Genomic DNA, 57,583 nt, shown 5'->3' on the forward strand with positions numbered 1-57,583 from the left:
CCCTTCTATATCAGTACCCCTCCCTAACCCTTCTATATCAGTACCCCTCCCTAACCCTTCTATATCAGTACCCCTCCCTAACCCTTCTGGGTCAGTACCCCTCCCTAACCCTTCTATATCAGTACCCCTCCCTAACCCTTCTGGGTCAGTACCCCTCCCTAACCCTTCTATATCAGTACCCCTCCCCAACCCTTCTATATCAGTACCCCTCCCTAACCCTTCTATATCAGTACCTCCCTAACCCTAACCCTTCTGTACCCCTCCCAACCCTTCTGGGTCAGTACCCCTCCCTAACCCTTCTGGGTCAGTACCCCTCCCCAACCCTTCTATATCAGTACCCTCCCTAACCCTTCTGGGTCAGTACCCCTCCCTAACCCTTCTATATCAGTACCCTCCCTAACCCTTCTGGGTCAGTACTCCTCCCTAACCCCCTTCTGGGTCAGTACTCCTCCCCCTTCTGGGTCAGTACCCTCCCCGCCCTCCAAGGTCAGTACCCCTCCCTAACCCCCTAGGTCAGTACCCCTCCCTAACCCTTCTAGGTCAGTACTCCTCCCTAACCCTTCTGGGTCAGTACTCCTCCCTAACCCTTCTATATCAGTACTCCGCCTAATTCATTCAAGGGTTTTTCTTTATTTTTGCTATTTTCTACATTATATAATAATAGTGAAGACATCAAAACTATGAAATAACACATATGGAATCATGTAGTAACCAAAATAGTGTTAAACAAAACATTAGTTTCTTCCACGTAGCCACCCTTTTCTTTGATGACAGCTTTGCACACTCTTGGCATTCTCTCAACCAACTTCACCTGGAATGCTTTTCCAACAGTCTTGAAGGAGTCCCCACATATGCTGAGCACTTGTTCGCTGCTTTTATTTCACTCTGAGGTCCAACTCATCCCAAACCATCTCACTTGGGTTGAGGCCGGGGGATTGTGGAGGCCAGGTCATCTGATGCAGCACTCCATCACTCTCCTTCTTGGTCAAATAGCCCTTACACAGCCTGGAGGTGTGTTGGGTCATTGTCCTGTTGAAAAACAAATGATAGTCCCACTAAGCCCAAACCAGATGGGATGGTGTATTGTTGCAGAATGCTGTAGTAGCCATGCTGGTTAAATATGCCTTGAATTCTAAATAAACCACTGACATTGTCACCAGCAAAGCACCATAACACCTCCTCCTCCATGCTTCACGGTGGGAACCACACATGCAGAGATCATTTGTTCAACTACTCTGCATCTCACGAAGACACGGCGGTTGGAACCAAAATCTCATATTTGGACTCTCAGACCGAAGGACATGTTTCCTCCGGTCTAATGTCCATTGCTCGTGTTTCTTGGTCCAAGCAAGTCTCTTCTTCTTATCGGTGTCTTTTAGTAGTGGCTTATTTGCAGCAATTCGACCATGAAGGTCTGATTCACGCAGTCTCCTCTGAACAGTGAAGCATTTATTTGGGCTGCCATTTCTGAGGCTGGTAACTCTAATTAACTTATCCTCTGCCGCAGAGGGAACTCTAATGAACTTATCCTCAGCAGCAGAGGGAACTCTGGGTCTTCCATTGCTGCGGTGGTCCTCATGAGAGCCAGTTTCATCACAGGGCTTGGTTTTTGCGGCTGCACTTGAAGAAACTGTCAAAGTTCTTGAAATGTTCCATATTGATTGACCTTCATGTCTTAAAGTAATGATGGACTGTCGTTTCTCTCTGCTTATTTGAGCTGTTCTTGCCATAATATGGACTTGGTCTTTTACCAAATAGGGCTATCTTCTGTATACCACCCCTATCTTGTCACAACACAACTGATTGGCTCAAAAGCATGAAGAAGGAAAGAAATTATATAAATTCCACAATTTAACAAAGCACACCTGTTAATTGAAATGCATTCCAGGTGATTACCTCATTAAGCTGGTTGAGAGAATGCCAAGAGTGTGCAAAGCTGTCATCAAGGCAAAGGATGGCTACAATCAGGTATAATATAATGTTTTTTCCACAGAGACCACTACAAGACAGAGTACGAGAATAAACTTGCTGAGGAACTGGAGAACATTCTGCCTGAAGACCAGCCAGGAGATCGATAGCCTGCAGAGGACCTCAAAGGAGATGTACGAGAGAGAGAACAGGTGAGATTATAGAGATGTACCAGAGAGAGAGAGAGAGAGAGAGAGAACAGGTGAGATTATAGAGATGTACCAGAGAGAGAGAGAGAACGGGTGAGATTATAGAGATGTACCAGAGAGAGAGAGAACAGGTGAGATTATAGAGATGTACCAGAGAGAGAGAGAGAGAGAGAGAGAACAGGTGAGATTATAGAGATGAACCAGAGAGAGAGAGAACAGGTGAGATTATAGAGATGTACCAGAGAGAGAACAGGTGAGATTATAGAGATGTACCAGAGAGAGAGAGAGAACAGGTGAGATTATAGAGATGTACCAGAGAGAGAACAGGTGAGATTATAGAGATGTACCAGAGAGAGAGAGAGAGAACAGGTGAGATTATAGAGATGTACCAGAGAGAGAGAGAGAGAACAGGTGAGATTATAGAGATGTACCAGAGAGAGAGACACAGGTGAGATTATAGAGATGTACCAGAGAGAGAGAGAACAGGTGAGATTATAGAGATGAACCAGAGAGAGAGAGAGAGAGAGAACAGGTGAGATTATAGATTATAGAGATGTACCAGAGAGAGAGAGAGAACAGGTGAGATTATAGAGATGAACCAGAGAGAGAGAGAACAGGTGAGATTATAGAGATATACCAGAGAGAGAGAGAGAGAGAGAACAGGTGAGATGATAGAGATGTACCAGAGAGAGAGAGAACAGGTGAGATTATAGAGATGTACCAGAGAGAGAGAGAACAGGTGAGATTATAGAGATGTGCCAGAGAGAGAGAGAACAGGTGAGATTATAGAGATGTACCAGAGAGAGAGAGAACAGGTGAGATTATAGAGATTAACCAGAGAGAGAGAGAACAGGTGAGATTATAGAGATGTGCCAGAGAGAGAGAGAACAGGTGAGATTATAGAGATGAACCAGAGAGAGAGAGAGAGAGAGAACAGGTGAGATTATAGAGATGAACCAGAGAGAGAGAGAGAGAGAGAGAGAGAGAACAGGTGAGATTATAGAGATGTACCAGAGAGAGAGAGAACAGGTGAGATGATAGAGATGTACCAGAGAGAGAACAGGTGAGATGATAGAGATGTACCAGAGAGAGAACAGGTGAGATGATAGAGATGTACCAGAGAGAGAACAGGTGAGATGATAGAGATGTACCAGAGAGAGAACAGGTGAGATGATAGAGATGTACCAGAGAGAGAACAGGTGAGATGATAGAGATGTACCAGAGAGAGAACAGGTGAGATGATAGAGATGTACCAGAGAGAGAACAGGTGAGATGATAGAGATGCCGCCCGTGTCCACTAGAGGAACTCTTTCACTGTGTTCTGAATACAGTACTGTACTTTACTCAGACCATGTAGAGAGAGAACAGGTGAGATGATAGAGATGTACCAGAGAGAGAACAGGTGAGATGATAGAGATGTACCAGAGAGAGAGAGAGAGAGAGAGAGAGAGAGAGAGAGAACAGGTGAGATTATAGAGATGAAGCAGAGAGAGAACAGGTGAGATTATAGAGATGAACTCTTTCACTGTGTTCTGAATACAGTACTGTACATTACTCAGACCATGTAGAGAGAGAACAGGTGAGATGATAGAGATGTACCAGAGAGAGAACAGGTGAGATGATAGAGATGTACCAGAGAGAGAACAGGTGAGATGATAGAGATGCCGCCCGTGTCCACTAGAGGGAACTCTTTCACTGTGTTCTGAATACAGTACTGTACTTTACTCAGACCATGTAGAGAGAGAACAGGTGAGATGATAGAGATGCCGCCCGTGTCCACTAGAGGGAACTCTTTCACTGTGTTCTGAATACAGTACTGTACTTTACTCAGACCATGTATTCAGAAATTCAACAAATTGTGTGAATCGGTGCCCTTAAAAATGCACCTTATTCCCTATTTAGTGCCCTTGTTGAAAGTAGCGCGCTATGCACCCTATTCGATAGTGCACTACTTTTGACTAGGACCCATAGGTGTCATTTGAGCCAGTTTGATTGGGAGACTTTAAAATTATATATTTTTTTACATAAAGTTGATTGTTTATTAATTCTGTTTTAATTCTTACTGCTTCTGTCTGTCCTCTAGGAACCTCCGTGAGACGCGGACAACGCAGTGCTGGAGAAGGACAGAGCGACGACGGCAGAGAGAGAGACACAGGCCAGATATGACCAGCTACTAGAACAGTAAGAGACACAGGCCAGATACTACCAGCTACTAGAACAGTAAGAGACACAGGCCAGATACTACCAGCTACTAGAACAGTAAGAGACACAGGCCAGATACTACCAGCTACTAGAACAGTAAGAGACACAGGCCAGATACTACCAGCTACTAGAACAGTAAGAGAGAGAGACCAGATACTACCAGCTACTAGAACAGTAAGAGACACAGGCCAGATACTACCAGCTAATAGAACAGTAAGAGAGAGAGAGAGACCAGATACTACCAGCTAATAGAACAGTAAGAGAGAGAGAGACCAGATACTACCAGCTACTAGAACAGTAAGAGACACAGGCCAGATACTACCAGCTACTAGAACAGTAAGAGACACAGGCCAGATACTACCAGCTACTAGAACAGTAAGAGAGAGAGACCAGATACTACCAGCTACTAGAACAGTAAGAGAGAGAGGCCAGATACTACCAGCTACTAGAACAGTAAGAGAGAGACCAGATACTACCAGCTACTAGAACAGTAAGAGAGAGACCAGATACTACCAGCTACTAGAACAGTAAGAGAGAGAGAGCCAGATACTACCAGCTACTAGAACAGTAAGAGAGAGAGAGACCAGATACTACCAGCTACTAGAACAGTAAGAGAGAGAGACCAGATACTACCAGCTACTAGAACAGTAAGAGAGAGAGAGACCAGATACTACCAGCTACTAGAACAGTAAGAAAGAGGCCAGATACTACCAGCTACTAGAACAGTAAGAGAGAGAGAGACCAGATACTACCAGCTACTAGAACAGTAAGAGAGAGAGAGACCAGATACTACCAGCTACTAGAACAGTAAGAGAGAGAGAGGCCAGATACTACCAGCTACTAGAACAGTAAGAGAGAGAGAGACCAGATACTACCAGCTACTAGAACAGTAAGAGAGAGAGAGACCAGATACTACCAGCTACTAGAACAGTAAGAGAGAGAGGCCAGATACTACCAGCTACTAGAACAGTAAGAGAGAGAGAGACCAGATACTACCACCTACTAGAACAGTAAGAGAGAGAGACCAGATACTACCAGCTACTAGAACAGTAAGAGAGAGACCAGATACTACCAGCTACTAGAACAGTAAGAGAGAGAGAGACCAGATACTACCAGCTACTAGAACAGTAAGAGAGAGAGACCAGATACTACCAGCTACTAGAACAGTAAGAGAGAGAGAGCCCAGATACTACCAGCTACTAGAACAGTAAGAGAGAGAGACCAGATACTACCAGCTACTAGAACAGTAAGAGAGAGAGAGAGACCAGATACTACCAGCTACTAGAACAGTAAGAGAGAGAGAGACCAGATACTACCAGCTACTAGAACAGTAAGAGACACAGGCCAGATACTACCAGCTACTAGAACAGTAAGAGAGAGAGAGAGGCCAGATACTACCAGCTACTAGAACAGTAAGAGAGAGAGAGAGACCAGATACTACCAGCTACTAGAACAGTAAGAAAGAGGCCAGATACTACCAGCTACTAGAACAGTAAGAGAGAGACCAGATACTACCAGCTACTAGAACAGTAAGAAAGAGGCCAGATACTACCAGCTACTAGAACAGTAAGAGAGAGACCAGATACTACCAGCTACTAGAACAGTAAGAGAGAGAGAGGCCAGATACTACCAGCTACTAGAACAGTAAGAGAGAGAGAGACCAGATACTACCAGCTACTAGAACAGTAAGAGAGAGAGAACAGGTGTACGTAGATACTACCAGCTACTAGAACAGTAAGAGAGAGAGGCCAGATACTACCAGCTACTAGAACAGTAAGAGAGAGAGAGGCCAGATACTACCAGCTACTAGAACAGTAAGAGAGAGAGAGAGACCAGATACTACCAGCTACTAGAACAGTAAGAGAGAGAGACCAGATACTACCAGCTACTAGAACAGTAAGAGAGAGAGAGAGAGACCAGATACTACCAGCTACTAGAACAGTAAGAGAGAGAGAGAGAGACCAGATACTACCAGCTACTAGAACAGTAAGAGAGAGAGCCAGATACTACCAGCTACTAGAACAGTAAGAGAGAGAGGCCAGATACTACCAGCTACTAGAACAGTAAGAGAGAGAGAGAGACCAGATACTACCAGCTACTAGAACAGTAAGAGAGAGAGAGACCAGATACTACCAGCTACTAGAACAGTAAGAGAGAGAGAGACCAGATACTACCAGCTACTAGAACAGTAAGAGAGAGAGAGACCAGATACTACCAGCTACTAGAACAGTAAGAGAGAGAGAGAGACCAGATACTACCAGCTACTAGAACAGTAAGAGAGAGACCAGATACTACCAGCTACTAGAACAGTAAGAGAGAGAGAGAGACCAGATACTACCAGCTACTAGAACAGTAAGAGAGAGAGAGAGACCAGATACTACCAGCTACTAGAACAGTAAGAGAGAGACCAGATACTACCAGCTACTAGAACAGTAAGAGAGAGACCAGATACTACCAGCTACTAGAACAGTAAGAGAGAGAGAGACCAGATACTACCAGCTACTAGAACAGTAAGAGAGACCAGATACTACCAGCTACTAGAACAGTAAGAGAGAGAGACCAGATACTACCAGCTACTAGAACAGTAAGAGAGAGAGAGACCAGATACTACCAGCTACTAGAACAGTAAGAAAGAGGCCAGATACTACCAGCTACTAGAACAGTAAGAGAGAGAGAGACCAGATACTACCAGCTACTAGAACAGTAAGAGAGAGAGAGACCAGATACTACCAGCTACTAGAACAGTAAGAGAGAGAGAGGCCAGATACTACCAGCTACTAGAACAGTAAGAGAGAGAGAGACCAGATACTACCAGCTACTAGAACAGTAAGAGAGAGAGAGACCAGATACTACCAGCTACTAGAACAGTAAGAGAGAGAGGCCAGATACTACCAGCTACTAGAACAGTAAGAGAGAGAGAGACCAGATACTACCAGCTACTAGAACAGTAAGAGAGAGACCAGATACTACCAGCTACTAGAACAGTAAGAGAGAGACCAGATACTACCAGCTACTAGAACAGTAAGAGAGAGAGACCAGATACTACCAGCTACTAGAACAGTAAGAGAGAGAGACCAGATACTACCAGCTACTAGAACAGTAAGAGAGAGAGACCAGATACTACCAGCTACTAGAACAGTAAGAGAGAGACCAGATACTACCAGCTACTAGAACAGTAAGAGAGAGAGAGACCAGATACTACCAGCTACTAGAACAGTAAGAGAGAGAGAGACCAGATACTACCAGCTACTAGAACAGTAAGAGAGAGAGAGCCAGATACTACCAGCTACTAGAACAGTAAGAGAGAGACCAAATACTACCAGCTACTAGAACAGTAAGAGAGAGAGAGACCAGATACTACCAGCTACTAGAACAGTAAGAAAGAGGCCAGATACTACCAGCTACTAGAACAGTAAGAGAGAGAGAGACCAGATACTACCAGCTACTAGAACAGTAAGAGAGAGACCAGGTGTAGGTAGATACTACAGCTACTAGAACAGTAAGAGAGAGAGACCAGATACTACCAGCTACTAGAACAGTAAGAGAGAGAGAGACCAGATACTACCAGCTACTAGAACAGTAAGAGAGAGAGAGAGACCAGATACTACCAGCTACTAGAACAGTAAGAGAGAGAGAGAGACCAGATACTACCAGCTACCAGAACAGTAAGAGAGAGAGAGACCAGATACTACCAGCTACTAGAACAGTAAGAGAGAGAGAGAGAGACCAGATACTACCAGCTACTAGAACAGTAAGAGAGAGACCAGATACTACCAGCTACTAGAACAGTAAGAGAGAGAGAGGCCAGATACTACCAGCTACTAGAACAGTAAGAGAGAGAGAGACCAGATACTACCAGCTACTAGAACAGTAAGAGAGAGAGAGACCAGATACTACCAGCTACTAGAACAGTAAGAGAGAGACCAGATACTACCAGCTACTAGAACAGTAAGAGAGAGAGACCAGATACTACCAGCTACTAGAACAGTAAGAGACACAGGCCAGATACTACCAGCTACTAGAACAGTAAGAGAGAGAGACCAGATACTACCAGCTACTAGAACAGTAAGAGAGAGAGAGGCCAGATACTACCAGCTACTAGAACAGTAAGAGAGAGAGACCAGATACTACCAGCTACTAGAACAGTAAGAGAGAGAGAGACCAGATACTACCAGCTACTAGAACAGTAAGAGAGAGAGAGGCCAGATACTACCAGCTACTAGAACAGTAAGAGAGAGAACAGGTGTAGGTAGATACTACCAGCTACTAGAACAGTAAGAGAGAGAGGCCAGATACTACCAGCTACTAGAACAGTAAGAGAGAGAGACCAGATACTACCAGCTACTAGAACAGTAAGAGAGAGAGAGAGACCAGATACTACCAGCTACTAGAACAGTAAGAGAGAGAGACCAGATACTACCAGCTACTAGAACAGTAAGAAAGAGGCCAGATACTACCAGCTACTAGAACAGTAAGAGAGAGAGAGACCAGATACTACCAGCTACTAGAACAGTAAGAAAGAGGCCAGATACTACCAGCTACTAGAACAGTAAGAGACACAGGCCAGATACTACCAGCTACTAGAACAGTAAGAGACACAGGCCAGATACTACCAGCTACTAGAACAGTAAGAGAGAGAGAGAGACCAGATACTACCAGCTACTAGAACAGTAAGAGAGAGAGACCAGATACTACCAGCTACTAGAACAGTAAGAGAGAGACCAGATACTACCAGCTACTAGAACAGTAAGAGAGAGACCAGATACTACCAGCTACTAGAACAGTAAGAGAGAGAGAGAGACCAGATACTACCAGCTACTAGAACAGTAAGAGAGAGAGAGCCCAGATACTACCAGCTACTAGAACAGTAAGAGAGAGAGACCAGATACTACCAGCTACTAGAACAGTAAGAGAGAGAGAGACCAGATACTACCAGCTACTAGAACAGTAAGAGAGAGACCAGATACTACCAGCTACTAGAACAGTAAGAGAGAGAGGAGGGCCAGATACTACCAGCTACTAGAACAGTAAGAGAGAGAGAGACCAGATACTACCAGCTACTAGAACAGTAAGAGAGAGAGGCCAGATACTACCAGCTACTAGAACAGTAAGAGAGAGACCAAATACTACCAGCTACTAGAACAGTAAGAGAGAGAGAGAGACCAGATACTACCAGCTACTAGAACAGTAAGAGAGAGAGAGACCAGATACTACCAGCTACTAGAACAGTAAGAGAGAGACCAGATACTACCAGCTACTAGAACAGTAAGAGAGAGAGAGACCAGATACTACCAGCTACTAGAACAGTAAGAGAGAGAGAACAGATACTACCAGCTACTAGAACAGTAAGAGAGAGAGGCCAGATACTACCAGCTACTAGAACAGTAAGAGAGAGACCAGATACTACCAGCTACTAGAACAGTAAGAGAGAGAGAGACCAGATACTACCAGCTACTAGAACAGTAAGAGAGAGAGAGAGACCAGATACTACCAGCTACTAGAACAGTAAGAGAGAGAGAGAGACCAGATACTACCAGCTACTAGAACAGTAAGAGAGAGAGAGAGAGACCAGATACTACCAGCTACTAGAACAGTAAGAGAGAGAGGCCAGATACTACCAGCTACTAGAACAGTAAGAGAGAGAGAGGCCAGATACTACCAGCTACTAGAACAGTAAGAGAGAGAGAGAGACCAGATACTACCAGCTACTAGAACAGTAAGAGAGAGAGAGACCAGATACTACCAGCTACTAGAACAGTAAGAGAGAGACCAGATACTACCAGCTACTAGAACAGTAAGAGAGAGAGAGACCAGATACTACCAGCTACTAGAACAGTAAGAGACACAGGCCAGATACTACCAGCTACTAGAACAGTAAGAGAGAGAGAGACCAGATACTACCAGCTACTAGAACAGTAAGAGAGAGAGAGGCCAGATACTACCAGCTACTAGAACAGTAAGAGAGAGAGACCAGATACTACCAGCTACTAGAACAGTAAGAGAGACACAGGCCAGATACTACCAGCTACTAGAACAGTAAGAGAGAGAGGACCAGATACTACCAGCTACTAGAACAGTAAGAGAGAGACCAGATACTACCAGCTACTAGAACAGTAAGAGAGAGAGAGACCAGATACTACCAGCTACTAGAACAGTAAGAGAGAGAGAGACCAGATACTACCAGCTACTAGAACAGTAAGAGAGAGAGAGACCAGATACTACCAGCTACTAGAACAGTAAGAGAGAGAGAGACCAGATACTACCAGCTACTAGAACAGTAAGAGAGAGAGAGGCCAGATACTACCAGCTACTAGAACAGTAAGAGAGAGAGACCAGATACTACCAGCTACTAGAACAGTAAGAGAGAGAGAACAGGTGTAGGTAGATACTACCAGCTACTAGAACAGTAAGAGAGAGAGGCCAGATACTACCAGCTACTAGAACAGTAAGAGAGAGAGAGAGACCAGATACTACCAGCTACTAGAACAGTAAGAGAGAGAGAGAGACCAGATACTACCAGCTACTAGAACAGTAAGAGAGAGAGAGACCAGATACTACCAGCTACTAGAACAGTAAGAGAGAGAGAGACCAGATACTACCAGCTACTAGAACAGTAAGAGAGAGAGACCAGATACTACCAGCTACTAGAACAGTAAGAGAGAGACCAGATACTACCAGCTACTAGGACAGTAAGAGAGAGAGAGAGACCAGATACTACCAGCTACTAGAACAGTAAGAAAGAGGCCAGATACTACCAGCTACTAGAACAGTAAGAGAGAGAGAGAGACCAGATACTACCAGCTACTAGAACAGTAAGAAAGAGGCCAGATACTACCAGCTACTAGAACAGTAAGAGACACAGGCCAGATACTACCAGCTACTAGAACAGTAAGAGACACAGGCCAGATACTACCAGCTACTAGAACAGTAAGAGAGAGAGAGAGACCAGATACTACCAGCTACTAGAACAGTAAGAGAGAGAGAGACCAGATACTACCAGCTACTAGAACAGTAAGAGAGAGACCAGATACTACCAGCTACTAGAACAGTAAGAGAGAGACCAGATACTACCAGCTACTAGAACAGTAAGAGAGAGAGACCAGATACTACCAGCTACTAGAACAGTAAGAGAGAGACCAGATACTACCAGCTACTAGAACAGTAAGAGAGAGAGAGAGACCAGATACTACCAGCTACTAGAACAGTAAGAGAGAGAGAGACCAGATACTACCAGCTACTAGAACAGTAAGAGAGAGAGAGACCAGATACTACCAGCTACTAGAACAGTAAGAGAGAGACCAGATACTACCAGCTACTAGGACAGTAAGAGAGAGAGAGAGACCAGATACTACCAGCTACTAGAACAGTAAGAAAGAGGCCAGATACTACCAGCTACTAGAACAGTAAGAGAGAGAGAGACCAGATACTACCAGCTACTAGAACAGTAAGAAAGAGGCCAGATACTACCAGCTACTAGAACAGTAAGAGACACAGGCCAGATACTACCAGCTACTAGAACAGTAAGAGACACAGGCCAGATACTACCAGCTACTAGAACAGTAAGAGAGAGAGAGAGACCAGATACTACCAGCTACTAGAACAGTAAGAGAGAGAGAGACCAGATACTACCAGCTACTAGAACAGTAAGAGAGAGACCAGATACTACCAGCTACTAGAACAGTAAGAGAGAGACCAGATACTACCAGCTACTAGAACAGTAAGAGAGAGAGACCAGATACTACCAGCTACTAGAACAGTAAGAGAGAGACCAGATACTACCAGCTACTAGAACAGTAAGAGAGAGAGAGACCAGATACTACCAGCTACTAGAACAGTAAGAGAGAGAGAGACCAGATACTACCAGCTACTAGAACAGTAAGAGAGAGAGAGACCAGATACTACCAGCTACTAGAACAGTAAGAGAGAGAGAGACCAGATACTACCAGCTACTAGAACAGTAAGAGAGAGAGAGACCAGACACTACCAGCTACTAGAACAGTAAGAGAGAGACCAGATACTACCAGCTACTAGAACAGTAAGAGAGAGAGAGACCAGATACTACCAGCTACTAGAACAGTAAGAGAGAGACCAGATACTACCAGCTACTAGAACAGTAAGAGAGAGACCAGATACTACCAGCTACTAGGACAGTAAGAGAGAGAGAGAGACCAGATACTACCAGCTACTAGAACAGTAAGAGAGAGAGAGAGACCAGATACTACCAGCTACTAGAACAGTAAGAGACACAGGCCAGATACTACCAGCTACTAGAACAGTAAGAGAGAGACCAGATACTACCAGCTACTAGAACAGTAAGAGAGAGACCAGATACTACCAGCTACTAGAACAGTAAGAGAGAGAGAGAGACCAGATACTACCAGCTACTAGAACAGTAAGAGAGAGAGAGACCAGATACTACCAGCTACTAGAACAGTAAGAGAGAGAGAGACCAGATACTACCAGCTACTAGAACAGTAAGAGAGAGAGACCAGATACTACCAGCTACTAGAACAGTAAGAGACACAGGCCAGATACTACCAGCTACTAGAACAGTAAGAGAGAGACCAGATACTACCAGCTACTAGAACAGTAAGAGAGAGACCAGATACTACCAGCTACTAGAACAGTAAGAGAGAGACCAGATACTACCAGCTACTAGAACAGTAAGAGAGAGAGAGACCAGATACTACCAGCTACTAGAACAGTAAGAGAGAGAGGCCAGATACTACCAGCTACTAGAACAGTAAGAGAGAGAGACCAGATACTACCAGCTACTAGAACAGTAAGAGAGAGAGAGACCAGATACTACCAGCTACTAGAACAGTAAGAGAGAGAGAGACCAGATACTACCAGCTACTAGAACAGTAAGAGAGAGACCAGATACTACCAGCTACTAGAACAGTAAGAGAGAGACCAGATACTACCAGCTACTAGAACAGTAAGAGAGAGAGACCAGATACTACCAGCTACTAGAACAGTAAGAGACACAGGCCAGATACTACCAGCTACTAGAACAGTAAAAGAGAGATACTACCAGAGAAGACCAGATACTACCAGCTACTAGAACAGTAAAAGAGAGACCAGATACTACCAGCTACTAGAACAGTAAGAGAGAGAGAGGCCAGATACTACCAGCTACTAGAACAGTAAGAGAGAGACCAGATACTACCAGCTACTAGAACAGTAAGAGAGAGAGAGACCAGATACTACCAGCTACTAGAACAGTAAGAGAGAGACCAGATACTACCAGCTACTAGAACAGTAAGAGAGAGACCAGATACTACCAGCTACTAGAACAGTAAGACAGAGACACAGGCCAGATACTACCAGCTACTAGAACAGTAAGAGACAACGTTGTCCGTAGCTCATGCCTGCCCGTCACCATAACCCCACCGCCACCACGGGGCGCTCTGTTTCACAACGTTGTCCGTAGCTCATGCCTGCCCGTCACCATAACCCCACCGCCACCACGGGCGCTCTGTTTCACAACGTTGTCGTCAGCAAACTGCTCGCCCACACCAAGCCGTTCACGTGGTCTGCAGTTGTGAGGCCGGTTTGACGTTACTTCCAAATTCCTCTAAAATTACGTTGGCGGCAGCTTGTGGTAAAGAAATTAACACGAAATCCTCTGGCAACAGCTCTGGTGAACATTCCTGCCTTCAGCATGCTCAGTGCACCTCAAAACCACTGTCATCTGTGGGCGTTGTGTTGTGTGACGACAACTGCACATTTTAAAGCGGCCTTTTTACTGTCCCCCAGCACAAGGCGCACCTGTGTAACGATCATGCTGTTTTAATCAGCGTCTTGACATGCTACACCTGTCAGGTGGATGGATTATCTTGGCAAAAAGAGAAATGCTCACTGACAGGGATGTAAACAAATTTGTGCGAAACATTTTGAGAGAATTAAGCTTTTTGTGCGTATGGTACATTTCTGTGATCTTTTATTTCAGATCATGAAACATGAGACCAACACTTTTTAACGTTGCTTTTAAATCAAAATCAAAATGTATTTGTCAAATGCTCCCGAATACAACAGGTGTAGGTAGACCTTACAGTGAAATGCTGAATACAACAGGTGTAGTAGACCTCACAGTGAAATGCTGAATACAACAGGTGTAGGTAGACCTTACAGTGAAATGCTGAATACAACAGGTGTAGTAGACCTTACAGTGAAATGCTGAATACAACAGGTGTAGTAGACCTCACAGTGAAATGCTGAATACAACAGGTGTAGGTAGACCTTACAGTGAAATGCTGAATACAACAGGTGTAGTAGACCTTACAGTGAAATGCTGAATACAACAGGTGTAGGTAGACCTCACAGTGAAATGCTGAATACAACAGGTGTAGTAGACCTTACAGTGAAATGCTGAATACAACAGGTGTAGTAGACCTCACAGTGAAATGCTGAATACAACAGGTGTAGGTAGACCTTACAGTGAAATGCTGAATACAACAGGTGTAGTAGACCTTACAGTGAAATGCTGAATACAACAGGTGTAGGTAGACCTCACAGTGAAATGCTGAATACAACAGGTGTAGTAGACCTCACAGTGAAATGCTGAATACAACAGGTGTAGGTAGACCTTACAGTGAAATGCTGAATACAACAGGTGTAGGTAGACCTTACAGTGAAATGCTGAATACAACAGGTGTAGTAGACCTTACAGTGAAATGCTGAATACAACAGGTGTAGGTAGACCTCACAGTGAAATGCTGAATACAACAGGTGTAGTAGACCTCACAGTGAAATGCTGAATACAACAGGTGTAGGTAGACCTTACAGTGAAATGCTGAATACAACAGGTGTAGGTTGACCTTACAGTGAAATGCTGAATACAATAGGTGTAGTAGACCTTACAGTGAAATGCTGAATACAACAGGTGTAGTAGACCTTACAGTGAAATGCTGAATACAACAGGTGTAGGTAGACCTTACAGTGAAATGCTGAATACAACAGGTGTAGGTAGACCTTACAGTGAAATGCTGAATACAACAGGTGTAGGTAGACCTTACAGTGAAATGCTGAATACAACAGGTGTAGGTAGACCTTACAGTGAAATGTTGAATACAACAGGTGTAGTAGACCTCACAGTGAAATGTTGAATACAACAGGTGTAGTAGACCTCACAGTGAAATGCTGAATACAACAGGTGTAGTAGACCTCACAGTGAAATGTTGAATACAACAGGTGTAGGTAGACCTTACAGTGAAATGCTGAATACAACAGGTAGTAGACCTCACAGTGAAATGCTGAATACAACAGGTGTAGGTAGACCTTACAGTGAAATGCTGAATACAACAGGTGTAGGTAGACCTTACAGTGAAATGCTAACTTACAAGTCCTTAACCAACAAATGCTGTTTCAAAAATATGAATACGAGTAAGAAATCCAAGTAACAAATAATTATGGCAGCAGGAAAATAACAATAGCCAGACTATATACAGGCAGTACCGGTACAGAGTTTATATTTATATTAGGTTATATTGTAGTTCAGGTTAGTATACGTTACTAAAGCTACTTTGATGATACCCTGTTAACATGTTTGTTCCTTCCTAGAGGACATAATTTGGTAGCACTTCAAAGGTGTATCATTATGTACGTAATAACTCGTCTAACTGGATTCCACTGAGATGTCTGTCTCATGGTTATCAGCTTGACCTTTACATGTTGGGGAGAACACCTGGTTGTGTTGTGCTTTCTCTGACTGGCTGGCTGACTGACTGGCTGACTGACTGGTTGACTGACTGACTAGACATCATGATTATCAGCTTGACCTTTACATGTTGGGGAGAACACCTGGTTGTGTTGTGCTTTCTCTGACTGGCTGACTGACTGACTGGCTGACTGACTGGTTGACTGACTGACTAGACATCATGATTATCAGCTTGACCTTTACATGTTGGGGAGAACACCTGGTTGTGTTGTGCTTTCTCTCACTGGCTGACTGACTGACTGGCTGACTGACTGGCTGGTTGACTGACTGGCTGACTGACTGACTGGCTGGTTGACTGACTGACTGACTGACTGGTTGACTGACTGACTGACTGGCTGGTTGACTGACTGACTGGGTGACTGACTGACTGGCTGGTTGACTGACTGACTGACTGGTTGACTGACAGACTGACTGACTGGCTGGTTGACTGACTAAGTGACTGACTGGTTGACTGGCTGGCTGGCTGACTGACTGACTGACTGAGTGGTTAATGATGTTTAATTAAAGGGTGTTCATATGGAAGTACAGTCAGTCAGGCGTCAACTGGCGTCACAGCTTCGCTATGAACAAACGTTTAGCTACAGCTTGAAGGTGAATAACATTTATGATTTACGAGGAAGTTAGTTTCACAATGTTCGGTAACATCTTTGGGTTTTGGCACAGTTTGTTTTAAGATGTTTTTAACCCTAAGCTGTCAGTGTGTCTTTGACAGGGTCAGGCCTGCAATATATAGATGTTGTTTGAAGGTTTCTCCAGTACTTTAGAGGTCTCTACAATATATAGATGTTGTTTGAAGGTTTCTCCAGTACTTTAGAGGTCTCTACAATATATAGATGTTGTTTGAAGGTTTATCCAGTACTTTAGAGGTCTCTACAATATATAGATGTTGTTTGATGGTTTCTCCAGTGCTTTAGAGGTCTCTGCAATATATAGATGTTGTTTGAAGGTTTCTCCAGTGTAATATCCCAGTACTTTAGAGGTCTCTACAATATATAGATGTTGTTTGATGGTTTCTCCAGTGCTTTAGAGGTCTCTACAATATATAGATGTTGTTTGATGGTTTCTCCAGTACTTTAGAGGTCTCTGCAATATATAGATGTTGTTTGATGGTTTCTCCAGTACTTTAGAGGTCTCTACAATATATAGATGCTGTTTGATGGTTTCTCCAGTGTAATATCCCAGTACTTTAGAGGTCTCTACAATATATAGATGCTGTTTGATGGTTTCTCCAGTGTAATATCCCAGTACTTTAGAGGTCTCTGCAATATATAGATGTTGTTTGATGGTTTCTCCAGTACTTTAGAGGTCTCTGCAATATATAGATGTTGTTTGATGGTTTCTCCAGTGTAATATCCCAGTACTTTAGAGGTCTCTACAATATATAGATGTTGTTTGATGGTTTCTCCAGTACTTTAGAGGTCTCTACAATATATAGATGTTGTTTGATGGTTTCTCCAGTGTAATATCCCAGTACTTTAGAGGTCTCTACAATATATAGATGTTGTTTGATGGTTTCTCCAGTACTTTAGAGGTCTCTACAATATATAGATGTTGTTTGATGGTTTCTCCAGTACTTTAGAGGTCTCTACAATATATAGATGTTGTTTGAAGGTTTCTCCAGTACTTTAGAGGTCTCTACAATATATAGATGTTGTTTGAAGGTTTCTCCAGTACTTTAGAGGTCTCTACAATATATAGATGTTGTTTGATGGTTTCTCCAGTGTAATATCCCAGTACTTTAGAGGTCTCTACAATATATAGATGTTGTTTGATGGTTTCTCCAGTGTAATATCCCAGTACTTTAGAGGTCTCTACAATATATAGATGTTGTTTGATGGTTTCTCCAGTGTAATATCCCAGTACTTTAGAGGTCTCTACAATATATAGATGATGTTTGATGGTTTCTCCAGTACTTTAGAGGTCTCTACAATATATAGATGTTGTTTGATGGTTTCTCCAGTACTTTAGAGGTCTCTACAATATATAGATGATGTTTGATGGTTTCTCCAGTGTAATATCCCAGTACTTTAGAGGTCTCTACAATATATAGATGTTGTTTGATGGTTTCTTCAGTACTTTAGAGGTCTCTACAATATATAGATGATGTTTGATGGTTTCTCCAGTACTTTAGAGGTCTCTACAATATATAGATGTTGTTTGAAGGTTTCTCCAGTACTTTAGAGGTCTCTACAATATATAGATGTTGTTTGAAGGTTTCTCCAGTACTTTAGAGGTCTCTACAATATATAGATGTTGTTTGATGGTTTCTCCAGTACTTTAGAGGTCTCTGCAATATATAGATGTTGTTTGAAGGTTTCTCCAGTACTTTAGAGGTCTCTACAATATATAGATGTTGTTTGAAGGTTTCTCCAGTACTTTAGAGGTCTCTACAATATATAGATGTTGTTTGAAGGTTTCTCCAGTACTTTAGAGGTCTCTACAATATATAGATGTTGTTTGATGGTTTCTCCAGTGTAATATCCCAGTACTTTAGAGGTCTCTAAAATATATAGATGATGTTTGATGGTTTCTCCAGTGTAATGTCCCAGTACTTAAAAAAAAAATATATATATATTTCACCTTTATTTAACCAGGTAGGCCAGTTGAGAACAAGTTCTCATTTACAATTGCGACCTGGCCAAGATAAAGCAAAGCAGGTCGACAGATACAACGACACAGAGTTACACATGGAGTAAAACAAACATACAGTCAATAATACAGTAGAAACAAGTCTATATACAATGTGAGCAAATGAGGTGAGATAAGGGAGGTAAAGGCAAAAAAAGGCCATGGTGGCAAAGTAAATACAATATAGCAAGTAAAACACTGGAATGATAGTTTTGCAGTGGAAGAATGTGCAAAGTAGAGATAAAAAATAATGGGGTGCAAAGGAGCAAAATAAATAAATAAATACAGTCGGGAAAGAGGTAGTTGTTTGGGCTAAATTATAGATGGGCTATGTACAGGTGCAGTAATCTGTGAGCTGCTCTGACAGTTGGTGCTTAAAGCTAGTGAGGGAGATAAGAGTCTCCAGCTCCAGTGATTTTTGCAGTTCGTTCCAGTCATTGGCAGCAGAGAACTGGAAGGAGAGCAAAGGAGGAATTGGCTTTGGGGGTGACCCGTGAGATATACCTGCTGGAGCGTGTGCTACGAGTGGGTGCTGCTATGGTGACCAGTGAGCTGAGATAAGGCGGGGCTTTACCTAGCAGAAACTTGTAGATAACCTGTAGCCAGTGGGTTTGGCAACGAGTATGATGCGAGGGCCAACCAACGAGAGAGTACAGGTCGCAATGGTGGGTAGTGTATGGGGCTTTGGTGACAAAACGGAAGGCACGGTGATAGACTGCATCCAGTTTGTTGAGTAGAGTGTTGGAGGCTATTTTATAGATGACATCACCGAAGTCAAGGATCGGTAGGATGGTCAGTTGTACGAGGCTATGTTTGGCAGCATGAGTGAAGGATGCTTTGTTGAGAAATAGGAAGCCGATTCTAGATTTTATTTTGGATTGGAGATGTTTAATATGAGTCTGAAGGAGAGTTTACAGTCTAGCCAGACACCTAGGTATTTGTAGTTGTCCACATATTCTAAGTCAGAACCATCCAGAGTGGTGATGCTGGATGGGCGAGCAGGTGCGGGCAGTGATCGGTTTAGTTTTACTTGCGTTTAAGAGCAGTGGATTTATCGGTGGTGACAGTGTTCAGAGGTCTCCTGAAACTGCTCCAGTCACATTTCATCCTTGTAGCCCGGGGGAGGTCCTCGTACAACGGTCCTCTTCCTGGGGGAGGTCCTCGTACAACGGTCCTCTTCCTGGGGGATCTCCTCGTACAACGGTCCTCTTCCCGGGGGAGCTCCTCGTACAACGGTCCTCTTCCTGGGGGAGCTCCTCGTACAACGGTCCTCTTCCTGGGGGAGCTCCTCGTACAACGGTCCTCTTCCTGGGGGAGCTCCTCGTACAACGGTCCTCTTCCTGGGGGAGCTCCTCGTACAACGGTCCTCTTCCTGGGGGAGCTCCTCGTACAATGGTCCTCTTCCTGTTGACATCATGTGTCCACATAGTGACCCACGAATAATGATATATACATTCTGTCTTCTCTACATGTCAAGCTGCCCGTTGATAGACGTTGATAAGGATGGGTGTCACGGTAACAGTAATGGTCAATGTGATGGGTGTCACGGTAACTATGGACGTCACGGTAACAGTAATGGCCAATGTGATGGGTGTCACGGTAACTATGGACGTCACGGTAACAGTAATGGTCAGTGTGATGGGTGTCACGGTAACTATGGACGTCACGGTAACAGTAATGGTCAGTGTGATGGGTGTCACGGTAACTATGGTAACAGTAATGGTCAGTGTGATGGGTGTCACGGTAACTATGGACGTCACGGTAACAGTAATGGTCAGTGTGATGGGTGCCACGGTAACTATGGACGTCACGGTAACAGTAATGGTCAGTGTGATGGGTGCCACGGTAACTATGGACGTCACGGTAACAGTAATGGTCAGTGTGATGGGTGTCACGGTAACTATGGACGTCAAGGTAACAGTAATGGTCAGTGTGATGGGTGTCACGGTAACTATGGACGTCTACCCCCCCCCCGTGTAGATCAGTAACATATTTCTCCCTGGTTGTTGTAGATCCTAATGGGAGTATTTAGGTCCCGGCTACTGTATCTCAGGCCTGGTTTCCCGAGTCCTCCTCCCAGCAGAGCAGTAGTGATCTCAGAGGGATGTAGGACTGTCACTGAGCGAGTCCCAGGGCTGCGTGCCACACATTCCTCCGCACATTCCTGTAGGTCCTGTACAGCAGCTGGCCGTCCTCTGTTGTTCTGCTGGGGGCATGGAGCTCCCAGTCCCTTCAACCACCCCCCTCACGGCTCCCATTCACCCAGGCAGAAGGCACTTGTTGTGGGGCCAACAACGACAGATGCTGCTCCAGCAGCCCAGCCCCCCCAATCACACGATGTACGACATACCACTATTCTGGGATAAGGAAAGATAAGGACATGTTTGATATCTATGGTGTCAATACAATTCTGTACATGCTGTCACCATACCGGGTCTCTAGTGTCAGTGGTTCCAGTCCTCCAGAACCTCTAACAGAACCCATTATATACCGGGTCTCTAGTGTCAGTGGTTCCAGTCCTCCAGAACCCCTAACAGAACCCATTATATACCGGGTCTCTAGTGTCAGTGGTTCCAGTCCTCCAGAACCCCTAACAGAACCCATTATATACTGGGTCTCTAGTGTCAGTGGTTCCAGTCCTCCAGAACCCCCAACAGAACACATTATATACTGGGTCTCTAATGTCAGTGGTTCCAGAACCCCCAACAGAACACATTATATACTGGGTCTCTAATGTCAGTGGTTCCAGAACCCCCAACAGAACACATTATATACTGGGTCTCTAATGTCAGTGGTTCCAGAACCCCCAACAGAACACATTATATACTGGGTCTCTAATGTCAGTGGTTCCAGTCCTCCAGAACCCCCAACAGAACACATTATATACTGGGTCTCTAATGTCAGTGGTTCCAGAACCCCCAACAGAACACATCCAGAACCCCCAACAGAACACATTATATACTGGGTCTCTAATGTCAGTGGTTCCAGAACCCCCAACAGAACACATTATATACTGGGTCTCTAATGTCAGTGGTTCCAGTCAGAACACATTATATACTGGGTCTCTAGAGTGGTTCCAGTCCTCCAGAACCCCCAACAGAACACATTATATACTGGGTCTCTAATGTCAGTGGTTCCAGTCCTCCAGAACCCCCAACAGAACACATTATATACTGGGTCTCTAATGTCAGTGGTTCCAGAACCCCCAACAGAACACATTATATACTGGGTCTCTAATGTCAGTGGTTCCAGAACCTCCAACAGAACACATTATATACTGGGTCTCTAATGTCAGTGGTTCCAGAACCCCCAACAGAACACATTATATACTGGGTCTCTAATGTCAGTGGTTCCAGTCCTCCAGAACCCCCAACAGAACACATTATATACTGGGTCTCTAATGTCAGTGGTTCCAGTCCTCCAGAACCCCTAACAGAACACATTATATACTGGGTCTCTAATGTCAGTGGTTCCAGTCCTCCAGAACCCCCAACAGAACACATTATATACTGGGTCTCTAATGTCAGTGGTTCCAGAACCCCTAACAGAACACATTATATACTGGGTCTCTAATGCCAGTGGTTCCAGTCCTCCAGAACCCCCAACAGAACACATTATATACTGGGTCTCTAATGTCAGTGGTTCCAGAACCCCCAACAGAACACATTATATACTGGGTCTCTAATGTCAGTGGTTCCAGAACCCCCAACAGAACACATTATATACTGGGTCTCTAATGTCAGTGGTTCCAGAACCCCCAACAGAACACATTATATACTGGGTCTCTAATGTCAGTGTTTCCAGAACCCCCAACAGAACACATTATATACTGGGTCTCTAATGTCAGTGGTTCCAGTCCTCCAGAACCCCCAACAGAACACATTATATACTGGGTCTCTAATGTCAGTGGTTCCAGTCCTCCAGAACCCCCAACAGAACACATTATATACTGGGTCTCTAATGTCAGTGGTTCCAGAACCTCTAACAGAACACATTATATACTGGGTCTCTAATGTCAGTGGTTCCAGAACCCCCAACAGAACACATTATATACTGGGTCTCTAATGTCAGTGGTTCCAGAACCCCCAACAGAACACATTATATACTGGGTCTCTAATGTCAGTGGTGTCCAACTCCAAACACTGATATGATTTGGTAATAATTCCAGTGTATTTATTAATCAACAGTGATGTGGTTTTCAGTGGAGGTATTCTCCTTCCCCGCAGGCCAACACCTGTATTAATCAACAGTAATGTGGTTTTCAGTGGAGGTATTCTCCTTCCCCGCAGGCCAGCACCTGTATTAATCAACAGTAATGTGGTTTTCAGTGGAGGTATTCTCCTTCCCCGCAGGCCAACACCTGCATTAATCAACAGTGATGTGGTTTTCAGTGGAGGTATTCTCCTTCCCCGCAGGCCAACACCTGTATTTTCACCTGCCTTTTCACTATGCCACAACCAGACTTCTTCTATGGTAGTTCGACATTATGGCCCAGTATTGATACAGTAACACTAGAGAAAGGCTTGCCACTATGCCACAACCAGACTTCTTCTATGGTAGTTCGACATTATGGCCCAGTATTGATACAGTAACACTAGAGAAAGGCTTGCCACTATGCCACAGACAGACTTCTTCTATGGTAGTTCGATATTATGGCCCAGTATTGATACAGTAACACTAGAGAAATGCCACTGGTTCAAATCCCTGACCACGTGGAACATCTACCACTGTGCCCTTGAGCAAGGCACTTCACCTTAATAGCTCCCGTAAGTCTTCTACACCTCCGTTTTCAGACCCTTGATTTATTTTTGCACCTTTTGTTTTACTGTTCAGTCTAATTCTAAAATTGATTAAATAATTTTTTTTAACCTCGTAAATCTTATTTTTTTTTAACCTTTATTTAATTAGGCAAGTCAGTTTAAGAACAAATTCTAATTTACAATGGCGGCCCTAGGAACAGGGGCAGAACGACAGATGTGTGCCTTGTCAGCTCGGGGATTCGACCTTGCAACCTTTCGGTTACTAGTCCAACGCTCCAACCACTAGGATACCGCGCCGCCTATCTACACACAATACCCCATATTGACGAAGTGGGAACAGGTTTTTAAGACCTTTTTGCAAATGTTTTAAAAATAACTAAAAACAGAAACCTTATTTTCATAAGTATTCAGACCCTTTGCTATGAGACTCTAAATTGAGCTCAGGTGCATCCTGTTTCCATTGATCATCCTTGCGATGTTTCTACAACTTTATTGGAGTCCACCTGTGGTAAATTCAATAGGATTGGATGTGATTTGGAAAGGCAACACACCTGTCTATATAAGGTCCCACAGTTGACAGTTCATGTCAGAGCAAAAACCAAGCCATGAGGTCGAAGGGATTGTCTGTAGAACTCCGAGACAGGATTGTGTCGAGGCACAGATCTGGGGAAGGGTAACAAAAAATGTCTGCAGCATTAAAGGTCCCGAAGAACGCCGTGGCCTCCATCATTTTTAATGTTTGGATCCACCAAGACTATCTCTGCAGCCCTCCGCCAATTAGGCTTCATGTTAAAGTGGCCAGACGGAAGCCACTCCTCAGTAAAAGGCACATGACAGCCCGCTTGGAGTTTTCTAAAAGGCATCTAAAGGACTCTCAGTTCATGAGAAACAAGATTCTCTGGTCTTATGAAACCAAGATTAAACTCTTTGGCCTGAATGCCAAGCGTCAAGGCCTGGAGGAAACTTGGCACCATCCCTACGGTGAATCATGGTGGTTGTGGCAGCATCAGGTTGAGGGGGATGTTTTTCATTGGCAGGGACCGGGAGACTAGTCAGGATTGAGGGAAAGATAAACAGAGAGATCCTTGATGAGAACCGTCTCCAGAGCACTCAGGACCTCAGACTGGGGTGAAGGTTCACCTTCCAACAGGACAACGACCCTAAGCACACAGCCAAGACAACGCAGGAGTGGCTTCAGGACAAGTCTCTGGATGTCGCTCAGTGGCCAGGCCAGAGCCCGGACTTGAACCTGATCGAACATCTCTGGAGAGGCCTGAAAATAGCTGTGCAGCGACGCTCCCCATCCATCCTGACAGAGCTTGAGAGGATCTGCAGAGAAAAATGGGAGAGACTCCCCAAATACAGGTGTGCCAAGCTTGTAGCATCATACCCAAGAAGACCCGAGGCTGTAATCACTGGCAGAGGTGCTTCAACAAAGAACTGAGTAAAGGGTCTGAATACTTATGTAAATGTCATATTTCTTGAACCTGTTTTTGTTTTTTCATTATAAGGTATTGTGATGTCATTATGGGGTATTGTGATGTCATTATGGGGTATTGTGATGTCATTATGGGGTATTGTGATGTCATTATGGGGTATTGTGTGTAGAATGATGCAGCTTAAGCCCCACCCTCTTCAACATATATATCAACGAATTGGCGCGGGCACTAGAAAAGTCTGCAGCACCCGGCCTCCCTCTGCTAGAATCCGAAGTCAAATGTCTGCTGTTTGCTGATGATCTGGTGCTTCTGTCACCAACCAAGGAGGGCCTACAGCAGCACCTAGATCTTATGCACAGATTCTGTCAGACCTGGGCCCTGAATGTAAATCTCAGTAAGACCAAAATAATGGTGTTCCAAAAAAGGTCCAGTCACCAGGACCACAAATACAAATTCAATCTAGATACTGTTGCCCTAGAGCACACAAAAAACTATACATACCTTGGCCTAAACATCAGCGCCACAGGTAACTTCCACAAAGCTGTGAACGATCTGAGAGACAAGGCAAGAAGGGCATTCTATGCCATCAAAAGAAACATAAATTTCAACATACCAATTAGGATTTGGCTAAAAATACTTGAATCAGTCACAGAGCCCATTGCTCTTTATGGTTGTGAGGTCTGGGGTCCGCTCACCAACCAATACTTCACAAAATGGGACAAACACCAAATTGAGACTCTGCACGCAGAATTCTGCAAAAATATCCTCCGTGTACAACGTAAAACACCAAATAATGCACGCAGAGCAGAATTAGGCCGATACCCACTAATTATCAAAATCCAGAAAAGAGCCGTTAAATTCTACAACCACCTAAAAGGAAGCGATTCACAAACCTTCCATAACAAAGCCATCACCTACAGAGAGATGAACCTGGAGAAGAGTCTGTGTAATGTTTACTGTTAATTTTTGTTGTTTTTCACTTTATATATTCACTTTGTATGTTGTCTACCTCACTTGCTTTGGCAATGTTAACACGTTTCCCATACCAATAAAGCCCTTGAATTGAATTGAATTGAATTGAATGTGATAACATGGTTTTTTTTTTTAAAGAAAGAAATTTGCCAAACTGTCAACACATGTACTTGCTTAATCATTAAATGTTAGAATTTTTCTTTCTTCTACCAGGCAATTTGCCAGCGCTAATTAGATGTGGGCTAACGGAAACCCTGGAGCGTGTGGTGGTGAGCCCGTGTGAGAGGTGCCATATGCCCTGTCCGGACTTGCCTATGCGGCCAACAGAAACTCAGGAGTAAAACAGTAAACTGGTGACTCCCCTCCACAGCTAGTCTCTCTGCGTCAGCCTCAAACAGAATACAATACAAACTGACGCTCTGATTGAGAAACAACAGTTTATACAGTTGACGTCAGAAGTTCATACATACACCTTAGCCAAATACGTTTTAACTCAGTTTTTCCACAATTCCTGACATTTTAATCCTAGTTTTTTTTACATCCCTGTTTTAGTTCAGTTAGGATCACCACTTTATTTTAAGAATGTGAAATGTCAGAATAATAGTAGAGATAATTATTTATTTCAGCATTTATTTCTTTCATCACATTCCCAGTGGGTCAGAAGTTTACATACACTCAATTAGTATTTGGTAGCAATTGCCTTTAAATTGTTTAACTTGGGTCAAATGTTTCGGGTATCCTTCCACAAGCTTCCCTCAATAGGTTGGGTGAATTTTGGCCCATTCCTCCTGACAGAGTTGGTGTAACTGAGTCAGGTTTGTAGGCCTCCTTGCTCGCACACGCCTTTTCAGTTCTGCCCACACATTTTCTATTGGATTGAGGTCAGGGCTTTGTGACGGCCACTCCAATACCTTGACTTTGTTGCCCTTTTGCCACAACATTGGAAGTATGCTTGGGGTCATAACATCTAGTTACACAGCAGCGCCGACGTGTGTCCCCAGGTTAAATATATATAACTGTGTGTGTGTCCAGGTTAAATATATAACTGTGTGTGTGTCCAGGTTAAATATATATAACTGTGTGTGTCCAGGTTAAATATATATAACTGTGTGTGACCCCAGGTTAAATATATATAACTGTGTGTGTGTCCAGGTTAAATATATATAACTGTGTGTGTCCAGGTTAAATATATATAACTGTGTGTGTCCAGGTTAAATATATATAACTGTGTGTGTCCCCAGGTTAAATATATATAACTGTGTGTGTCCAGGTTAAATATATATAACTGTGTGTCCAGGTTAAATATATATAACTGTGTGTCCAGGTTAAATATATATAACTGTGTGTGTCCAGGTTAAATATATATAACTGTGTGTCCCCAAGTTAAATATATATAACTGTGTGTGTCCAGGTTAAAAATATATAACTGTGTGTGTGTCCAGGTTAAATATATATAACTGTGTGTGTGTCCTCAGGTTAAATATATATAACTGTGTGTGTCCAGGTTAAATATATATAACTGTGTGTGTGTCCAGGTTAAATATATATAACTGTGTGTGTCCAGGTTAAGTATATATAACTGTGTGTAACCCCAGGTTAAATATATATAACTGTGTGTGTCCAGGTTAAATATATATAACTGTGTGTGTATCCAGGTTAAATATATATAACTGTGTGTGTCCCCAGGTTAAATATATATAACTGTGTATGTCCCCAGGTTAAATATATATAACTGTGTGTCCAGGTTAAATATATATAACTGTGTGTCTCCAGGTTAAATATATATAACTGTGTGTCCAGGTTAAATATATGTAACTGTGTGTGTGTCCTCAGGTTAAATATATATAACTGTGTGTGTGTCCAGGTTAAATATATATAACTGTGTGTGTGTCCAGGTTAAATATATATAACTGTGTGTGTCCCCAGGTTAAATATATATAACTGTGTGTCCCCAGGTTAAATATATACAACTATGTGTGTGTCAAGGTTAAATATATATAACTGTGTGTGTGTCCAGGTTAAATATATATAACTGTGTGTGTGTCCTCAGGTTAAATATATATAACTGTGTGTGTCCAGGTTAAATATATATAACTGTGTGTGTGTCCAGGTTAAATATATATAACTGTGTGTGTCCAGGTTAAATATATATAACTGTGTGTGTCCAGGTTAAATATATATAACTGTGTCCTCAGGTTAAATATATATAACTGTGTGTGAGTCCAGGTTAAATATATATAACTGTGTGTGTCCCCAGGTTAAATATATATAACTGTGTGTGTGTCCAGGTTAAATATATATAACTGTGTGTCCCCAGGTTAAATATATATAACTGTGTGTCCCCAGGTTCCGTGGTGTCCAGACGGGGACAGACAGCCGGGTGGCAGAGCTCCTGAACCAGGTGAAGCTGAAGAGCTTTGAGACAGAGCGCTCTCAGATGGTACAAGAGGAGACCGCCAGGAACCTGGGACAGTGTCAGATGGAGACAGAGAAACACCAGAAGAAGCTGGAGGTGGGGGTCCCAAATGGTGCCCTGTTCCCTATATAGTGCACTACCTTAGACCAGGACCTTAGAGGAGGAACCAGAAAACCAGACTACTAGAATCCTAAGCATTTTGGTTGTTAGAACGTCCTAGTAGGGCAGCCCATTAGCTCTGGTCCAGGGTGTTACATACAGCTCTTAGCTCTGGTCCAGGGTGTTACATACAGCCCCTTAGCTCTGGTCCAGGGTGTTACATACAGCTCTTAGCTCTGGTCCAGGGTGTTACATACAGCCCCTTAGCTCTGGTCCAGGGTGTTACATACAGCCCCTTAGCTCTGGTCCAGGGTGTTACATACAGCCCCTTAGCTCCTGTCCAGGGTGTTACATAGAGCCCCTTAGCTCCTGTCCAGGGTGTTACATACAGCCCCTTAGCTCCTGTCCAGGGTGTTACATACAGCCCCTTAGCTCTGGTCCAGGGTGTTACATACAGCCCTTAGCTCCTGTCCAGGGTGTTACATACAGCCCCTTAGCTCCTGTCCAGGGTGTTACATAGAGCCCCTTAGCTCTGGTCCAGGGTGTTACATACAGCCCCTTAGCTCCTGTCCAGGGTGTTACATAGAGCCCCTTAGCTCCGGTCCAGGGTGTTACATACAGCCCCTTAGCTCCTGTCCAGGGTGTTACATACAGCCCTTAGCTCCTGTCCAGGGTGTTACATAGAGCCCCTTAGCTCCTGTCCAGGGTGTTACATACAGCCCCTTAGCTCCTGTCCAGGGTGTTACATACAGCCCCTTAGCTCTGGTCCAGGGTGTTACATACAGCCCCTTAGCTCCTGTCCAGGGTGTTACATACAGCCCCTTAGCTCCTGTCCAGGGTGTTACATACAGCCCCTTAGCTCTGGTCCAGGGTGTTACATACAGCCCCTTAGCTCTGGTCCAGGGTGTTACATACAGCCCTTAGCTCCTGTCCAGGGTGTTACATACAGCCCCTTAGCTCCTGTCCAGGGTGTTACATACAGCCCTTAGCTCCTGTCCAGGGTGTTACATATAGCTCTTAGCTCCTGTCCAGGGTGTTACATACAGCCCTTAGCTCCTGTCCAGGGTGTTACATACAGCCCCTTAGCTCCTGTCCAGGGTGTTACATACAGCCCCTTAGCTCTGGTCCAGGGTGTTACATAGAGCCCCTTAGCTCTGGTCCAGGGTGTTACATACAGCCCCTTAGCTCTGGTCCAGGGTGTTACATACAGCCCTTAGCTCCTGTCCAGGGTGTTACATACAGCCCCTTAGCTCCTGTCCAGGGTGTTACATACAGCCCTTAGCTCCTGTCCAGGGTGTTACATATAGCTCTTAGCTCCTGTCCAGGTTGTTACATACGGCTTGCTGAGCCCCGGCCCACAGCTAACTGCCCCTGCTCTTCCATCAGGTCATGACCAAGGAGTTGTACAGGCTTCAGGCGTCCTCGGAGAAGCAGATAACAGAACTCCAGGCCCAGAATGCTGAGCAGCAGGCCAGACTACAGACCTACGAGAAACTGGAGCAGGAGCTGGACGACGTCACCATGCAGGCTGCTGAAAGTAATGTTCTCACGACGTTAGGATAGTCATGTTGGCACGACGTTAGGATAGTCATGTTCTCACGACGTTAGGATAGTCATGTTGGCACGACGTTAGGATAGTCATGTTCTCACGACGTTAGGATAGTCATGTTGGCACGACGTTAGGATAGTCATGTTGGCACGACGTTAGGATAGTCATGTTGGCACGACGTTAGAGTCATGTTGGCACGACGTTAGGATAGTCATGTTGGCACGACGTTAGGATAGTCATGTTGGCACGACGTTAGAGTCATGTTCTCACGACGTTAGGATAGTCATGTTCTCACGACGTTAGGATAGTCATGTTGGCACGACGTTAGGATAGTCATGTTGGCACGACGTTAGAGTCATGTTGGCACGATGTTAGAGTCATGTTGGCATGACGTTAGAGTCATGTTCTCACGACGTTAGAGTCATGTTCTCACGGCGTTAGGATAGTCATGTTGGCACGACGTTAAGAGTCATGTTGGCACGACGTTAGGATAGTCATGTTGGCACGACGTTAGTCATGTTCTCACGACGTTAGAGTCATGTTCTCACGACGTTAGGATAGTCATGTTGGCACGACGTTAGGATAGTCTTGTTGGCACGACGTTAGGATAGTCATGTTGGCACGACGTTAGAGTCATGTTGGCACGACGTTAGAGTCATGTTGGCACGACGTTAGAGTCATGTTGGCACGACGTTAGAGTCATGTTGGCACGACGTTAGAGTCATGTTGGCACGACTTTAGAGTCATGTTGGCACGACGTTAGGATAGTCATGTTGGCACGACGTTAGAGTCATGTTGGCACGACGATAGAGTCATGTTGGCACGACGTTAGAGTCATGTTCTCCGACGTTAGAGTCATGTTGGCACGACGTTAGAGTCATGTTGGCACTGGTTAGAGTCATGTTGGCACGACGTTAGAGTCATGTTGGCACCACGATAGAGTCATGTTGGCACGACGTTAGAGTCATGTTCTCACGGTGTTAGAGTCATGTTGGCACGACGTTAGGATAGTCATGTTGGCACGACGTTAGGATAGTCATGTTGGCACGACGTTAGGATAGTCATGTTGGCACGGCGTTAGGATAGTCATGTTGGCACGACGTTAGGATAGTCATGTTGGCACGACGTTAGGATAGTCATGTTGGCACGACGTTAGAGTCATGTTGGCACGACGTTAGAGTCATGTTGGCACGGCGTTAGGATAGTCATGTTGGCACGACGTTAGAGTCATGTTCTCACGACGTTAGGATAGTCATGTTGGCACGACGTTAGAGTCATGTTGGCACGACGTTAGAGTCATGTTGGCATGACGTTAGAGTCATGTTCTCACGACGTTAGGATAGTCATGTTGGCACGACGTTAGAGTCATGTTGGCACGAGGTTAGAGTCATGTTCTCACGACGTTAGGATAGTCATGTTGGCACGACGTTAGAGTCATGTTGGCACGACGTTAGAGTCATGTTGGCACGACGTTAGAGTCATGTTGGCACGACGTTAGAGTCATGTTGGCACGACGTTAGGATAGTCATGTTCTCACGACGTTAGGATAGTCATGTTCTCACGACGTTAGGATAGTCATGTTGGCACGACGTTAGAGTCATGTTGGCACGACGTTAGAGTCATGTTGGCACGACGTTAGAGTCATGTTGGCACGACGTTAGAGTCATGTTGGCACGACGTTAGAGTCATGTTGGCACGACGTTAGAGTCATGTTGGCACGACGTTAGAGTCATGTTCTCACGACGTTAGAGTCATGTTCTCACGACGTTAGAGTCATGTTGGCACGACGTTAGAGTCATGTTGGCACGACGTTAGAGTCATGTTCTCACGACGTTAGAGTCATGTTCTCACGACGTTAGAGTCATGTTGGCACGACGTTAGAGTCATGTTGGCACAACGTTAGACTCATGTTGGCACGACGTTAGACTCATGTTGGCACGACGTTAGACTCATGTTGGCACGACGTTAGACTCATGTTGGCACGACGTTAGAGTCATGTTGGCACGACGTTAGGATAGTCTTGTTGGCACGACGTTAGGATAGTCATGTTGGCACGACGTTAGAGTCATGTTGGCACGACGTTAGAGTCATGTTGGCACGACGTTAGAGTCATGTTGGCACGACGTTAGAGTCATGTTGGCACGACGTTAGAGTCATGTTGGCACGACTTTAGAGTCATGTTGGCACGACGTTAGGATAGTCATGTTGGCACGACGTTAGAGTCATGTTGGCACGACGATAGAGTCATGTTGGCACGACGTTAGAGTCATGTTCTCACGACGTTAGAGTCATGTTGGCACGACGTTAGAGTCATGTTGGCACGACGTTAGAGTCATGTTGGCACGACGTTAGAGTCATGTTGGCACGACGATAGAGTCATGTTGGCACGACGTTAGAGTCATGTTCTCACGACGTTAGAGTCATGTTGGCACGACGTTAGGATAGTCATGTTGGCACGACGTTAGGATAGTCATGTTGGCACGACGTTAGGATAGTCATGTTGGCACGACGTTAGGATAGTCATGTTGGCACGACGTTAGGATAGTCATGTTGGCACGACGTTAGGATAGTCATGTTGGCACGACGTTAGAGTCATGTTGGCACGACGTTAGAGTCATGTTGGCACGACGTTAGGATAGTCATGTTGGCACGACGTTAGAGTCATGTTCTCACGACGTTAGGATAGTCATGTTGGCACGACGTTAGAGTCATGTTGGCACGACGTTAGAGTCATGTTGGCATGACGTTAGAGTCATGTTCTCACGACGTTAGGATAGTCATGTTGGCACGACGTTAGAGTCATGTTGGCACGACGTTAGAGTCATGTTCTCACGACGTTAGGATAGTCATGTTGGCACGACGTTAGAGTCATGTTGGCACGACGTTAGAGTCATGTTGGCACGACGTTAGAGTCATGTTGGCACGACGTTAGAGTCATGTTGGCACGACGTTAGGATAGTCATGTTCTCACGACGTTAGGATAGTCATGTTCTCACGACGTTAGGATAGTCATGTTGGCACGACGTTAGAGTCATGTTGGCACGACGTTAGAGTCATGTTGGCACGACGTTAGAGTCATGTTGGCACGACGTTAGAGTCATGTTGGCACGACGTTAGAGTCATGTTGGCACGACGTTAGAGTCATGTTGGCACGACGTTAGAGTCATGTTCTCACGACGTTAGAGTCATGTTCTCACGACGTTAGAGTCATGTTGGCACGACGTTAGAGTCATGTTGGCACGACGTTAGAGTCATGTTCTCACGACGTTAGAGTCATGTTCTCACGACGTTAGAGTCATGTTGGCACGACGTTAGAGTCATGTTGGCACAACGTTAGACTCATGTTGGCACGACGTTAGACTCATGTTGGCACGACGTTAGACTCATGTTGGCACGACGTTAGACTCATGTTGGCACGACGTTAGAGTCATGTTGGCACGACGTTAGAGTCATGTTGGCACGACGTTAGAGTCATGTTGGCACGACGTTAGACTCATGTTGGCACGACGTTAGAGTCATGTTGGCACGACGTTAGAGTCATGTTGGCACGACGTTAGAGTCATGTTGGCACGACGTTAGAGTCATGTTGGCACGACGTTAGAGTCATGTTGGCACGACGTTAGACTCATGTTGGCACGACGTTAGGATAATACTAGTAGCAGTGATTGACACTACTAGTTATCTGACTATAGAATATGCTGCACAACCAGCAGAGCGATACACACACACACACACACACACACACACACACACACACACACACACACACACACACACACACACACACACACACACACACACACACACACTGCTCTGATGCAATATGTTCCGTTTTGAAATGTAACCATTGTTTCCGTTGGTCGTTGTCTCTCTGGTCAGTTGATAATGAGGAGGAAGCAGAGAGAGTTCTGTTCTCCTACGGTTACGGTGCCAACGTTCCCACAACCGCCAAGAGACGACTCAGGCAGAGGTGAGATCTGATCTGACGGGGTCCCTAACGGCCTCATATTCACTATGGGCCCTGGTCTAAAGTAGTGTAATATATAGGGAATAGGGTTCTATAGGGCCCTGGTCTAAAGTAGTGCACTATATAGGGAATAGGGTTCTATAGGGCCCTGGTCTAAAGTAGTGTAATATATAGGGAATAGGGTTCTATAGGGCCCTGGTCTAAAGTAGTGTAATATATAGGGAATAGGGTTCTATAGGGCCCTGGTCTAAAGTAGTGCACTATATAGGGAATAGGGTTCTATAGGGCCCTGGTCTAAAGTAGTGTAATATATAGGGAATAGGGTTCTATAGGGCCCTGGTCTAAAGTAGTGTAATATATAGGGAATAGGGTTCTATAGGGCCCTGGTCTAAAGTAGTGCACTATATAGGGAATAGGGTTCTATAGGGCTCTGGTCTAAAGTAGTGCACTATATAGGGTTCTATAGGGCCCTGGTCTAAAGTAGTGCACTATATAGGGTTCTATAGGGCCCTGGTCTAAAGTAGTGCACTATATAGGGAACAGGGTTATATAGGGACCTGGTCTAAAGTAGTGCACTACATAGGGAATAGGGTTCTATAGGGCCCTGGTCTAAAGTAGTGTACTATATATAGGGAATAGGGTTCTATAGGGCCCTGGTCTAAAGTAGTGTACTATATATAGGGAATAGGGTTCTATAGGGCCCTGGTCTAAAGTAGTGTACTATATATAGGGAATAGGGTTCTATAGGGCCCTGGTCTAAAGTAGTGTACTATATATAGGGAATAGGGTTATATAGGGCTCTGGTCTAAAGTAGTGCACTATATAGGGTTCTACAGGGCCCTGGTCTAAAGTAGTGTACTATATAGGGTTCTATAGGGTCCTGGTCTAAAGTAGTGTACTATATAGGGTTCTATAGGGCCCTGGTCTAAAGTAGTGTATTATATAGGGTTCTATAGGGTCCTGGTTAAAGTAGTGTACTATATAGGGTTATATAGGGCCCTGGTCTAAAGTAGTGTACTATATAGGGTTCTATAGGGTCCTGGTCTAAAGTAGTGCAATTTGTGATACATGATTATTGTTTGGTTTTATGTTTGAGAGTTTATTTAATGTGTGTTGCAGTGTCCATCTGGCCCGTAGACTGTTGCAGCTGGAGAAACAGAACACACTGCTGAGGAGAGATCTGGAGAGACGCAACACACACACAGGACAGATCTCTGAGGAGGTAACACACACAGGACAGATCTCTGAGGAGGTAACACACACAGGACAGACCTCTGAGGTGGTATCACAGGACAGATCTCTGAGGAGGTAACACAGGACAGATCTCTGAGGAGGTATCACAGGACAGATCTCTGAGGAGGTAACACAGGACAGATCTCTGAGGAGGTAACACACACAGGACAGATCTCTGAGGAGGTAACACATACAGGACAGATCTCTGAGGAGGTATCACACACAGGACAGATCTCTGAGGAGGTAACACAGGACAGATCTCTGAGGAGGTAACACAGGACAGATCTCTGAGGAGGTATCACAGGGCAGATCTCTGAGGAGGTAACACAGGACAGATCTCTGAGGAGGTAACACAGGACAGATCTCTGAGGAGGTAACACAGGACAGATCTCTGAGGAGGTAACACAGGACAGATCTCTGAGGAGGTAACACACACAGGACAGATCTCTGAGGAGGTAACACACACAGGACAGATCTCTGAGGAGGTATCACAGGACAGATCTCTGAGGAGGTAACACACACAGGACAGATCTCTGAGGAGGTATCACACACAGGACAGATCTCTGAGGAGGTAACACAGGACAGATCTCTGAGGAGGTATCACAGGGCAGATCTCTGAGGAGGTAACACAGGACAGATCTCTGAGGAGGTAACACAGGACAGATCTCTGAGGAGGTAACACACACAGGACAGATCTCTGAGGAGGTAACACAGGACAGATCTCTGAGGAGGTAACACAGGACAGATCTCTGAGGAGGTAACACACACAGGACAGATCTCTGAGGAGGTAACACACACAGGACAGATCTCTGAGGAGGTAACACAGGACAGATCTCTGAGGAGGTAACACACACAGGACAGATCTCTGAGGAGGTAACACAGGACAGATCTCTGAGGAGGTAACACACACAGGACAGATCTCTGAGGAGGTAACACACACAGGACAGATCTCTGAGGAGGTAACACAGGACAGATCTCTGAGGAGGTATCACAGGACAGATCTCTGAGGAGGTATCACACACAGGACAGATCTCTGAGGAGGTATCACAGGACAGATCTCTGAGGAGGTAACACAGGACAGATCTCTGAGGAGGTAACACAGGACAGATCTCTGAGGAGGTATCACACACAGGACAGATCTCTGAGGAGGTAACACACAGGACAGATCTCTGAGGAGGTAACACACAGGACAGATCTCTGAGGAGGTAACACACAGGACAGATCTCTGAGGAGGTAACACACAGGACAGATCTCTGAGGAGGTAACACACAGGACAGATCTCTGAGGAGGTAACACACAGGACAGATCTCTGAGGAGGTAACACACAGGACAGATCTCTGAGGAGGTAACACACACAGGACAGATCTCTGAGGAGGTAACACAGGACAGATCTCTGAGGAGGTATCACAGGACAGATCTCTGAGGAGGTATCACACACAGGACAGATCTCTGAGGAGGTATCACAGGACAGATCTCTGAGGAGGTATCACAGGACAGATCTCTGAGGAGGTATCACAGGACAGATCTCTGAGGAGGTATCACAGGACAGATCTCTGAGGAGGTATCACAGGACAGATCTCTGAGGAGGTATCACAGGACAGATCTCTGAGGAGGTATCACAGGACAGATCTCTGAGGAGGTATCACAGGACAGATCTCTGAGGAGGTATCACACACAGGACAGATCTCTGAGGAGGTAACACACACAGGACAGATCTCTGAGGAGGTATCACACACAGGACAGATCTCTGAGGAGGTAACACAGGACAGATCTCTGAGGAGGTATCACAGGACAGATCTCTGAGGAGGTATCACAGGACAGATCTCTGAGGAGGTATCACAGGACAGATCTCTGAGGAGGTAACACACACAGGACAGATCTCTGAGGAGGTAACACACACAGGACAGATCTCTGAGGAGGTATCACAGGACAGATCTCTGAGGAGGTAACACAGGACAGATGTCTGAGGAGGTATCACAGGACAGATCTCTGAGGAGGTAACACACACAGGACAGATCTCTGAGGAGGTAACACACACAGGACAGATCTCTGAGGAGGTAACACAGGACAGATCTCTGAGGAGGTATCACAGGACAGATCTCTGAGGAGGTAACACACACAGGACAGATCTCTGAGGAGGTAACACACACAGGACAGATCTCTGAGGAGGTAACACACACAGGACAGATCTCTGAGGAGGTAACACACACAGGACAGATCTCTGAGGAGGTAACACAGGACAGATCTCTGAGGAGGTATCACAGGACAGATCTCTGAGGAGGTATCACAGGACAGACCCACAGTGGTATAGACTCCTAACCCACAGTGTAGTAGACTCCTAACTCACAGTGTAGTAGTTCAGACTCCTAACCCACAGTGTAGTAGTAGTATAGACTCCTAACCCACAGTGTAGTAGACTCCTAACCCACAGTGTAGTCGTAGTATAGACTCCTAACTCACAGTGTAGTCGTAGTATAGACTCCTAACCCAGAGTGTAGTAGTAGTATAGACTCCTAACCCACAGTGTAGTAGTAGTATAGACTCCTAACCCACAGTGTAGTTGTTGTATAGACCCCTAACCCACAGTGTAGTAGTAGTATTGACTCCTAACCCACAGTGTAGTAGACTCCTAACCCACTGTGTAGTAGTAGTATTGACTCCTAACCCACAGTATAGTAGTAGTATAGACTCCTAACCCACAGTGTAGTAGACTCCTAACCCACAGTGTAGTCGTAGTATAGACCCCTAACCCACAGTGTAGTAGTAGTATAGACTCCTAACCCACAGTGTAGTAGTAGTATAGACTCCTAACCCACAGTATAGTAGTAGTATAGACCCCTAACCCACAGTGTAGTAGACTCCTAACCCACAGTGTAGGAGACTCCTAACCCACAGTGTAGGAGACTCCTAACCCACACTGTCCTCACCACACCTTCCTTCCTGTCACAGTGTTTGACATCATGTTAGAAGGGTTGCCAACATGAAATATATTCCACCTGAAAGGTGTGTTTTTAGAGGGCCCTCCCAATCAAAGGCCAAGTCAGTGACTGTAGCGTGAATCAACAAACGGGTTCAACAAGTGTGTGTGTGTGTGTGTGTGTGTGTGTGTGTGTGTGTGTGTGTGTGTGTGTGTGTGTGTGTGTGTGTGTGTGTGTGTGTGTGTGTGTGTGTGTGTGTGTGTGTGTGTGTGTGTGTGTGTGTGTGTGTGTCCTAGCTGGAAGCAGCTAACCGTCTCCTACAGCAGGCCCAGCAGCCCTACAGTTACCTGATCGACACGGTGAGACAGAGAGACACACAGATACTGTCCCTCAGAGAACGTATCACACAGCTGGAGGAGGACACCAGGTACACACACCACTGTCTCCTCCTTCCAGTCTCCCCCTTTCAGTCTCCCCCTTCCAGTCTCCTCCTTTCAGTCTCCCCCTTCCAGTCTCCTCCTTTCAGTCTCCCCCTTCCAGTCTCCCCCTTCCAGTCTCCCCCTTCAGTCTCCCCCTCCAGTCTCCCCCTTTCTGTCTCCCCCTCCAGTCTCCTCCTTTCAGTCTCCCCCTTCCAGTCTCCCCCTTCCAGTCTCCCCCTCCAGTCTCCCCTCCAGTCTCCTCCTTTCAGTCTCCCCCTTCCAGTCTCCTCCTTTCAGTCTCCCCCTTTCAGTCTCCCCCTCCAGTCTCCTCCTTTCAGTCTCCCCCTTCCAGTCTCCTCCTTCCAGTCTCCCCCTTCCAGTCTCCTCCTTCCAGTCTCCCCTTTCAGTCTCCCCCTTCCAGTCTCCTCCTTCCAGTCTCCCCTTTCAGTCTCCCCCTCCAGTCTCCTCCTTTCAGTCTCCCCCTTCCAGTCTCCTCCTTCCAGTCTCCCCCTTTCAGTCTCCCCCTTCCAGTCTCCTCCTTCCAGTCTCCCCCTTTCAGTCTCCCCTCCAGTCTCCCCCTCCAGTCTCCCCCAGTCTCCCCTCCAGTCTCCCCCTCCAGTCTCCCCCAGTCTCCCCCTCCAGTCTCCCCTCCAGTCTCCTCCTTTCAGTCTCCCCTTCCCAGTCTCCCCCTCAGTCTCCCCCTCCAGTCTCCCCCTTTCTGTCTCCCCCTCCAGTCTCCTCCTTTCAGTCTCCCCCTTTCAGTCTCCCCCTTTCAGTCTCCCCCTCCAGTCTCCCCCTTTCTGTCTCCCCCTCCAGTCTCCTCCTTTCAGTCTCCCCCTTTCAGTCTCCCTCCTCCAGTCTCCTCCTCCAATCTCCCCCTTCCAGTCTCCCCCCTCCGAGGGCCCTGGCCTAAAGTAGTGCCCTATATAGGATGTATTCTGTGTTGTAACAGTGCCGTTTCAGCAGCACCTGATCTCTGAGGAAATGGAGGGAGTCGTTATTCTGTCCCATTTAGTCAGCACTAGAGAAACTCTCTGTTTCGGTTTGTCCATTCAGATCTCTGAGGAAATGGAGGGAGTCGTTATTCTGTCCCATTTAGTCAGCACTAGAGAGTCTCAAATTACACCCTATTCCCTATTTAGGGCACCACTCAGAGGTCGTACACTGGAGTAGTGGTAATGAAAAGTAGTGCACTATATAGGGAATAGGGTGGCATTTGAGTTATTCTGTCTCATTTAGTCAGCACTAGAGAAACTCTCTCTGAGGAAATGGAGGGAGTCGTTATTCTGTCTCATTTAGTCAGCGCTAGAGAAACTCTCTGTTTTCGGTTTGTCCATTCAGATCTCTGAGGAAAGAGAAGACGTCTCTCCAACAGGTGAAGAACAATATGGCCTCCGACCTGGAGCGACTGCTCAACCACCGAGAGGTACGCACGCACCCACACACACGCACACGCACAAGCACACACACACTCTCTCCTCAGCCATAGAGAGAGATATGAGTCCACACTCTCCTCAGCCATAGAGAGAGATATGAGTCCACTCTCTCCTCAGCCATAGAGAGAGATATGAGTCCACTCTCTCCTCAGCCATAGAGAGAGATATGAGTCCACTCTCTCCTCAGCCATAGAGAGAGATATGAGTCCACTCTCTCCTCAGCCATAGAGAGATATGAGTCCACTCTCTCCTCAGCCATAGAGAGAGATATGAGTCCACTCTCCTCAGCCATAGAGAGAGATATGAGTCCACTCTCTCCTCAGCCATAGAGAGATATGAGTCCACTCTCTCCTCAGCCATAGAGAGAGATATGAGTCCACTCTCTCCTCAGCCATGGAGAGAGATATGAGTCCACTCTCTCCTCAGCCATAGAGAGATATGAGTCCACTCTCTCCTCAGCCATAGAGAGAGATATGAGTCCACTCTCTCCTCAGCCATAGAGAGATATGAGTCCACTCTCTCCTCAGCCATAGAGAGAGATATGAGTCCACTCTCTCCTCAGCCATAGATAGATATGAGTCCTCTCTCTCCTCAGCCATAGAGAGAGATATGAGTCCACTCTCTCCTCAGCCATGGAGAGAGATATGCCCAGAGTCCACTCTCTCCTCAGCCATAGAGAGAGATATGAGTCCACTCTCTCCTCAGCCATAGAGAGAGATATGAGTCCACTCTCTCCTCAGCCATAGAGAGAGATATGAGTCCACTCTCTCCTCAGCCATGGAGAGATATGAGTCCACTCTCTCCTCAGCCATGGAGAGAGATATGAGTCCACTCTCTCCTCAGCCATGGAGAGAGATATGAGTCCACTCTCTCCTCGGCCATAGAGAGAGATATGAGTCCACTCTCTCCTCAGCCATAGAGAGAGATATGAGTCCACACTCTCCTCAACCATAGAGAGAGATATGAGTCCACTCTCTCCTCAGCCATAGAGAGATATGAGTCCACTCTCTCCTCAGCCATAGAGAGAGATATGAGTCCACTCTCTCCTCAGCCATAGAGAGATATGAGTCCACTCTCTCCTCAGCCATAGAGAGAGATATGAGTCCACTCTCTCCTCAGCCATAGAGAGAGATACGAGTCCACTCTCTCCTCAGCCATAGAGAGATATGAGTCCACTCTCTCCTCAGCCATAGAGAGATATGAGTCCACTCTCTCCTCAGCCATAGAGAGATATGAGTCCACTCTCTCCTCAGCCATAGAGAGAGATATGAGTCCACTCTCTCCTCAGCCATAGAGAGAGATATGAGTCCACTCTCTCCTCAGCCATAGAGAGAGATATGAGTCCACTCTCTCCTCAGCCATAGAGAGAGATATGAGTCCACTCTCTCCTCAGCCATAGAGAGAGATATGAGTCCACTCTCTCCTCAGCCATGGAGAGATATGAGTCCACTCTCTCCTCAGCCATGGAGAGAGATATGAGTCCACTCTCCCATTGAATAAAGCCACAGGATGTGTGAGATTGCATCATATATATCCTAATGAAAGTAGATGATGTCATGTAGGTGCTAGTCTTTTATGACAGGTGTGTTTTTATATGGCTGAGGCCAGACTGCATGTCTGCAGGAGGGAGAGACTTAAGGAGGGAGAGACTGATGGAGGGAGGGAGAGACAGAGAGATAGAGACTGAGGGAGAGACAGAGAGGGAGGGAGAGAGAGGCAGAGGGAGGGAGGGAGAGACTGAGGGAGGGAGAGACTGAGGGAGGGAGAGAGAGAGGGAGGGAGAGAGAGGCAGAGGGAGGGAGGGAGAGACAGAGAGGGAGAGACAGAGAGGGAGAGACTGAGGGAGGGAGAGACTGAGGGAGGGAGGGAGAGACAGAGAGGGAGAGACAGAGAGGGAGGGAGAGAGGGGCGGAAGGAGGAAGGGAGAGGCAGACTGAGAGAGGGAGAGACTGAGAGAGAGAGGGAGGGAGAGGGACATTGAGACAGAGTCAGGGAGAGAGAGGCGGAGTGAGGGAGAGGCAGAGTGAGAGAGGGAGAGTGGTTTTGCCAGTCTCTAGGTGTGCCTCCCTCTCTCTGTCTCTTCTTTCACTGTCACCCTTTTCACCTTTTGTGTCTTGGTCACCTGTCTGCACTGATCCCTGTTTCAACAAGCCTCTACACTGTAGTGGTGTAGTTCAGTAGAAACCCCACAGCCCAACAAGCCTCTACACTGTAGTGGTGTAGTACAGTAGAAACCCCACAGCCCAACAAGCCTCTACACTGTAGTGGTGTAGTACAGTAGAAATCCCACAGCCCAACAAGCCTCTACACTGTAGTGGTGTAGTACAGTAGAAACCCCACAGCCCAACAAGCCTCTACACTGTAGTGGTGTAGTACAGTAGAAACCCCACAGCCCAACAAGCCTCTACACTGTAGTGGTGTAGTACAGTAGAAACCCCACAGCCCAACAAGCCTCTACACTGTAGTGGTGTAGTACAGTAGAAACCCCACAGCCCAACAAGCCTCTACACTGTAGTGGTGTAGTACAGTAGAAACCCCACAGCCCAACAAGCCTCTACACTGTAGTGGTGTAGTACAGTAGAAACCCCACAGCCCAACAAGCCTCTACACTGTAGTGGTGTAGTACAGTAGAAACCCCACAGCCCAACAAGCCTCTACACTGTAGTGGTGTAGTACAGTAGAAACCCCACAGCCCAACAAGCCTCTACACTGTAGTGGTGTAGTACAGTTCAGTCGGTTGGCCTGAGGCCTGTTCAGGTGGTTCAGTCGGTTATCAGTGATGTATTGAGAGGTTATCAGTGATGTATTGAGAGGTTATCAGTGATGTATTGAGAGGTTATCAGTGATGTATTGAGAGGTTATCAGTGATGTATTGAGAGGTTATCAGTGATGTATTGAGAGGTTATCAGTGATGTATTGAGAGGTTATCAGTGATGTATTGAGAGGTTATCAGTGATGTATTTAGAGCTACACTAACTACCTACCTAACTACCTAACTAAATGCACTAGACGACACAGTGCCGGGCGTCTACTGCTACACTAACTACCTACCTAACTACCACTAGACTACACAGTGCCTGGCGTCTACTGCTACACTAACTACCTTCCTAACTACCTAACTACCACTAGACTACACAGTCCATGTTCCACGTGTCTGAAGGATTAAACATCCTTAGTGGAAGTGGGTTTAACAAGTGGCATCAAGATCATAGCCTGCACCTGGCATCAGTAAGGGATCATAGCTTTCACCTGGCATCAGTAAGGGATCATAGCTTTCACCTGGCATCAGTAAGGGATCATAGCTTTCACCTGGCATCAGTAAGGGATCATAGCTTTCACCTGGCATCAGTAAGGGATCATAGCTTTCACCTGGCATCAGTAAGGGATCATAGCTTTCATCTGGCATCAGGGATCATATCTTTCACCTGGCATCAGTAAGGGATCATAGCTTTCACCTGGCATCAGTAAGGGATCATAGCTTTCACCTGGCATCAGGGATCATAGCTTTCACCTGGTATCAGTAAGGGATCATAGCTTTCACCTGGCATCAGTAAGGGATCATAGCTTTCACCTGGCATCAGGGATCATATCTTTCACCTGGCATCAGTAAGGGATCATAGCTTTCACCTGGCATCAGTAAGGGATCATAGCTTTCACCTGGCATCAGGGATCATAGCTTTCACCTGGTATCAGTAAGGGATCATAGCTTTCACCTGGCATCAGTAAGGGATCATAGCTTTCATCTGGCATCAGGGATCATATCTTTCACCTGGCATCAGTAAGGGATCATAGCTTTCACCTGGCATCAGTAAGGGATCATAGCTTTCACCTGGCATCAGGGATCATATCTTTCACCTGGCATCAGTAAGGGATCATAGCTTTCACCTGGCATCAGTAAGGGATCATAGCTTTCACCTGGCATCAGTAAGGGATCATAGCTTTCATCTGGCATCAGGGATCATATCTTTCACCTGGCATCAGGGATCATAGCTTTCACCTGGCATCAGGGATCATAGCTTTCACCTGGTATCAGTAAGGGATCATAGCTTTCACTTGGCATCAGTAAGGGATCATAGCTTTCACCTGGCATCAGTAAGGGATCATAGCTTTCACCTGGCATCAGTAAGGGATCATAGCTTTCACTTGGCATCAGTAAGGGATCATAGCTTTCACCTGGCATCAGTAAGGGATCATAGCTTTCACCTGGCATCAGGGATCATATCTTTCACCTGGCATCAGTAAGGGATCATAGCTTTCACCTGGCATCAGTAAGGGATCATAGCTTTCACCTGGCATCAAGATCATAGCTTTCACCTGGCATCAAGATCCTAGCTTTCACCTGGCATCAAGATCATATCTTTCACCTGGCATCAGTAAGGGATCATAGCTTTCACCTGGCATCAAGATCATAGCTTTTACCTGGCATCAAGATCATATCTTTCACCTGGCATCAGTAAGGGATCATAGCTTTCACCTGGCATCAAGATCATAGCTTTCACCTGGCATCAGTAAGGGATCATAGCTTTCACCTGGCATCAGTAAGGGATCATAGCTTTCACCTGGCATCAGTAAGGGATCATAGCTTTCACCTGGCATCAGTAAGGGATCATATCTTTCACCTGGCATCAGTAAGGGATCATAGCTTTCACCTGGCATCAGTAAGGGATCATATCTTTCACCTGGCATCAGTAAGGGATCATAGCTTTCACCTGGCATCAGTAAGGGATCATAGCTTTCACCTGGCATCAGTAAGGGATCATATCTTTCACCTGGCATCAGTAAGGGATCATAGCTTTCACCTGGCATCAGGATCATAGCTTTCACCTGGTATCAGGGATCATAGCTTTCACCTGGTATCAGGGATCATAGCTTTCACCTGGCATCAGGGATCATAGCTTTCACCTGGTATCAGTAAGGGATCATAGCTTTCACCTGGCATCAGTAAGGGATCATAGCTTTCACCTGGCATCAGGATCATAGCTTTCACCTGGCATCAGGATCATAGCTTTCACCTGGCATCAGTAAGGGATCATAGCTTTCACCTGGCATCAGTAAGGGATCATAGCTTTCTCCTGGCATCAGGATCATAGCTTTCACCTGGCATCAGTAAGGGATCATAGCTTTCACCTGGCATCAGTAAGGGATCATAGCTTTCACCTGGCATCAGTAAGGGATCATAGCTTTCACCTGGCATCAGTAAGGGATCATAGCTTTCACCTGGTATCAGTAAGGGATCATAGCTTTCACCTGGCATCAGAAAGGGATCATAGCTTTCACCTGGCATCAGGGATCATAGCTTTCACCTGGCATCAGTAAGGGATCATAGCTTTCACCTGGCATCAGAAAGGGATCATAGCTTTCACCTGGTATGTCACGGAAAGGGCAGGTGTTCTTAATGTTTAGTCCGCTCAGTGTACAGCCTACTGCCTAATGATGTACAGTAACTAAAGTGGGTTTAACTAGTGGATCAGTAAGGGATCAGGTGTTCTTAATGTTTAGTCCACTCAGTGTACAGCCTACTGCCTAATGATGTACAGTAACTAAAGTGGGTTTAACTAGTGGATCAGTAAGGGATCAGGTGTTCTTAATGTTTAGTCCGCTCAGTGTACAGCCTAATGATGTACAGTAACTAAAGTGGGTTTAACTAGTGGCATCAGTAAGGGATCAGGTGTTCTTAATGTTTAGTCCGCTCAGTGTACAGCCTACTGCCTAATGATGTACAGTAACTAAAGTGGGTTTAACTAGTGGATCAGTAAGGGATCAGGTGTTCTTAATGTTTAGTCCGCTCAGTGTACTGCCTAATGATGTACAGTAACTAAAGTATCACATTATGTTGATATCTCAAATATCAATCCATCTTTAAAGGGTCAATTCTGAGATACGTTTTTTTAAAGTGAATTTAAATTGTAATTGCTCTCACTTGAATTGAATAAATAAAAAGTCCACAGTTCATCAGAACGACACAGATTGTTTTCATCGAGTTTAGCTACTAGTCACCATACTGCTCTGTAACCAACTAGCTACTAGTCACTACACTGCTCTGTAACCAACTAGCTACTAGTCACCACACTGCTCTGTAACCAACTAGCTACTAGTCACCACACTGCTCTGTAACCAACTAGCTACTAGTCACTACACTGCTCTGTAACCAACTAGCTACTAGTCACCACACTGCTCTGTAACCAACTAGCTACTAGTCACTACACTGCTCTGTAACCAACTAGCTACTAGTCACCACACTGCTCTGTAACCAACTAGCTACTAGTCACCATACTGCTCTGTAACCAACTAGCTACTAGTCACCATACTGCTCTGTAACCAACTAGCTACTAGTCACCATACTGCTCTGTAACCAACTAGCTACTAGTCACCATACTGCTCTGTAACCAACTAGCTACTAGTCACCATACTGCTCTGTAACCAACTAGCTACTAGTCACCATACTGCTCTGTAACCAACTAGCTACTAGTCACCACACTGCTCTGTAACCAACTAGCTACTAGTCACCATACTGCTCTGTAACCAACTAGCTACTAGTCACCACACTGCTCTGTAACCAACTAGCTACTAGTCACCATACTGCTCTGTAACCAACTAGCTACTAGTCACCATACTGCTCTGTAACCAACTAGCTACTAGTCACCATACTGCTCTGTAACCAACTAGCTACTAGTCACCACACTGCTCTGTAACCAACTAGCTACTAGTCACCACACTGCTCTGTAACCAACTAGCTACTAGTCACCACACTGCTCTGTAACCAACTAGCTACTAGTCACCACACTGCTCTGTAACCAACTAGCTACTAGTCACCACACTGCTCTGTAACCAACTAGCTAGTAGTCACCACACTGCTCTGTAACCAACTAGCTACTAGTCACCACACTGCTCTGTAACCAACTAGCTACTAGTCACCACACTGCTCTGTAACCAACTAGCTACTAGTCACCACACTGCTCTGTAACCAACTAGCTACTAGTCACCACACTGCTCTGTAACCAACTAGCTACTAGTCACCACACTGCTCTGTAACCAACTAGCTACTAGTCACCATACTGCTCTGTAACCAACTAGCTACTAGTCACCACACTGCTCTGTAACCAACTAGCTAGTAGTCACCACACTGCTCTGTAACCAACTAGCTACTAGTCACCACACTGCTCTGTAACCAACTAGCTAGTAGTCACCACACTGCTCTGTAACCAACTAGCTACTAGTCACCACACTGCTCTGTAACCAACTAGCTACTAGTCACCACACTGCTCTGTAACCAACTAGCTACTAGTCACCATACTGCTCTGTAACCAACTAGCTACTAGTCACCATACTGCTCTGTAACCAACTAGCTACTAGTCACCATACTGCTCTGTAACCAACTAGCTACTAGTCACCACACTGCTCTGTAACCAACTAGCTACTAGTCACCATACTGCTCTGTAACCAACTAGCTACTAGTCACCACACTGCTCTGTAACCAACTAGCTACTAGTCACCACACTGCTCTGTAACCAACTAGCTACTAGTCACCACACTGCTCTGTAACCAACTAGCTACTAGTCACCATACTGCTCTGTAACCAACTAGCTACTAGTCACTACACTGCTCTGTAACCAACTAGCTACTAGTCACCACACTGCTCTGTAACCAACTAGCTACTAGTCACTACACTGCTCTGTAACCAACTAGCTACTAGTCACCATACTGCTCTGTAACCAACTAGCTACTAGTCACCACACTGCTCTGTAACCAACTAGCTACTAGTCACCACACTGCTCTGTAACCAACTAGCTACTAGTCACTACACTGCTCTGTAATCAACTAGCTAGTAGTCACCACACTGCTCTGTAACCAACTAGCTACTAGTCACCACACTGCTCTGTAACCAACTAGCTACTAGTCACCACACTGCTCTGTAACCAACTAGCTACTAGTCACCACACTGCTCTGTAACCAACTAGCTAGTAGTCACCACACTGCTCTGTAACCAACTAGCTACTAGTCACCATACTGCTCTGTAACCAACTAGCTACTAGTCACCACACCGCTCTGTAACCAACTAGCTACTAGTCACCACACTGCTCTGTAACCAACTAGCTACTAGTCACCATACTGCTCTGTAACCAACTAGCTACTAGTCACCACACTGCTCTGTAACCAACTAGCTACTAGTCACCATACTGCTCTGTAACCAACTAGCTACTAGTCACTACACTGTAGACTCTCTATTGTATATTGTAATAGCCCATCACTCCCTCCTCTCTCAGATTGTTTTCAGCCTCCATCGAGTTTAGCTACTAGTCACCATACTGCTCTGTAACCAACTAGCTACTAGTCACTACACTGCTCTGTAACCAACTAGCTACTAGTCACCACACTGCTCTGTAACCAACTAGCTACTAGTCACCACACTGCTCTGTAACCAACTAGCTACTAGTCACCATACTGCTCTGTAACCAACTAGCTACTAGTCACTACACTGTAGACTCTCTATTGTATATTGTAATAGCCCATCACTCCCTCCTCTCTCAGATTGTTTTCAGCCTCCATCGAGTTTAGCTACTAGTCACCATACTTACTGCTCTGTAACCAACTAGCTACTAGTCACTACACTGCTCTGTAACCAACTAGCTACTAGTCACCACACTGCTCTGTAACCAACTAGCTACTAGTCACTACACTGCTCTGTAACCAACTAGCTACTAGTCACCATACTGCTCTGTAACCAACTAGCTACTAGTCACCACACTGCTCTGTAACCAACTAGCTACTAGTCACCACACTGCTCTGTAACCAACTAGCTACTAGTCACTACACTGCTCTGTAACCAACTAGCTAGTAGTCACCACACTGCTCTGTAACCAACTAGCTACTAGTCACCACACTGCTCTGTAACCAACTAGCTACTAGTCACCACACTGCTCTGTAACCAACTAGCTACTAGTCACCACACTGCTCTGTAACCAACTAGCTAGTAGTCACCACACTGCTCTGTAACCAACTAGCTACTAGTCACCATACTGCTCTGTAACCAACTAGCTACTAGTCACCACACTGCTCTGTAACCAACTAGCTACTAGTCACCATACTGCTCTGTAACCAACTAGCTACTAGTCACCACACTGCTCTGTAACCAACTAGCTACTAGTCACTACACTGCTCTGTAACCAACTAGCTACTAGTCACTACACTGTAGACTCTCTATTGTATATTGTAATAGCCCATCACTCCCTCCTCTCTCAGATTGTTTTCGGGCCTCCATCGAGTTTCCCCCCATAAGACATGCTGAGAAGACGCCTCTCGTATCATATCCTTCCATTTCAGACGCAGACGCAGAGCTGATTACGGAACTTGATTCAAGAAATGTTCTGCTTCGCTATTCACAACCGCAGCATTCTACCACTGGCCCACTGGCATCAAGTATGTACCCCTCAGGCCTGGCAGACAGCTGCTCCTCATATTAGGCCTGGCGTATTAGAGAGGGCCTGGCTGTTTGAAATGCCAGAGGGACAGCCAGGGCATGTGTCCACATGGCGAGAAATAGAGGGCTGTTACCGACCCGGAGCCACAACGTTCCTGATGGCTCTGTAGCCAACCGACCCGAGCCACAACGTTCCTGAAACACTGCTCTGTAGCCAACCGACCCAGAGCCACAATGTTCCTGACGGCTCTGTAGCCAACCGACCCGGAGCCACAACGTTCCTGAAACACTGCTCTGTAGCCAACCAACCCAGAGCCACAACGTTCCTGAAACACTGCTCTGTAGCCAACCGACCCAGAGCCACAATGTTCCTGATGGCTCTGTAGCCAACCGACCCGGAGCCACAATGTTCCTGACGGCTCTGTAGCCAACCGACCCGGAGCCACAATGTTCCTGACGGCTCTGTAGCCAACCGACCCGGAGCCACAACGTTCCTGAAACACTGCTCTGTAGCCAACCAACCCAGAGCCACAACGTTCCTGAAACACTGCTCTGTAGCCAACCGACCCGGAGCCACAACGTTCCTGAAACACTGCTCTGTAGCCAACCGACCCAGAGCCACAATGTTCCTGACGGCTCTGTAGCCAATCGACCCAGAGCCACAACGGTCCTGAAACACTGCTCTGTAGCCGACCGACCCAGAGCCACAATGTTCCTGATGGCTCTGTAGCCAACCGACCCAGAGCCACAACGGTCCTGAAACACTGCTCTGTAGCCAACCGACCCGGAGCCACAATGTTCCTGACGCCTCTGTAGCCAACCGACCCAGAGCCACAACGGTCCTGAAACACTGCTCTGTAGCCAACCGACCCGGAGCCACAACGTTCCTGAAACACTGCTCTGTAGCCAACCGACCCGGAGCCACAACGGCCCTGACAGCTCTGTAACCAAACGACCCGGAGCCACAACGTTCCTGACGGCTCTGTAGCCAACTAACTAAAACACTGCTCTGTAACCAACTAGCTACTAGCTAAAACACTGCTCTGTAGCCGACCGACCCAGAGCCACAATGTTCCTGATGGCTCTGTAGCCAACCGACCCAGAGCCACAACGGTCCTGAAACACTGCTCTGTAGCCAAACGACCCGGAGCCACAATGTTCCTGACGGCTCTGTAGCCAATCGACCCAGAGCCACAACGGTCCTGAAACACTGCTCTGTAGCCAACCGACCCAGAGCCACAATGTTCCTGATGGCTCTGTAGCCAACCGACCCAGAGCCACAACGGTCCTGAAACACTGCTCTGTAGCCAACCGACCCGGAGCCACAATGTTCCTGACGCCTCTGTAGCCAACCGACCCAGAGCCACAACGGTCCTGAAACACTGCTCTGTAGCCAACCGACCCGGAGCCACAACGTTCCTGAAACACTGCTCTGTAGCCAACCGACCCGGAGCCACAACGGCCCTGACAGCTCTGTAACCAAACGACCCGGAGCCACAACGTTCCTGACGGCTCTGTAGCCAACTAACTAAAACACTGCTCTGTAACCAACTAGCTACTAGCTAAAACACTGCTCTGTAGCCAACCGACCCAGAGCCACAACGTTCCTGAAACACTACTCTGTAGCCAACCGACCCAGAGCCACAACGTTCCTGAAACACTGCTCTGTAGCCAACCGACCCAGAGCCACAGCGTTCCTGAAACACTGCTCTGTAGCCAACCGACCCAGAGCCACAACGTTCCCGAAACACTGCTCTGTAGCCAACCGACCCAGAGCCACAGCGTTCCTTAAATACTGCTCTGTAGCCAACCGACCCAGAGCCACAACGTTCCTGACGGCTCTGTAGCCAATCGACCCAGAGCCACAAAGGTCCTGAAACACTGCTCTGTAGCCGACCGACCCAGAGCCACAATGTTCCTGATGGCTCTGTAGCCAACCGACCCAGAGCCACAACGGTCCTGAAACACTGCTCTGTAGCCAACCGACCCAGAGCCACAATGTTCCTGATGGCTCTGTAGCCAACCGACCCAGAGCCACAACGGTCCTGAAACACTGCTCTGTAGCCAACCGACCCGGAGCCACAATGTTCCTGACGGCTCTGTAGCCAATCGACCCAGAGCCACAACGGTCCTGAAACACTGCTCTGTAGCCAACCGACCCGGAGCCACAATGTTCCTGACGGCTCTGTAGCCAATCGACCCAGAGCCACAACGGTCCTGAAACACTGCTCTGTAGCCAACCGACCCAGAGCCACAATGTTCCTGACGGCTCTGTAGCCAATCGACCCAGAGCCACAACGGTCCTGAAACACTGCTCTGTAGCCGACCGACCCAGAGCCACAATGTTCCTGATGGCTCTGTAGCCAACCGACCCAGAGCCACAACGGTCCTGAAACACTGCTCTGTAGCCAACCGACCCGGAGCCACAATGTTCCTGACGGCTCTGTAGCCAATTGACCCAGAGCCACAACGGTCCTGAAACACTGCTCTGTAGCCAACCGACCCAGAGCCACAATGTTCCTGATGGCTCTGTAGCCAACCGACCCAGAGCCACAACGGTCCTGAAACACTGCTCTGTAGCCAAACGACCCGGAGCCACAATGTTCCTGACGGCTCTGTAGCCAACCGACCCAGAGCCACAACGGTCCTGAAACACTGCTCTGTAGCCAACCGACCCGGAGCCACAACGGCCCTGACAGCTCTGTAGCCAACCGACCCGGAGCCACAACGTTCCTGACGGCTCTGTAGCCAACTAACTAAAACACTGCTCTGTAACCAACTAGCTACTAGCTAAAACACTGCTCTGTAGCCAACCGACCCAGAGCCACAACGTTCCTGAAACACTACTCTGTAGCCAACCGACCCAGAGCCACAACGTTCCTGAAACACTGCTCTGTAGCCAACCGACCCAGATCCACAGCGTTCCTGAAACACTGCTCTGTAGCCAACCGACCCAGAGCCACAACGTTCCCGAAACACTGCTCTGTAGCCAACCGACCCAGAGCCACAGCGTTCCTGAAATACTGCTCTGTAGCCAACCGACCCAGAGCCACAACGTTCCTGAAACACTGCTCTGTAGCCAACCGACCCGGAGCCACAACATTCCAGAACACTGCTCTGTAGCCAACCGAGCCAGAGCCACAACATTCCTGAAACACTGCTCTGTAGCCAACCGACCCGGAGTCACAACGTTCCTGAAATACTGCTCTGTAGCCAACCGACCCGGAGCCACAACGGTCCTGACAGCTCTGTAGCCAACCGACCCAGAGCCACAACGTTCCTGACGGCTCTGTAGCCAACCGACCCAGAGCCACAACGGTCCTGAAACACTGCTCTGTAGCCAACCGACCCGGAGCCACAATGTTCCTGACGGCTCTGTAGCCAATCGACCCAGAGCCACAACGGTCCTGAAACACTGCTCTGTAGCCAACCGACCCAGAGCCACAATGTTCCTGACGGCTCTGTAGCCAATCGACCCAGAGCCACAACGGTCCTGAAACACTGCTCTGTAGCCGACCGACCCAGAGCCACAATGTTCCTGATGGCTCTGTAGCCAACCGACCCAGAGCCACAACGGTCCTGAAACACTGCTCTGTAGCCAACCGACCCGGAGCCACAATGTTCCTGACGGCTCTGTAGCCAATTGACCCAGAGCCACAACGGTCCTGAAACACTGCTCTGTAGCCAACCGACCCAGAGCCACAATGTTCCTGATGGCTCTGTAGCCAACCGACCCAGAGCCACAACGGTCCTGAAACACTGCTCTGTAGCCAAACGACCCGGAGCCACAATGTTCCTGACGGCTCTGTAGCCAACCGACCCAGAGCCACAACGGTCCTGAAACACTGCTCTGTAGCCAACCGACCCGGAGCCACAACGGCCCTGACAGCTCTGTAGCCAACCGACCCGGAGCCACAACGTTCCTGACGGCTCTGTAGCCAACTAACTAAAACACTGCTCTGTAACCAACTAGCTACTAGCTAAAACACTGCTCTGTAGCCAACCGACCCAGAGCCACAACGTTCCTGAAACACTACTCTGTAGCCAACCGACCCAGAGCCACAACGTTCCTGAAACACTGCTCTGTAGCCAACCGACCCAGATCCACAGCGTTCCTGAAACACTGCTCTGTAGCCAACCGACCCAGAGCCACAACGTTCCCGAAACACTGCTCTGTAGCCAACCGACCCAGAGCCACAGCGTTCCTGAAATACTGCTCTGTAGCCAACCGACCCAGAGCCACAACGTTCCTGAAACACTGCTCTGTAGCCAACCGACCCGGAGCCACAACATTCCAGAACACTGCTCTGTAGCCAACCGAGCCAGAGCCACAACATTCCTGAAACACTGCTCTGTAGCCAACCGACCCGGAGTCACAACGTTCCTGAAATACTGCTCTGTAGCCAACCGACCCGGAGCCACAACGGTCCTGACAGCTCTGTAGCCAACCGACCCAGAGCCACAACGTTCCTGACGGCTCTGTAGCCAACCGACCCAGAGCCACAACGTTCCTGAAACACTGCTCTGTAGCCAACCGACCCAGAGCCACAACGTTCCTGAAACACTGCTCTGTAGCCAACCGACCCAGAGCCACAACGTTCCTGAAACACAGCTCTGTAGCCAACCGACCCAGAGCCACAACGTTCCTGACGGCTCTGTAGCCAACCGACCCAGAGCCACAACGTTCCTGAAACACTGCTCTGTAGCCAACCGACCCAGAGCCACAACGTTCCTGAAACACTGCTCTGTAGCCAACCGACCCAGAGCCACAACGTTCCTGACGGCTCTGTAGCCAACCGACCCAGAGCCACAACGTTCCTGAAACACTGCTCTGTAGCCAACCTACCCAGAGCCACAACGTTCCTGAAACACTGCTCTGTAGCCAACGGACCCAGAGCCACAATGTTCCTGACGGCTCTGTAGCCAACCGACCCGGAGCCACAACGTTCCTGAAACACTGCTCTGTAGCCAACCGACCCGGAGCCACAACGTTCCTGAAACACTGCTCTGTAGCCAACCGACCCAGAGCCACAATGTTCCTGACGACTCTGTAGCCAACCGACCCAGAGCCACAACGGTCCTGAAAACTGCTCTGTAGCCAACCGACCCGGAGCCACAATGTTCCTGACGGCTCTGTAGCCAACCGACCCAGAGCCACAACGGTCCTGAAACACTGCTCTGTAGCCAACCGACCCAGAGCCACAACGGTCCTGAAACACTGCTCTGTAGCCAACCGACCCGGAGCCACAACGGTCCTGAAACACTGCTCTGTAGCCAACCGACCCAGAGCCACAACGTTCCCGAAACACTGCTCTGTAGCCAACCGACCCAGAGCCACAGCGTTCCTGAAATACTGCTCTGTAGCCAACCGACCCAGAGCCACAACGTTCCCGAAACACTGCTCTGTAGCCAACCGACCCGGAGCCACAACATTCCTGAAACACTGCTCTGTAGCCAACCGACCCAGAGCCACAACGGTCCTGAAACACTGCTCTGTAGCCAACCGACCCAGAGCCACAACGGTCCTGAAACACTGCTCTGTAGCCAACCGACCCGGAGCCACAACGGTCCTGACAGCTCTGTAGCCAACCGACCCAGAGCCACAACGTTCCTGACGGCTCTGTAGCCAACCGACCCAGAGCCACAACGTTCCTGAAACACTGCTCTGTAGCCAACCGACCCAGAGCCACAACGTTCCTGAAACACTGCTCTGTAGCCAACCGACCCAGAGCCACAACGTTCCTGAAACACAGCTCTGTAGCCAACCGACCCAGAGCCACAACGTTCCTGACGGCTCTGTAGCCAACCGACCCAGAGCCACAACGTTCCTGAAACACTGCTCTGTAGCCAACCGACCCAGAGCCACAACGTTCCTGACGGCTCTGTAGCCAACCGACCCAGAGCCACAACGTTCCTGAAACACTGCTCTGTAGCCAACCGACCCAGAGCCACAACGTTCCTGACTGCTCTGTAGCCAACCGACCCAGAGCCACAATGTTCCTGAAACACTGCTCTGTAGCCAACCGACCCAGAGCCACAACGTTCCTGAAACACTGCTCTGTAGCCAACCGACCCAGAGCCACAACGTTCCCGAAACACTGCTCTGTAGCCAACGGACCCAGAGCCACAATGTTCCTGACGGCTCTGTAGCCAACCGACCCGGAGCCACAACGTTCCTGAAACACTGCTCTGTAGCCAACCGACCCAGAGCCACAACGTTCCTGACGGCTCTGTAGCCAACCGACCCAGAGCCACAACGTTCCTGAAACACTGCTCTGTAGCCAACCTACCCAGAGCCACAACGTTCCTGAAACACTGCTCTGTAGCCAACGGACCCAGAGCCACAATGTTCCTGACGGCTCTGTAGCCAACCGACCCGGAGCCACAACGTTCCTGAAACACTGCTCTGTAGCCAACCGACCCGGAGCCACAACGTTCCTGAAACACTGCTCTGTAGCCAACCGACCCAGAGCCACAATGTTCCTGACGACTCTGTAGCCAACCGACCCAGAGCCACAACGGTCCTGAAAACTGCTCTGTAGCCAACCGACCCGGAGCCACAACGTTCCTGAAACACTGCTCTGTAGCCAACCGACCCAGAGCCACAACGGTCCTGAAACACTGCTCTGTAGCCAACCGACCCAGAGCCACAACGGTCCTGAAACACTGCTCTGTAGCCAACCGACCCGGAGCCACAACGGTCCTGAAACACTGCTCTGTAGCCAACCGACCCAGAGCCACAACGTTCCCCGAAACACTGCTCTGTAGCCAACCGACCCAGAGCCACAACGGTCCTGAAACACTGCTCTGTTCCTGAAATACTGCTCTGTAGCCAACCGACCCAGAGCCACAACGTTCCCGAAACACTGCTCTGTAGCCAACCGACCCGGAGCCACAACATTGTAGCCTGAAACACTGCTCTGTAGCCAACCGACCCAGAGCCACAACGGTCCTGAAACACTGCTCTGTAGCCAACCGACCCAGAGCCACAACGGTCCTGAAACACTGCTCTGTAGCCAACCGACCCAGAGCCACAACGTTCCTGAAACACAGCTCTGTAGCCAACCGACCCAGAGCCACAACGTTCCTGACGGCTCTGTAGCCAACCGACCCAGAGCCACAACGTTCCTGAAACACTGCTCTGTAGCCAACCGACCCAGAGCCACAACGTTCCTGAAACACTGCTCTGTAGCCAACCGACCCAGAGCCACAACGTTCCTGAAACACTGCTCTGTAGCCAACCGACCCAGAGCCACAACGTTCCTGGAAACGGCTCTGTAGCCAACCGACCCAGAGCCACAACGTTCCTGAAACACTGCTCTGTAGCCAACCGACCCAGAGCCACAACGTTCCTGAAACACTGCTCTGTAGCCAACCGACCCAGAGCCACAACGTTCCTGAAACACTGCTCTGTAGCCAACCGACCCAGAGCCACAACGTTCCTGACTGCTCTGTAGCCAACCGACCCAGAGCCACAACGTTCCTGAAACACTGCTCTGTAGCCAACCGACCCAGAGCCACAGAGCTCTGTAGCCAACCTAGAGCCCCACAACGTTCCTGAAACACTGCTCTGTAGCCAACGGACCCAGAGCCACAATGTTCTGAGCTCTGTAGCCAACCGACCCCGGGCCACAACGTTCCTGAAACACTGCTCTGTAGCCAACCGACCCAGAGCCACAACGTTCCTGACGGCTCTGTAGCCAACCGACCCAGAGCCACAACGTTCCTGAAACACTGCTCTGTAGCCAACCGACCCAGAGCCACAACGTTCCTGAAACACTGCTCTGTAGCCAACCGACCCAGAGCCACAACGTTCCTGACGGCTCTGTAGCCAACCGACCCGAGCCACAACGTTCCTGAAACACTGCTCTGTAGCCAACCGACCCAGAGCCACAACGTTCCTGAAACACTGCTCTGTAGCCAACCGACCCAGAGCCACCACAACGTTCCTGAAACACTGCTCTGTAGCCAACCGACCCAGAGCCACAACGTTCCTGAAACACTGCTCTGTAGCCAACCGACCCAGAGCCACAACGTCTGTAGCCTGACCCAGAGCCACAACGGTCCTGAAAACTGCTCTGTAGCCAACCGACCCAGAGCCACAACGTTCCTGAAACACTGCTCTGTAACCAACCGACCCAGAGCCACAACGGTCCTGAAACACTGCTCTGTAGCCAACCGACCCGGAGCCACAACGGTCCTGAAACACTGCTCTGTAGCCAACCGACCCAGAGCCACAACGTTCCTGAAACACTGCTCTGTAGCCAACCGACCCAGAGCCACAACGTTCC

At 47.1% G+C, this 57,583-nt stretch overlaps 1 protein-coding gene across 1 annotated transcript; it reads left to right on the forward strand.

The window, feature by feature from the left end:
- Positions 1-1,993: 1,993 nt before the first annotated feature.
- Positions 1,994-49,377, forward strand: LOC124027296 (progesterone-induced-blocking factor 1-like; the record flags this gene model as incomplete). The annotated part of the gene is given in 11 exon segments (XM_046339755.1): positions 1,994-2,051; positions 2,053-2,120; positions 4,201-4,214; positions 4,217-4,298; positions 28,184-28,349; positions 29,739-29,889; positions 33,781-33,871; positions 34,988-35,090; positions 38,316-38,446; positions 39,780-39,864; positions 49,115-49,377. Coding segments are annotated over 11 exon segments (985 nt in total), but the record flags the coding sequence as incomplete, so codon positions are not given.
- Positions 49,378-57,583: the final 8,206 nt, after the last annotated feature.

This window comes from Oncorhynchus gorbuscha, unplaced genomic scaffold (assembly GCF_021184085.1).
Source record: "Oncorhynchus gorbuscha isolate QuinsamMale2020 ecotype Even-year unplaced genomic scaffold, OgorEven_v1.0 Un_scaffold_3074, whole genome shotgun sequence".
Classification (NCBI taxonomy): Eukaryota; Metazoa; Chordata; class Actinopteri; order Salmoniformes; family Salmonidae; genus Oncorhynchus; species Oncorhynchus gorbuscha.